At 40.6% G+C, this 71,740-nt stretch overlaps 1 protein-coding gene across 2 annotated transcripts; it reads left to right on the top strand.

Annotated features, from left to right (window-relative positions):
• The first annotated feature begins 15,943 nt into the window (after window positions 1-15,943).
• MED10 (mediator complex subunit 10) lies at window positions 15,944-54,116 on the top strand. Of its 2 annotated transcripts, XM_027644012.1 has the most exons (5): window positions 15,944-16,130; window positions 16,286-16,369; window positions 17,693-17,795; window positions 21,143-21,250; window positions 54,005-54,116. In XM_027644012.1, exons 1-4 carry the CDS (start codon window positions 15,958-15,960, stop codon window positions 21,218-21,220), a joined length of 438 nt encoding a protein of 145 aa, XP_027499813.1. In that variant the 5' UTR covers window positions 15,944-15,957; the 3' UTR covers window positions 21,221-21,250; window positions 54,005-54,116. The 2 variants fall into 2 exon arrangements, with proteins under 2 accessions (XP_027499813.1, XP_027499812.1); XM_027644011.1 differs by lacking the exons at window positions 21,143-21,250; window positions 54,005-54,116 and adding an exon at window positions 18,904-19,847 and having other exon boundaries at window positions 15,951-16,130.
• Window positions 54,117-71,740: the final 17,624 nt, after the last annotated feature.

Genomic DNA, 71,740 nt, shown 5'->3' with positions numbered 1-71,740 from the left:
CCGGCCGGGCGGGCCGGGGGCGGTGACGGCGGGGAGGGGCACCGGGAGAGACCCGCGGGTGCGTGGGCAGGTGTTGCACACGTATGTATCGTATGTGTGTTTGTGTGTGTGCGTGGCGTCGCTCGCACGCCCGGGAAATGATACCTTGGCGGCTCAGTGCACGTGTGTGCACATGGACAGAGCCTGCACATAATGCAGGGACATAACAGCTCTCTGTGGTCATGTGGCATTTAAGTGCATCAGCGTATGTGTATTCACACCTACACACCTAAACAGATCTAATCACATATGTAAAGCATCTACCTATAAAAATGGGAACTTATCTATAAAAGGGAACTTAGAGAAAAGAGGGGGCAAGACTGTTTATGAGAGAGTGTAGTGACAGGACAACGGGGTATACATTCAAATAGAAAGAGAGTAGGCTTAGATTAGGTATTAGGAAAAAACCCTTTACTGTATAGGTGTTGAGGCACTGGAACAGGTTACCCAGGGAAGTTGTGGATGCCCCATCCCTGGAAGTGTTCAAGACTGGGTTGGCTCTGAGCAACCTGTTCTAGTTGAAGATGTCCCTGCCCATACCAAGGGGCTTGGAACTAGATGATCTTCAAGATTCCCTTCCAACCCAAACCATTCTATAATTCAATGATGATTCCATGAAAAATCGATATATAAACACAGTTGGAAAATAGTTGTAAGTACATAACATGCATGTATATATGTGTGTGTGTGCACATTTCGGTATTTGTTGTGTTGGGAATGATGTGACAATCTAGGTTTCTTCAGCACAGCAGGTATATATATACCATCCCTCTCACACCTGCTCACCTCCACGCTGGGTAGGTCTGTCTTTGTGGGACTTTGTGTAGCACAGGAAGGAACAGCTGATTCCCAAAATCTCTGTCCCCACCACCTTCTTTACTGTCAGAGACTTGAAGAGAAAAAAAAAAGTAAAATAAATGCTTTGAATTGGGGAACAGTGAAGGCAGGGCCCAAAATGGGATTACGTCAGTTGTATGGAGAATGTAAAGCAATAGGCGATGTGTGCATATAGCAGCATTATATTCCATAACACCTTTCCCATTGAGGGATCTGGAGGTGGAGGCCCCCTTGCTCCCACAAGACTCCATAGAGCAAAGTCAGGAGACACTGGCAGAGTTGACCCATGTACTTCTCCATTAACCTGCTTTGAAAGAGCTGTGACCTGTCAGTAATGGCCCTGGGAGGCCCAGGTGCCACAACGCTGTCCTTGTTTCCTCTTGCTCTCCATGCTTTCAACCTGCCTGGTCCAACTGCCTGTCAGTGAGATAACTGCGGTTGCTTTGATCCTTCCCCAAGTGCAGATACCTGGGTCTGTTGCAGGAAGTGTTTGCTAAATTCCCTATCCTGAGACGATCTGCATGTGAAATACTGTTGACAGAGTGTTTCCCGGGAGGTCAGATGTCCTGGGGAATCTGAAGCGGGTGTGGGCTGAAGTGTCAAGGAGTGTTCCATCCTTCCCATGTTCACCTCCTACCTCCTACTTTTGCCTGAGCAGTTGAGGAACCTGCAGTTTACAGGATATTGGAAAGTGTGTCCAAGCCTTCCCCTAGCAGCATTCTGGGGTGCCAGACACACTGAACTATTCCCCTGAACTACTGATGGCACATCCATGGAACTGGGAAATTTCTGGAGTGCAGACAAACTGCACCCAGACATTTCATGGTGTGTAACGCTTCCAGGAGACAAATAATCTGTGCTTCACTGGGCAAATGACTCCAGGAGGACTTGCAGGGAGAGAGGCTGAGACACACAAGGAAATTTCTCATTAGCAGAAGAAGCAGGGCACAGAGAAACGTGATGACTGGGAGGCTGCTTCTGCCCTGGTGCAAAAGCTGGAAGTCACAGAAACTTCACCTGCAGCTTCAGTCCCCATGGACTGCCCAGGAGAAGAAGGCACTCAATGGTCATCCCTGGATGAATACCTAGCATAAGGCAGGGTGGTGGGGCATGTATGCTGAACTGAATCAGAATGCCAGCTAGCAACTTGAGCCTTTGTGTTGCCTACATTAATGTTTTAAACTGAAAGGTCTCTGCATGGCGCTTCTGTGGCAGGTGGCAGCAGGAGCTGTGATCATTAATTTAACATTATGGAAGTTATTTACCTGTCTCATATAACTTAGTATCTACCCAGCGGTGAAGCCATAAAAAAAGAGCAAGGTCTCTGCCAAGGGAGACCAGAACCAAGCCGCCCCTCTGTGGCCTTGTGCCATTGCTCTGTGAAATGGTACAAGATTAATGATGGAACTGATGAGAAAGCTGTTTCAGTGACGTGGAAGGTGTGGTAAGTGTGTCTGACCAAACAGTGTTCTGCTGTGTTCTGATAGGGACTGCTCTAGTGGTGTTGGAAGCAGTGAAATCTGGCACAGTCTGTGTCCATACTGTGTGCAGTATGGACTGAAGTGATGTGTATGGACAGAAGCTGAAGTGATGGAGTCAACTCTTCTTTTTCATACCCAGGCTTCCTCAGCTCTCCTGTCCTTTCCTTGGATCAGGACTGGTTGATCCACTTATAGTGCATTAAGACATCCTAGAGTGATGCAATGACTTTCAAATCAGGGAGGCATCTGGGTATGCAAAACAGACTGACCTCTTGCAAATATTTTTCCTACATTTTCAGCTGGAGAGTCGCTTTCAGGCTCAGCCACTTATTAGTGACACAGAACAGCATTCAAAGCTCAAGTCCAGCAGCAGCCCTCAGCTCCACATGGAGCAGGATGCAGCTAATGAAGAGTATCTCATACTCTTTTTGTGGTAGAGAAGCATCTGCCGCTAGCTGGAGATTCAGAACTCTGAACTCCCATTGCAGTACCAATTTGGTATTGTTTGGGCCTACCAGGAAGGTGGGTTTTTTTTCTAGAAGGATAATACTGGCCAGTGATTTTCTTGTTTTTACTGAGTTTGCAAAAAAGGAGTTACCTGGAGCTCAGCAAAAAGTTCATATGTGTATTGTTTACTTCCACTTAAATGCAGCAGAATTTTAAGGTCTGAGTGGGTAGAAACTATTACTTAAATTGAACAATTGCGAAGAAGCACTTCTAGCATGATTAGGGGAACAAAAGTCATATCTTCATATGAGAATTAGAAGATCTTGTCTTGTTTAGTATAGCCTAGCAAAGACTGAGCAGGGCTGTGATAAGACTTTATAAATATATTTGAGAAGTAAATGTCAGAGAGGAATATTGACTTCATCACATGATCAAATGGCAGTACAGTGAGTAATTCTGAATACATCTGCACTGGAAATCTAAAGGTTTCCAGTTATATGATGAATGAAGACCTCAAATACTCTCCCAAGCACTGGAAGGAGTAGCTTGCAGTCTTGTAGGATGGAGCCTGAGAACTTTATTGACATAATTGTACAACACAATAGAACAGGAAAATGCCTGAAGATAGAAAATTAAGTTTATAGTATGAATCCCTGGGTATCTGATGTGTCAGTATCCCCAAATGTGTGAGAAAATAGATTAGATCACTGTCAATTTGCATTATACTTATAATAATTTCATGCCTCAGGGCTTTCACTGGAGTTGGGAAAGATTTTATTTTATTCTTCCTGATGCATGACTTGTCCTCTACTGCTCTTTTTGTGCCTTCCTCTGCAGGTCTGAAGATAGATTGTTATAGGTGGCATTAAAATCTTGGGGTTTATGTGTCTTGCTGATATACTCAGGGATAGGCCAGCCTCTAGGCCTGGAACTTGTTAAAAAAAGTTATATACCTAAGTCAGCTTGGCAGGCTCCATTGGTTTCATTTATAGCATGGGACACAACCTCCTTCCTAGAACCAAACGAAGTTTTATTTAGCTAAGTCTTTGCAAAATCTGCAAACACACACCTTTTCAGCAAGCAAGTTTTTTATTAATCTCTCCCTTCTTTGCCTGTCTGAGTGTCCCAATGCTTACTAGTATCTCACTGGGCACATTTGATTATTCATTTTTTTCTGCCTCCTTTCATACTCCAAAGTGACAACATCATTTATTTCTAAAAGAATATTCTGAGGAAAGGCATTCTCAGCAACAAACAGCAAGAATGAAGAAAGACACAAAAGTGTTCATTCCTGGAACGTTCAAGCCTATAGAGGTGCACATGTGGTTCCTGTGTTCCTATTGACAAATCCTCCACTGTTGCCTTCTTCTCTACGTCAGAATTCTGTGTGGCAATTCTAATCTCTTTCACTGACTTAGATAAACAAAATTCTTGAGGTGACCACTGCTCAACAGACATACTAATCCCATGTAAATGCAAAGGATAACTGGGTAAATGAATTAATGAGGTAAATGAATAGCCATTATATCACAGTGATAGCTTTGGGGAATGAGCAAGGTAAACAATATCGCTGGAGAATATGATTGTCTGACTGGCACTACCAGTAGGTTCTGAACTTTCAGCTGGCACTCCATCCAGTGAGCTGCTGCCACCTTTTCTAGGACCTTCACTAATTCAGGTGCTACACAACTTGCCAGATTTTATCTGCTTCTTTTCCTTTCAAAGAGCATGTTTCAATTAACTCTCCATTGGATGTTATTATTGTCCTTGTTTTTCTTTTCTTTTTACTGAGTAACCCCTTTTGTGTAACTGAAGCAGCAGTCAGAGTCTCTTCAGCACTGGGTATGAGCAACCTGGTCTAGTGGGATGTGTTCCTGCCTATAGCAGGGGGTTATATCTAGATGATCTTCAAGGTCCCTTCCAATCCAAACCATTCTGTGATTCTGTGATTTTTAAGTTTGCACATCACTGGAAATGCTCAAGAGAAGCTTTTAATGGTGTTCACCTTCATGTATTGCTACTTACTGACTAAAAGAGATTTGCATCCAGGAATCCTGAACCACGAAACTCTGTGTCAGATGTGACCATCTCATAAACACAAAGGTATTTTTAAATTATTGCACTCATACACAAATGCAAGATGGGACCAGTACTGCAAAGAGCAGAATCACTTAGAAATTTCTCGCAAAATAGAGGTACGATGCATCCTTTATCTTGTTCCACTTTTAGCCTTGGCATTCTCTGGCCACATTTTTGTCCTACAATATCACCTTTAAAGTCATTCTGTAGCTGCTCAGTGAGGAAGCTCTATCCCATGGAATGGTTGGAGGAATGGTAACTATAGGTTGGGCCCTGTACTCTGGATGCAAAAATTTTTGTTTGTGTGACTCTCGGAATTTTCTGTCTAGAATTTTTATGGGGTCTGAGATCATAAACTTTTCTAGGCTCCCACATATAACCAGAGAGCCAGGGCCACTGGTGAGGCCTTACAGCTCTCCTGCTTTTAACTGGGGGCAAGAATATGCATCTGAGCCCTAGGTACCCCTTTTTTTTCAGAGTATCCTGGTCATGATAGATGGCTTTTTACCCCAAGGAGAGTCTGAGTGGTGTCCTGCCTCAGCTGCAGTCCACATGAAGCTGAGGACTGCTTCCAGACCCGTTTCATTTGTCAGTGCCCAGTGGTTGAGCTTGAAACCAGCACTCCAGGTACTCCAGTACTGCAGTGGACAGCACCAAAGTAACACACAAATGTCTGTTATTACCCACTCAGAGTGCCAGATGAACCCCTGCCTCAGCAAAGGCACTGTAGATCATCTAATTGACAGAGGGATGTCGATGTGAACCACACAAAATTAATGCAGGGAGACCAACTTTAGTTAAACCTTAAAGGCAGAATGCTGGAATTTCAATAACTTAGCCTCCAATACCTTACATGCCATCAAATAATTTTTGGCTTCTGAAGTTTTAAAACTGCATCGCAGACCTCTTGCTCACCTGAAGTGACAGGAACAGGATAAAGTTCAATAGTACAAAGTCCAAAGTAATGTACTGAGGGGCCAATGGTAATGAGTTTTTACATAAATCTGGAGAAGCAAAGAAGCGACAAAGAAAGAACAACGTGGGTAAAAACCGTGTGCTGTCAGAGTGATGCAGCTTTAAAAGAACAGGCTGATGTGACTGAAAATGGCACTAAGTGAGGTGCTTTTAGTGAAGATGGGGAAGTATTAGAGACTTTGTATATGATGATAATAAGATCACATTTGGATCCCAGAACAACACACACTCATCTTTGATGCCCGCTTAACACTTTTACTTTGACTCTGGTCAGTCCTTTACCTTCATGTTCCCACTGTATTCTCTCATCTTCTTTACAGCACGCAGCCATGAGAAAGGTCAATTGCAACACATTTACGGGTAATGAACTCTTCCTGCTTTATCCCAAGATCTTAATGTCAGCCTTGCCATCAAAACAGTAAGAGAAATGTTTTAGCTTTCTGTTTTGCAATGCTAAGTATAAATCCCAAACTACTATTCAAAAAATTCAAAAGGGGTGACAAAGGATTAGAGAAGCTAAATTCTTTTAAAAATAGATTAGTTGCAAGATTACTGACAATGGCTCAGTTTTTTTAAAAGTGAGAGTGGGTATTTGCATACTGTGTCTCCAGGAACTGAGATCAAGTCCTCATAACCCGATCTTGGAGAAGCTGCTGCTGCCACCAGCTGGTAGTTCCCCAGTTCTTGGCTGGAGAGATGAATACATAGCTTACTCGAAGAAGTTGGAGACAGGTGGGCATGAAGGAATTCATATCTACAGAAAGTTACAGACATATTGCTCGAGTCCAAAGTACGTTTTGGACTATGACAAAACCCCTGTATTATGTGCAGATGTGGCATTTAGAGACTTGGTTTAGTGGTTGGTTGGCTCAATAGGAGATCTGGGAGGGACATGGCACGTCCAGCACCCTTGTGAATGCATGGGTGAGCTGGATGTTCAAACGTCATTCTCACTGCAACCACAGGAGATCAGGGGAAGGAGAAAAGGGGCTGCACTCTGAAGATCCCTTCTTTCCTTCTCCAAGTCTGAACCTCTCTACCAGCTCCCCAGCTCGGTCTCCTCTCACCTGCTGCCAAACACAGATAGATATTTTGCAATGGGGAGGAGGGTTGCCAAGTGCAGGGTGTTTATGTCACCTTCATGGCATATAGTCAGTCACAGGTAGTGGCTTAAACTGGGTCTTCATTTACCTGCACCCAACCTTAAAAATCTTGCCACAAGATTCATATATATTCTTGGACTCTGGCATTTGTAAATGAAATGCAAAAGCAGAAAAATATGTGAAAACTGGAAGCAGAGGTGTGTTTATTTTCAGAACTGTCTCATGAGGCTTGGCCAAGGACTCATCCCTTTACCTGTGGTATTCATCCAAGGAGGCTGTAAGCAGGTCTGACACTGTGGTTCTGGTGGCCAAGGGAAGACAGAGAGTGGAAGGGCTGCTGTCAACCCAGTAGCACCAGGGCCTTGAGCAGGCAGGGGACCAAACATTTCCTGAATCAGTTTATCTTATTCGCTTTCCTCCTGTTCTGAGAACAGATGGTCCCTTCCTCTTCCATCAGCCTTTTTCTGGCACCAGGGCAGGCTGTTCCCTACCTGTGCATGATCAGTCTTCTCTGTCATGGTCCCTAGGACACGCAGTGTCTTCTGTTTCTCCACCCTCTGGCAAACAGTAGATGCCTGCCAAGGTGGGAATCAGGGAAGATACACAGGTCCCCAGCCACGACACACCACGGTGAACTGTTGTTCATATGGATTTTCTTGCTGACACCTCTATCTCACATTTTGTTCCAGAGGTGTTTTTCCTGAACTTAGGGAAACCACATCCCAGAAGAACTGCTGGGTCGGGAGGGCCAGCTGGCATTACCCAGAGTGGTGCTCTGAGGTTTTGTCTGAAGACCTGTGCTGGGGAGCAGAAGGGAAGCAACAGGAACAGAGAAGAGCCAAGCTATGTGGTCTGTGAGGTGATCATTGTGAGAGAGGGCTTTTCCTGTTCTAGCTTTTGAAAGGAGGAGCCTGTGCTACTAATTCTTTTGGAAAGTCAGGGACACTGAAGGACCTGAAAATAGTGTTTTAATGATATGATGACAAGGATGTAGATGGTATAGCCTGAGCCAGGGCTTGTGGAGACATGTAGGGACATGATGCAGGTTGGGATAGCGTTGGACTAGTGGCCTGAACAAGGCAAATCTGACACAAACTCATCCATACAGTTTGTAAAAAGAGGACCCTGGAGCAATCCCTTATGCCAGACTTCACCTGGAATTTGCCTCACATTAGGCTGGTCCAATCAATCCAAAATCAGTTTTGGGAGCAGTGTGACAGACAAGGTGATCTGCTCCCAAGTAGGACTTTATTTGGCAATATTGCCAGTACAGTGCCCAGGGGACTGCTACTGCCATAATTTAATGGTTGTATTGATGATCTGGAGGTAAATTAAGAAATTGCAAATAAAAAAAAGAGAATACAGAAAGGCCAGCAAAGTGACAAATAGTGTGGAGGCAAACTAAATTGAATAGTTGTGTTTGTGAAATAAATGCATTTTAATAAAAACAAATTGCAAAGTCATCTTACTAGGAGCAAATCATACAAGTTTCTGTAACTGCAGACTATATTCCCTGTAGAGGGAAACTCTAAAGTGGTCACAATGTACAAGATCATCACAAGCTTCCCATGGAATCTTCTCATGTGTAGGAATTTTGCAGTCCTGCAGTGCATAAATGGGAAGGAGCAGCACAAGGCATGGGAGAACAGGGACCAATACCTCTGCAGAGACCAATACCAGACTGTGATGTGCAGGTCATCTTCCCTTTTCTGCTGATATTGAAAAAACAGAAACACTAAAAAAGTTGAAATTCATTAAAGAAAATGGTGTAAAGAATTCAAGTGTGTTTAATTTATCATATACAAACCTGGGAGATGATTCAATTATTTGATTAAAGCACAGAATATATATCTGAGAACAAAACTAACTGGACAATAAAGCATTTCTTCATCAGGTAGACAGAGGTGTGGAAAGAATCGATAGCTATAAATTAGAGTGTTCCTCAGGCGACTTCTGTAAATAAAACCTATTTAAAGACTGGATGCTGGACACGAACAGTAAAGTGTCTTTCCCAGTGATGCAAGCAGAATGTAAAGAGAGTGGGATATCAACATATAAGAGTCTGAAGAGTAAGTTTAAAATTAAAGAATTACTTGAACTTCTCCCGCCTATAATAGTAGAAAGACAGTCTTTAGCTCGCTACCTGCCTGTTTCATGGTGCCTTTCAGGAAGGAATGCCTACTGACATGATAAGGTATGCCAGAGAGCCAACTGGCTAGGACTGTGTCCAAAGAGTCCATGTGACAGGATGGACTGAAGTAGCCATATACTCAAACCTTTTGCCTCACTGTGTTCTGAAGTCACCCAGAGCCTACAGTTGCCCACTAATTCATACGCCATTACTGGTTTGAACCTGGGCAGTTTAGAAATAGCTTGGAAGACCTGGTAGTCCCAGTTTGAACTAGAGGTAGCTTGTGGGCAGTTCTGCTGAACATGAGACACTTTGTGTTGATCAGCCTGAATCCTGTTGTGCTCGTTGATTCCAGCCTCTCCTACAGGACATCCACATAAAGCCCAGGACTGTAAAAAAGAGGGAGAGCAATATTTTTATACAGCTAGTGATAGGACAAAGGGGATTGGTTTTAAACTAAAAGAGGAGAGATTCAGATTATGTGTTAGGAAGAAATTCTTCACTGTGAGTGTGATAAGACACTGGAACCGGTTGCCTAGAGAAGCTGTAGATGCCCCATCCCTGGAAGTGTTCAAGGCCAGGTTGGATGGGGCTTTGAGCAACCTGCTTTAGTGAAAGTTGTCTCTACCCATGGCAGGGGGGTTGGTCTTTAAGATTCCTTCCAACCCAAGCCATTCTGTCCTTTTCTCTATTCTATCCTTCTATGATACTCTAGCCCAAAGTCAGCAGTGCCAGTAACTCCATACCAGCTGTGACCAGGGCTCTGCACAACTTGCGTATTTAAATGTTTTTCAGGGGCATAACCCTGAATGCTAAGTAATTCTTCTTATTTTCTGATTTGTCCTGTTTTGAGCCCATGTGGCCATTACTTCATTTTTCTTGTATACCATGAGTAATAGATCTACCTTATAAGAATGAGAAGTGACAGGGAAGGACACAAACACAGGAGCACAGGTATCCACACTGTTTAACAGTGACAAAGGTACCCAGCCCGCTTTTTTATCCGGACCATCCATATTCTTCCAGAATTGCTTTAAGGTACCTTTCAGGACCTGGAATACAAATAAGGGCTGCTCCATGCCAGCTGGACTCAGTGCTAGAAAATGGTCCCAAGTCCTTTCATTTGCTACCACACATGTGGTCTGGGAGTCTTAGTAAATGTTACTGCCTGGGATATTCCTACACCTTCTTTCCTACATTTTTGGTAATGAAAAAAAGTACTAGTTTTAAATGCAGGGCCCTAGTTATTCTGAGCTACAGGGGAAAAAAAAATTGAAAAAACCCAACAAAAACCACAGCAATAGGCAAATCAGCCTTACTTGTTAGTATTGTATAATCAGAAGAGTATTTTTCTAAAAGTAATATATATATATGTATTTCTCACACCTGTGAAAAAAAAAATCACGCAAAGCTGCTTGACGAATATTAAAAGCAACTCTGTGCTTCAAAAGAATAGATCTTAATTTTGCTTTAAATGACATATGGCAGCAATATGGATCCAACATAAACTGAGTCTGAAAAACTGCAACATAAACAGAGGGCAAAAAACCCTAGATAATTCTACCGATTTCTCAGCATATTTTTGAAAAACAAAATTAAGAATCAATTCTTTATGGGATAATAAAGGTATTATGAAATAAAAGTTTTCAGTATTGCAGATCTAGATGAATTATCATTACACTGTGGTAATAATATTCCTGTCCTGAAATATATATGTAAGTCCTTTGCTGTGTTGCTGATCTCCAGCGTTGTGAGAACAGACTGTCATCCAATGTCCTCTACCATCAATAGAAAGAGTCTCACGGGTCTCAGTTATCTTTGGATCAGGTCCCAGAAAATCCCCACATCTGCAGGACTTAGAAGACCAAAAACTGTCTTATGAACAAAATTCTGATCCTGCTACTTCTTAGATAAATAAATTTAGATGATATCAATAAGATTGAGATCCAACCATGATGCATAAATGCATCATCCTGCTAACTTGTGGTAAGACGTATTATTTCAAGTCATTAATGAGCATATTACTAAACACCAAATCTGTATGGAAACTGTAATTACAGTTCTTATTCAGCTGCATAATGGACTTTAAAAAATTGTTTATTGTATCACATTATTTTTGTGCAGTAAAATGCGAAAATACCACATGCTTCTGAGTCAGTTGAAAAACATTCTAAACAAAAATACCATAAGCCTGACATATCAAGAGCAAGTAAATGGTATCGTCTGTGCTCTTTGCCTCTATCTCCCCTGCTTCTCTTCTGCTTATTACCTGTTGTAATTAAAACAGTGAAGGGTAGATGGCTCCCAAAATGGAATTCTTAGGTAGGTGATGCTCTCAGTTAATGGTCTAAAATTTCAACCTCCATTTCTTGGTCTGCAGAATGAGGAAGAAGTGATCGGTGCATTAGATACAATCATGCAGAAGAAAAGTGAGAAAGACAGAAGGAGGAAAAACATGAGTGACTGGAACTTTATGTGTTTTGCTTTCTTTACTCATTTTCCTCCACTTTACTGGCTAGCAGTAGAATACAGGAGCTCAGAGGAGAGTCACAATTCTAGAGATGGACAAACAGATTAATTATTTGTCACTTTTTGTATTTCTGAGAAGTTGATTGTATCAACACTTTCAGGAATAATCTTAAACACCACATTGTGCCATATTGTATCGGACAATTTATCTCGAGTATATAGACCACTAAACAAGAAAACAGTGAGTTGATCTTTTTCCAGACCTGAAGGCTGTTTAAAGAGTCTCAAATCAACCTTCTTATGCTCTGCTTGATAAGAAACCACTATGCAATCTGTCTGCATCCTACACAGCACAGGCCATCCTTTGATGTTCCAGGCAGGCAGGACCTCATAGCAGTAACCCCCCAGATTCAGATGGCTCCTGCTCCGAAGTAACCAGAAGCAAATGCTGAAGAGCAAAGGCAAGAAAAACATCTATAACACCTCTCCTGACTACCCTCTTGGCCTTGGGCTATCTTTGGTTCATGGAATTTCCTGAGCCAGGTGTGGTTTACATACCTCTGTCTACCAAGCATTTGTCCCATTTTCCCTTCATCCCAGCTAAGCTTTTGCTATATCCATTGGCAAATACTCCTACAAGGCTGATGAACTTTGCATGACAAAAATCACTGCTTTTTGCATGTTTTGAAGCTGTCTCTTCTTGTCTTTAATTTGATGGCCCCTAGTTTTTGTGCTGAAAGACAGTTTAGACTCCAGAGCACTCATGGTTTTGTAGATCCAGTAAAATATTGGCCGTGGGCTCTCTCTCAAGCTGAAGAGTCCTTGTCGGTTCATTCTTTCCTATTACAGAAGCCATTTCATATCTACAGCCATCTTGGCAGCCCTGCTCTGACTCCTTTCCAAGTCTACTCCAGGGAACCCGAACTGCATGCACTATTCAAGGTTGGGGCAAACTGTGGATTTATGCGGTAGCACAATGACATTTTCTGCTTTGTTCTCGCATTCTTTTCCTAACCATTCCTAACTCTCCACATGACTTCTGATCACTGCTGAGCTCTGAGCTGATGTTTTCACAGAACTTTTTATTGCGATCCTCAAGCCTTGCTCCTGTATGGTAACGGTCAAGAGGTCTTGAATCTTCATGTGAAACTAGGAGGTTTTTGCTCGCTATGTGCATTGCTTTACACGATCTGTCTTAAAGCTTTTTTAGGTCCTTCTACAATTTCCTACAACCTGTATTCATCTTTAGTCTGCCAAATAACTTTCTCAGAAGCCAATTTTCTCATTGTACCATCTGATCTTTTTTCTGGGTCATCTGTGAACATATTAAATGGCACAATTTTCAGCCTAGTTCCCTGTTGAACTCCTCTGGGATCAATTCTCCTCTGAAAGAATTAAATGTTTACTCCTATCCTGCATTTCCTATCTGGCCTTCAGTTCTTTATTTAGTCAAAGACTTCTCCCCTTATTCCATTGCTTTAGTTCCTGTCGTGGTTTAAGCACAGATGGAAATTAAGCACCACGCAGTCACTCACTCAACTCCCCCTCCTCCATTCCCTGGGGAGGAGAATCAAGGTAAAACTTGTATGTTAAGAACAGTTTAATAATTGAAAATAAAGTAAAATACAATAGTAATGGTAAATAATAATAATGATAATAAAAAGGAAACAAGAAGTGATGCACAATGCAATTGCACACCCCCAGCTGAACGATGCCAGACCCCCTTCCCAAACCCAAACTGGCCATGATTCTGGGTAACTCCCCCCAGTTTATATACCAGGCATGACATTCTATTGTGTGGAATATCCCTTTGGTCAGTTTGGGTCACCTGTCCCAGCTATGATCTCTCCCCCTGACAGAGCACGAGACAAGAAAAAAAGTCCTTGACTTAGGATAAACACAACTTAGTAAAAAATCCAACACATCAGTGTGTTATCAACACCGTTCTCATTCCAAATCCAAAACATAGCACTGTAACAGCTACAGAGAAGAAATTAACTCTTCCCTAGCTAAAACTAGGACAGTTCCTTAAAAGATTTTGGTCAAGGATTTCACTAAAAGCTGATGGGAAATCAAGTAGATTGTATCATTTAGATGGCTCTTATCTACATGCTTGCTGACCCCTTGAAAAACTCATTAGAGGTTTGCAAAATAGGATTTTCTTTTATGTAATCTGTGCTACTCTTCCCAAATGGGTCATATTGATCCATATGGTCTCTCATTCCATCCTGTATCACAAACCCTGCTTAACTGCTAGTGCAGATGTCCAGCTCACAAGCCAGTAATTGCCCACTCTCTGTATGGAAATCAAGGTATGAGTGCAATATGGTTATTTACATCATGAGCTATGGCATTTTCTTTCTAAATCTTTATGTGTCTATGTACCTATTGATCAATTCATTTGTTGGTCGGACTTTTCTTTCTTTCTTTCTTTCTTTTTCTTTCTTTCCTTCTTTCTCTTTCTTTCTTTCTTTTCTTTTCTTTCTTTCTTTCTCTCTTTTTCTCTTTCTTTCTTTCTCTCTTTCTTTGTTTCTCTCTCTCTCATATTGGAATACAGGTTTCACTTTTTTATGTTTTATCCCCTGAACATGAAAACACTGCCCAAGTTGGTGATCACGAGAAAAATTTAACAACTGGTAATATACTTATAGCAATCCTTAACCTTAAAAGCACTGCATACATTTATCTAACAAAATTCATTAACAGGATGACAATATTGTCAAGGCCTAGATTTGCTAAATTGATTTCTGCATCCTAGGATTGTTTTTTTATTTCACATTTGCAGAGTAATATATCTTCTTTAATATTCACTGCTCTTTACAGTCACTTGCTTTTTAATTTTAGGCATACTTTTTTGCATACTTAATCTTATGAACTCCTAAATAGTGCTTTATATTTTTCAAAGACCCAAATTTCTGCTACTGATCTAGCATGGTAACCCAGAACAGAAACTGACCATTTGAGGGTGGTGGTGGTGTTATTGATACCATAAATGGAAAAAAAAGATACATCCAAGAAATAAGGAACTGCTGATTTTGATGGTTCTCATTATGGAACACAAACGGCTGCAAGTCATAGCTACAAAATGCATAAAATACATTAAATCTGTTGATTGATTAGAATATCTGTTCTAGTTAGTCCATATTTGATTCAAACGTTCATTTAAACCCTTCATTGTGAATCAAACCATCATCATAGGATCATAGATTCATAGAATGATTTAGGTTGGAAGGGACTTTAAAGATCATCTAGTTCCAACTCCCCTGCCATGGGCAGGGACACCTTCCACTAGACCAGGTTGCTCAAAGCCCCATCCAGCCTGGCCTTGAACACTTCCAGGGCTGGGACATCCACAACTTCTCTGGGCAACCTCCAGTGCCACTCTCCCAGTAAAGAATTTTTCCTTATATCTGATCTAAATCGCTCCTCTTTCAATTTGAAGCCATTACCTTTTAAAAAGTCCCTCTCTCTCTTCCTTATAGGCCTCTTTAGGTACTACAAGGGTGCAGTTAGGTCACCCCAAAGCCTTCTCTTTTCCAGGCTGAACAATCCCAATTCTCTCAGCCTTTCCTCATAGGAGAGGTGCTCCATTAGTCTTATGACCTTGGTGGCCCTCCTCTGGACTCGCTCCAACAGGTCCATAACCTTCCTGTGCTGGGAACTCCAGAGCTGGACGAGTTATCTCCTGACATTACTGGACTGATCTGCTCAGATTCAACAGAAGACAGGCATGTGGAAACAAAGTATTCATAAAAGATACAGTTATTGTGAAGTGCCATTGGCACTTCACAATAAGCATGTCAAATAACCTTCCCACAGGGATAAATGACAGCTAGATTACTTACTATAAGCTGATACGCAATAGGACAAGGAATAAGGGGTTCAACCAGAAAGAGGGTGGATTGAGATTGGATATCATGAAGAAATTCTTCACTGTGAGGGTGGTGAGGCACAGGAACAGATTGCCCAGAGAACCTGTGGATGCCCCACCCCTGGAAAGTGTTCAAGGCCAGTCTGGATGGAGCTTTGAGCAACCTGGTCTGGTGGAAGGTGTTCCTGCCCGCGGCAGAGGGGTTGGAACTACATGATTTTCAAGGTCTCTTGCAACCCAAACCGCTCTGCGATCCTGCGTTTCTACATTTTGTCACTACCCAGACGATTCCAGTGTAGGCTTTTATTATGAAGCAGAACGTGCTTCTATTTCCTACACAGACTAGAAAAACACTCAGAGCCAGCAGACACAGCACAGCTTCCAGCACGCCCAGACGGACGCGGCGCTGCTCAGGCGGCGCTAGCCCCGCCCTGAGGGGGGGCGGAGGCGCGGCCTGTGCCAGAGGGGGCGTGGTTTGTGCCGGGGGCGCGCGGTCACAGCCACCTCCCCGCCTCCCTCCTGCGCATGCGCCCGTGGCCGGAAGCAGGGCGGGGTGGGGCGGCGGCGGCCATGGCGATGGCGGAGAAGTTCGACTCCCTGGAGGAGCACCTGGAGAAGTTCGTGGAGAACATCCGGCAGCTCGGCATCATCGTCAGCGACTTCCAGCCCAGCAGCCAGACGGGGCTCAATCAGAAATTGTGAGGGGCCGTTGCCAGGCCGGGCCGCGGAGCCTTTTCCCCTCCCACACTCCCCAGCCCCAGGCTCTCCCTGGCTGAGGTGTCCTGTCCCTGGCCTCGCACTCGCGCAGTGTCCCCTCAGTCGGCTAACAACGACCCGTTTTTCTACCCAACAGGAATTTCATGGTGACGGGCTTGCAGGATATCGACAAATGCCGGCAGCAGCTTCACGATATCAGCGTGCCTTTGGAAGTCTTTGAGTAAGTCGCGCTGCGCCTGGAAGGGGAGCTGCTGCTGTCGGGTGACCCGAGGTAGCGGGTTTTTGCAGCCTGAGTATTCTCCCTGAGGGCTGCTTGTCTCTTAAGCTCGATCCTTCTGAATGCCTCACGAGAACGTGAGCAGGCAGAAGAGGGTAAGGGAGGTGATAAATTGGACAAGTGTTTTCACAGAACCACAAGACGGTTTGGATTGGAAAGGACCTTAAAGCTCATCTAGTTCCAACACCCCCCCCACAGGCAGGGATGCCACCTGCTAGATGAGTTGCTCAGGGCCCCGTCCAACCTGGCCTTTAATTTTTTTTTCTTTTTTTTTTTCTCATGTTGACTCTTACATATGTGGGCAGTAACACAGATTTTGCCGAATGTAGTGATTTCATAACATCACAGAATGGGTTAGGTTGGAAAGGACCTTAAAGAACATCTAGTTCCAACCACCCTGTCATGGGCAGGGACACCAATTTAGTAAGCCAGCTTTTATTTTGGAAATACACTTTTACAGTGGAATAGAGTCAAGATTTAAAGTTGGAGTTGAAAATAAAGCCAGTACTCAGGTGTTTAGTTTCAGGAGTGGCAGAGACTTAAAACATTAAAAGAAAAATCATAAGTGTAGAGGAAGAGCTACACACGAGAAGTTTAGTGATGTAGCTGACAATTTACTGGTGTGTCTTGTAAGGCTGGATGTCACTGGTCTGCTGTATTCTAGTGTGTTACTGTCTATACAGGTCTTTTTTGAGTTGGGCTTTCACTCCAGCTCTAAATTTGTGGTGACAATCTTAAATGTTGTTTTCTTTACTCAGTGATGGAATTTCCCTTTGCCAGGCCCTTGTATTGCAAAGCAGAAATACAAATAGGTTTGCTGATACAGTTGTGTTGATTTTTACTCTTTACTATAGTATGTGCCTCCTCATCCTTGAATTGCCGGGTGCTGTATTTCTGTTGTGCTTATTACTCACCATGTCCTAAGCTACTTCATGGTTACCAGTTGCTTGGAAAAAGACCATCTTTCTTCATTTATCTGTACTTACTGCCTGTGAGGAGCTGGTAGATACATATTTTTGTTTGCTTTTAATACTTTCTTCAAAGCTCTCCGGGTTTTCTGGAAACAGAGTTTTAAAGAAGCTGTTTGCTGGCCATAGCCTCGTCCTTCTTGGGCTGTCTTTTGGAAATGGCTGAGTTAAACTGTGGTTTTTTTAAATGCACATTTCAGATAGTAGTAGAAAGAAAAAGTAAGGTAAATAATGCTGTACATTGGAGAGCATCCTAGTAGGAATTTGATCATTTAGGCAGTATCTTTTCTATTTTCAGATACATCGATCAAGGCCGCAACCCTCAACTCTACACTAAAGAGTGTCTGGAGCGAGCTTTGGCTAAAAATGAGCAAGTAAAAGGAAAAATTGACACAATGAAGGTAAACTAGAATTAATAAAATTATTATTTTCTGTAATTATGTAGGTATTTTTCACTTGTGCCTTTATTAAATTCTGTTATTATACGATTTGTATTAGAAATTGCTCTGCACCCATGAATCTTAGTTGATACTAATATAGCCTGTTCAGGAAGGAAAACTTGTAGTTCATCCCACAGTTGGGGATGCAGATGTCACTATGATATTATTTTGGTTGCAGTTGTATTACCAGTACGGATATTTTATTTGGGTTTTTTTGCAGGTCTGTAATTCTGATGTGTGTAAATTTAGAAATAAGCAAAAGAAAAGGGGTATTTTTCCAGTCTCGAATGGATCTTAGAGAATTAAAATGTCAAACATGCACTGTAAGCATGATTTAATCTTTATAAAAGTAATGAAAATGCCAGTGTTTGGGGTTTTCTGAGCTTGTACTTTCATCTAGTATGAATTTAAGCATTCTTTGATACTGTTTAACTGCTGGAACTACTGCGGAAAAGCACAGAGAAGGGAGCTTAGTGAATTTTGAGAAAGGGCTGTTTGTGTTTCGGGATGTTCTTTGGCCGAACTTAATTAGTGTGGAGTATGACAAATTGTACTGCACAATGTAGACATATCTCCCTATTCCCTAAGCTTCTCTTTCTTTTGGTATGCTCTGTGCTTGTAAATGTTGTGGGAAGAATTATGTATTTCTAAGCCAAGTGTGAGTTTCTTTCTGAAGGTGGAGTGGGTTCCGTATCAGATCAAGGGAACATATCCTTTATCAGTTTTTCTTAATAAAGTTAGGCAGATATTGCTGCACCAGAGTTTACTGGAGAAGCCCAGCTTCTTAGTATTTCCTAGGAGAAAATGCTAGTTAATTTCTGGGAATTTAAGAGCATTTTAGTCTGCCTATGCATTGCTAGTGGATTTCATTTGAGCATTTTCTATGGATTTTGTAAGCATAACTTTCTGTGTTTGTGTGGTTTTGAGAGTTTTTTGGGTACTGTTATCTTAGGTCACTGAAATGTGAGGCTGTGTTGTATACAAACATTTCTGTTCATCAGATAACATTGCTTGATGAAATCTAAATAAATTGTTCAGATGATGTATATACATTTTCTTCTCTTTCCAGAAATTTAAAAGCCTGTTAATTCAAGAACTGACAAAGGTGTTCCCAGAAGACATGGCAAAGTACAAAGCTATTCGAGGAGAAGATCCTCCTCCCTAAGTTGACCTTTTATAGCTTTAAAAATATCCCATAAACTGACACCAGCTTATAAAAACATTGATTGGAGAGAGGGAGAATCCAGACTCTCATAACAACTGTACTAAAAATGTCAGTGATGGACTGTAAAGGAGCTTGATGATTGCTGATGGTTGTGGTCTGAAGCTGCTTTATCTTTCTGAAGACTTCTACTCAGACACTGTAGTTGAAACTTCCTGTGGTAATCTGCTTTTCTTTCCTGAAAGGTTTTGGAGATTTGTAAATGCCTCCAGGTCATCAATACAAAGCATTTCCCACAAAGTGCATTTCCGGAGCAGAAAAACACGTTTTTTTGGCCTCTGAAAACTGTGCCTCAGGATTGTGCACTTGTCTGTTTTTAAAAGAAATGTATTTATTACACTTGATTATTTTTCATTTCTAAACTTTGGGGTTTTTTTAATTGCAGTACAAATAGTTGGCTGCTTTTGTCTTGCCAAATTCTGTTGAGCAGGAGCCTGTCAAGGGCTGCAGTTTTCTTGTGTCATTAGTTGCAGCCAGGAAAACCTTCAGATGTTTTGTTTTGTTCTATGAGCTACAGTGCAGGTGGCTGAGGATAGAGTAAGTGAGCATACCTGGGGACTGTCTCCTCAGCAACTTTAATGTTTTGTACAGTATTTAATGTAAGCTTTTGTTTATTCACATTCTGCAAACACGTTGTTGAATAAAAATTTGAAAAAATCTAAATCCTGAGTTTTTCTGTTGTATGCTGCTCTTTGGAGTGTGAACTGAAAGCTGTGAAAAAATATCATATACCTCAGTTCCACAATTTTAGAAATAAAATGTATATCAAAACTTGGCTGTTTAAAATTTTACATCTGAAGGTAATGTCAATTTGGTATTTTGGTTTTGTAGTGAAAACCTCCGTCTTAGTACCTGAAGCATGAGATTTTGGGGATCAGCAATTGTCACCTGAAGTCCTTCTGGTTAGCTGCAAGGTCATCCGTGGGATCTGTTGATATGTAAGGTGGTCCCAACAGCACACTGGGCACCTCACCCAGGGCTCTAGTGTGTGTGCAGAACACTGGGTTTGCAGTGGGAGCAAGAGGAGCTCTTTTAGTTTTGGGCATTTGTGAAGCTGGAACTGTTTGTGCTTACGTTTATTCTTCCAGATTTACCTTTTTTTTTTGCAACAACAAATTATTACTTTAACTTCTAGTTGCTAAACAGAGTGGTTTTGGGCAGGAGCTCCAAAATAGCACTATGTGCTTGTGCTCCATAGCAGACCTGTCTAGCCTGCTAAAGACCTTAACAGGGATTTAGGTATGTTTTGAGTTGTTGGTGCCATATTTTGCACACCTGAAGCACCGTCTGTGCTGTTACCTGCCTGAAGCAGAGCCCATCCATGATGCCAAGCACCACTGTGCCTGACCAAACTTTGACACAGCAAAAGAAAAACAGAAAACTAGATGTTCCTTTTAAAACTTATTACTTGGCAGTCTAAATGAATTCAGTTGCTGCCTGATACTATCCTGCGCACTTCCTTTTTTGTTTGGTCTTTGTTCCACCATTAATCACTTTTTTCTTCACAGTTTTACTGTATGAACTTAAAGCGTGTTTTACTCAGCCTGGATTGCCCTGGGTCCCTAAGGCTGTTGCAGTCAGTCCTGTGACTGGCAGGTGGGATGTATATAGGACACAAGAGGGTAAAGTATTTTTCCAGTGTGTATAATGTGGGAAAAAGCTTGAGAGCAAAACAATCAACAGCAGGTGGGTGAAACTTTACATGGTAGTTCAGAGAGAACATGTAGGGGGCAAGAGGCTTGTAGATGCTGGTCTGGATACTGGAGTATTCTGGTTCCTAGCACTGACAGCAGTTTGTGTGTCAGATTTGGTGGAGTAGCACACTTAAAAACTAGAGCTTCCAAGAAGTCTTGTGTTTATCTCTTAGATTCTTAGAATCACAAAATGGTTTGCATTGGATCTAAAAGATCATCTAGTTCCAATCCCCCTGCCATGGGGGAGTTGCTCAAAGCTCTCTCCAACCTGGCCTTGAATACTTCCAGGGATGGGGCATCCACAGCTTCTCAGGAAAACCTGTGCCAGTGGCTCACCACACTGACAGTGAAGAATTTCTTCCTAATATCTAATCTAAACCCACCCTCTTTAGTCTGAAGCCATCATCTTTGTCCTGCCATCAACCTGGAGTCAGAGAACCATGGAGGTGCAAGCATTTCCTCAGCCCTGAGGCCTTGAAAACGTGTGAAATGTCTGCTCTGTAAGTGTATAGTTTGTTATTGTTGTCATTAGTAAATAAATTAAGTACCTGTCATGGTTTGAGATACCCCCAAAAATCCAATTCTCTAGCTCCATCCCCCCTCCCACATCTCAACCTAATGTGAGATGGGTTTTTCCAGACAAAACACACCAGACTCAAAGTGGGGGAAAGGGAATATATTACAATGACTGTACAAATAAATACTATAACACATTATACACACAATCACAACTATCTCTACCATGACATATAGTATTTACAATGGATCAGATCTCCTCTCCCCTCCAAATAAAAGTCCAGGAGGGAAAGAAGGACAGATCCCTTCCAGTCCCAAAAGCAGGAGTCTCTTCTAAGGCAGCAGGTCTCCTCATCTCATGCATGCAGCAGTAACTGGATTGTTGTAGCTGGATCTCTGTTCAGTACACACAAGGGGGTCTCCAAGCCCCTCAGCTCTCCTTCGGTCCAAGCGAAGGCCTCACCTGTGGGCTGCCAGCAGGGACCAGACTCGCGTCACCACAGGTATATCATGAAATGCAGGGGCATCTTCGTGAAAGTCCCTTCCTCAGGGGATTCAAATTCCCCTTTGCAGAGCTCCGTGCTCTGCCTCAAGGCTGTGGGGGGGGCGAAGCCCTCCTCCACATTCCTCTCTGTCCCGGTCCAGCTTCCCAGGACACTCCGAGCTTCCCAGCTCCTCTCTGCAAGTGCTGTAGCACTCCAAGGCTCTTTCAAGTAAGAGTCCATCATCTTCCTCCTTCCAGGAGGTCTCAAAGGAGTTTGGGGTGTGTGGTATCACTTCCTATCCCCAGAACTCTGTAGCTCTGCTGCGGGCTCTCTTCTCCTCAACTCTCCTTCCAGGAGTCTTCTCTGCGGTGCTGCATGTCTCTGTTGCTCCGTCTTACCTATCCTGGCTCTCTGCCAGTCTCCGGCTGCTGCGTCTCTGCTTTCTGCTCTGTCTCTGCTGCCCAGTTTGGAGAAAACATCTCCCGACTTAACTACAGACACTTAGTCCAGTCTAACACTGTTCCAAGTCTTTGCAGTCCCCCCAGCCGGGGCTGGGAGGCCCCAGAGGCCCCGAGGGGCTCCGGGCCCCTTTCCTCTTAGCTCCTGCAACACGGTTACCTTCTTCTAACAACCAAACTACAACCCTTCTCTTCCGGTGCTTGTGATATGTTTACATTTCTGCAGGAGCGCTCATTGGACAGAACTTCAAAACTTCCAGGGGTTTCCACCCCTGGGGGTTACCACTTTTCAGCCTCTGGGGGAAAACAAGGTTCAAACCACTACAGTACCCAACTCTGGCCACAGTGAAGATGGTTACCCCCATAACAGTGGCACCTGTACTTGCTGAAGGGAGGAAGGTCCAAAGCTTCCCCAGCTCAGAGAGATGATTTACAGCCAGTGCATGGAACACACACTTTCCCTGGATACCTAGGTGGTCGTGGTAAACATGGTGATTGGGATAGTTAGTAAGGTGAAGAATTAGGGAATAACATTCCTTACAGGTCACCTAATCATGAGATCCCAGCAGCCTGTGTTTTGTGAGGAATCTGTGTAAGAAAACATTTTTTTTTTGGCTTGAGGGATACATACATCAAGAATATAAGTAAATAAATAACCCCAGAAAAAAACCTCTGCTAAATCATCAGGTTTCATGTTCTGCTCAGCTTCCGTTCCAGCTTTTTGACACTTTCTTATTCTATCATTTTGTCCTTGCTTCACTTACTGTTTCTGGGCTAGCCATGTAAAATATTGCTATTGCTGCAACTGTCCATATTTAGCATAATATAGAAGAGAGGTAACTGTTATAATTCATGTGTATTTTAGAGAAGAAAAGGTGACCAGAATAAGTGCCTTTGAGTTTATAGTGTAGAATGAAAACTGCTAGAAACAATGGTGTCTTCCATCTCCAGTTGCATATGGAACAGAAAAACCCAACCTAATTTTTCTCTAGTTTGTTAATTGGTTCTCTGAAAAGGAACATATGTATGAATCACCCTATGTATGCTCTGGTTAGATGATAACCTTCAAGACATTTGTTAAAGGAGACTTACATCTCTCCTCTTTTCCAGTCTGCTACCTGGATTGCATGGTTGGAGGTGAGCTGGAATTTTATTTAAAGGTAACATCAAAATAACGTCAGTCAGGTAACAAATAACCTAATTTAATTAAAGGGCAATGCAAATCTATCTCAAAGGAAAGTATAAAACCATTCAGGTTTCAAATGTGTGCTTGAATTTTTAGTAAGATTTTGGAAATAACTGGGAATATGTAACAACAGGTAATTACTTATATCCTTATTACATAAAATTAGGAGATACTAGATAATGCTGCTGGGTACACAGATCTTTAGGATGGAGTGTGTGCCCCTATGCCCCATTTAAAATAAACAAAGTCAATATAAAATTCTTTTGCTCAGGCATGGAAAGAAATAGATCGAGAAGGTACAAAGGATTTTACTGCAACCTGTTAAGCCTCAGCATCCTCTCTGTCCCTTTTCCTACTGAAAGGAGAAGCAGTTGGGTGCCCAGCCTTCCCCTGCCCTTGAAACCTCTTTTTGCTCCTTTATGCTTAAACCTTCTCATGAAGAAAACCTAATGCAGAGCTGTGAAGTCTGACAAGAATAGACGTACCTGTTACAGGAGTTGGATGCTGCAGCTGCTCAGCTGTTGGCATATCTAACCTCTTTGGGGTTTTTTTCATGCAGATCAAGGTCTTTAGCCAGTTGTCAGCGTAAGATGAAGCACCAGTGTGCCTGAGGCAATCTGTTACTCTTACACCATTCAGAAGAGAGTTTCTTGACTCTCTAGTCATTCTAGGCAGAGCAGTTTGGATTTCCCTGATTGACCTTTCTAACTTAGTTGGATGAACTGCTAAGTGCTGGGAATGGTTTGATGATTTCACAAATATTTGATATTGTGATGTTTTTATAAATTGCTTTCTTCGATGAGTGCAGTTCTCAAGTGATTGAAAGTGCTTATGATTCCAGTAGTTACCCCAGGTACTCTATAATTTCATCTCTGACTCTCCTCTGATCATAGAAATAGAGCAGATAAACCCTACAGTCCACTTATTTTTGCCCTAAATGATCTTTGAGATTTTAACTAGATCGGTTAGAAACTGCTAACTGAACTTACTGGTTTACTGAAATCTCTCTAAATCAATGTATTCAAAAGGTGAATTATATAAATAAAGCCTTAAAAAATGTGTAAGAAGTGTTCCAAATAGCTTAACAGCAAGTTCATAATGGAGAAATATCCTTGCCAAGAATATTTCGGGATACTCATGTTTCAACACAAAGTAATTTCTTACTCTACTATGATTAATAGCAGCAGTGTTTCTGGGCAGGTGCCAGATGTCCTCCAGCTCTGCAAAGCAGAGAGCCAAGGTGACACAAATGTCTGCCCTGCTCTGTGCTTGCTTGCATGTATTTCAATTACTTCCATATGGTGAAGATCCTCCTGTATATTTTCTTAATTAAAATAATGGAGGAGCACACATTACAGGATACTTCTGTAACAGCTCTTGTTAATTCAAATCAGGAATCTGTATTTTCTGTATTGTGATATATTTCATACTGAGTACTAGGTTGTATTTAGTCTCAACAAGATGTAATGCAGGCAGTAAAAAAGAAACAACTTTCTGCACAGTATGATAATTTTTAAAAGAATTCCTTCTCTTCTCCTGAAAAAAAGGTCCCCTTAATGTGCTAAGAAATGGCACTTAAAATTTCCGTTCCTAAACTGCTGACCTGAATCTACTTCACTTGCTGTTGGCAATTTGGTCATTACATTAAACAAATTTATCCAAATATTCCTTGAAGGAAGACAAGGCTACTTTTTTATATATTTTGGGAAAAGGTTATTCAAAATTAGTGTTAAGCTCTGTTATTTAACAAGTTACTTGGGTCGTATTTATATAATTTCTGCTGCAAAAAATAGCATTTAATCTTCATGTTAATTGTTGACATTCATAAACTTTTATTTGGAATGCTGCTAAGGATTCAGAATTCCTGGGATGATATAAATGTAATGATATATACCAAGCCACTTCTCTACCAACATGGAAATTTTCAGCCCTAGTTAGTAAACAAAGAGAAGTTTATAATTATCTGTTACCAAAATCACTGGTAGGTGCCCTTTTTGTAGGGAAAATATTTTACCCTTAGGCACCTTAGAAATGCACTGCTAAAGTAAGAGATTATCATTTGAATATATGAGAAATTCCATCCTCAAGCTTATTATTTGTTTCAAAGTATTACTTCCTTTTCCATAATAGTCTGTTATCTATTATTTTATTACATTTGACCTATACTGTTTTGAAAGATTCTCTTATATGGCCAAAACCCAAGACCCAAGGAGTTTCAGCAGATAAAAATGGCTATAAATAGATCTCTAATCAAACATTAGATGTCACTTGATCTAAGACTATTTAATATTATTTCCGGTCATCACATGTTAGGTTACAATACTTACATGAATAATTGAATACACATCTGGTACTCAATAAAACAAAAGATAGATTCAGTGATACAGCAAATCTTATTTAAGAGAAGTATGTTAAAAAAAAACAACAACATTTCTTCTTTTAACAATCTTAAGCATAAATTGTAGGACAGCTGCTTTATTGCTTTTTACTCAGCCTGGGAATTTCTCCTCTTACACAACACACTGCAGAAGATGCAGAGCTTCATAGATGCACTTTTTCCTTGGGCAGACTTTCTGCTTTTATATAAGTGGACTTCCTGAGGTTGTCCCACGTACGTGTAACCTCTGTGATCTCTAGAAGTTGCAGAGCATTAAGATTGCAAGAAAAATCTGATTTGCTGCTCAGCAATGATAGTCTATTTAGATCATGTGGAAAGGAAAGAACCATTAGGAGTCCATGTTGGAACTCACTGAGAGTATGGCGAAAGCAGAAGAAAGGAAGCCATTAGTAAAACTCCTTTTTGTCATTTTTTTTTTTCTCCAAAATTCATCATAGACTCAGTTACAAAGCTTGCCATGGAAATATTGCTGTTGCAATATATCATTATTTAAGGAACGTAAACAGCCTGAGGAAACATGATAGACGTGTGAAGAGAGGATTCGCAGGCAGAGAAAATTGTACCTCAACAATGTATCAGTACACAGGTGACTGTCTGGTACACTTCCCTATTCTCTGGTTAATGATGTGTAGATGTGGCACTTAGGTGCATGGTCTAGTGGTGGACTTGGCAGTGCTGGGTTAATGGTTGGGCTCGATGATCTTGAGGGTCTTTTGTAACCTTAACAATTTTATGATTCAATGACATCCTCATCCTGTCATCCTGATGTATATTACCTTTGAGCTTTATAAGTCTCCATGGAATTTTTTTCTCCTCCATGAATTTGTTGGGCTGCCCTCTGAACCCCTTTAAACTGTAACATCTATAGTGTTACAGTGAGGAATTCCACAGTCCATATTTGCACTATGTGAAGAAGTTTCTTCCATTTGTTTTGAATCAGCCATCCACTAATTTAATTCTTAGTACTTGCATTAGAAGATATATGGAGGAGGCATCTCCTCTCCTGTTCACTTCACTTGTGGTTGTATAGAATACTGTAATATTCCCTTCCCAATAATCTTTTTTCCAGGCTGCAGGCTAATCACTATTCCTCATACGGAAACCTTTTAGTACTTTAGGTCATACTTGCCACTCTTTTCTGAACTGTTGCCAATCTTCATTTCTGTCTTTTTAAAACCGGAGTGCTCTAAGATTCATTACAAGGAATGTTGTTGAAGGCTATCAGGGAATCCAAACAGAATTCATCTATGCATCATTGCTTCCCAAAACTCACACATACTTTTAGGGAGCTCCAACAGCTTTCCCTGTATCTATGTAAAGCCTTCCCTGCACCAAAAGCTGTGTTAGCTTTTCCCTAATACATACTTTCCTTGATATATAATCTTACTTTTGCTGTTCCTGGGTGATTGAAGTGTTCTTCTTTATAATTTCAGGATTACAAAAGTAGTTGGGCAAGTCAGATTCTTGGCCTACAAAGATATCTGCACAGACTTTATTTATCCAGAACCATGCCATCTAAGGAAAAGACAGTGTACACAGCTTTTAAGCAAACAATTGCATGAAGTCTATGTCAGTTTATGTTTATATATAAAATCCTCCAGTATTTTTTCAGAGGATTTGTCAACTTTGATGGAATATTTTGAAATCCTCTTTTCTATATGATGGCAAAGAACAAGGATCTTAGCAACATGTGCATTTGCTGCATCAGGTACATGTGCTTTCTAAGAGTAAATATTCAACTAAAACTTATAGAGACGTCTTCCTTTGCGCAGAATAAAATCTGATTCCTTTAAGTCCTCGTATATATAAAATTAAATTTACCTTCAAAACAGCTTAGTAGACTGAGTTTTAATATTGTAACATGTTAACTCACCCCTGTAAACCATCTGGGAACTAGAACAAATGCATTTTGAAAATATAGAAAAAGGAATTTTTATCTCACATCTTTGGCATTTCTTATCTTCTTATCTGCACTCTTCAGCTGGTCAAGTAAACATAGATGCATTTAAAAGAACATGTGAAAGTTCAAACTGTCATAGCCTGCGGTTATACAATCATTTAAATAACCACAGATACATGTTAGCAATAATAAATAAATACGTATAAAAATGATATTTAAATGTACAGATATGGAGTCATCCAGCTCTACACAACCAGGAATTGTGCATTTTTCAGGTTCTGATGAATTGACCACCATACCACACTGTACATACCATAACCTACTGACATTTTCTCATATAAGAATCCAGGAGCCTTTTTTTGAACTATAATTTTGTATTCTCTAGTAACTTATATTTTTGTAAGTGAGTATATGTACTTTGTGCAGTAGTATTGAATGTTCTTCAGAAAGTTGTGGCCATATTTTAGCTCCTTGAGCTGTAACAGCTGCTTTATTTACTCAGTGCTTTAACAATTTCATACAGATTAAAGCCACAGCACAAGAGAGCTATTAAAAATTGAAGGAAATTATAGCAATTTTGCTGGCCTGTTTTCTGTAAGTGATCTTATAAACTGCAGAGCTAGAAAACTGCAGAACACTTTCCATATGATCTTGTCCAGTTGTCAGTAGAATAAGAAGAGGTTGAAGTGGGTCCCAATAATCAAATACGTGGTTAATGGGATATGTACTCCCTTCGAAGAAGGCATCCTCAAGACTCATCAATAATTATAAATTGCTGCAAATTATTGAAGCTGTTTTATCTCCTGGGCATAGCAACAGAAAAAAGTATTGCAGAGGCAGCAGTATTTTGGGAGATGTGATGATGAGACATAAAGGCTACTCTGATCCATTTTTATAGTAGTTTTTGCAACAGTTCTGAGGTAGCCCCAGTAAGGGTGGGATGAAAGATTTAGATTTGCCTGAGGAATTGACAATATTGTCCCATTCTTCCATTGGTCTGAATTGACTCTGTTCACTAGAATAAAAATCTTGTTTAATTTTGAGACTTTTGGAACCTAGGGACCTGAGGGCAGGCACTGATTTACTGCCTCTTTCACGTTTAGGTGCACTGAACAACAAACTGTTGCTAATTTGAAAGGACGTGTCTTAAAGGAAGATGCTGCTCCGTTGCTGCAGAGAGAATATGCTAAATTGACTGGATTTTTTTATGCAGTTGAAGCTCTTATACAACAGCAACCTTTAGCATTATTGCAACTATGTTAAAATTGCAAAACCAATGACTCTAAACATTATATACAAAGAATTCAAAAGAAGATAAAGAAGCTTAAAAAAATGCTTATGTATAAAGGTAGAAGAGACAAGATCATATTACCAGCCCTCCTACATTCCTGAGAAATTCTTAATATTGGAGACCATAAATTTTCACTTGGGCATTCTTTGACTAAGTTATAAAAATTGAGCTATGCCAGTTAAAATATTTCACTAAAAGCCAGGCAAAGTCCAAGCGTATGTCTCAGACACGATGGTTCTGATGTACAGTAAACCTTGTGACCCCCAAATTTATGAGCAAGCTCTAGCAGTTATGTGCCTGATCAATGTTATCAAAGTGATGATTCACTGTATCCCTTGTTTTTCTCTCTGCAAGTGCCTGATCCATGTTGCTCAAGGCAGGCAGGAACCAAGCCAAAACTGTAAGAGAACAGGTCTTGTAATGGCATGCTGGGAATAACCTGTGAGGGACAGAGATCCATCCTGATGTCCTTGACAGCATCCTGGGTAAACACGATCGTTGAATTGTTTTGGTTGGAAAAGACATCTAAGACCATAACCCAGCACTGCCAAGTCCACCACTAAACCATGTCCATGAGTGCCACATCTATACATCTTTTAAATACCCCTAGGGCTGCAAATATTCAGCAGCAAAGTCGTCTCCTTGCAGAGGTGCACAGGTAAAGCTGAGGTGCAGTGTGCAGACACATTGGGCGATACATTACCTGGGGGGCCCTGTAGTGCTCTTACAGCCCTGTCTGCAACTCCATGTCCCCACAACATCCATACCCTCTATCAGGAATCGGCCCTGGTGCGGTCTGAGTCTACCATATATACACCTTGTATGGTTTTTTTAAGACTGAAAGTCTCCTTGGTGCTCATTTATGTGAAGCAGGGTTTCAAAACTGAATCCTACTGTGTAAATAAACTACTGGCAGACTGTCATCGAGAAAATAACAGAAGTGAGGCTGAGGCATCTCCAAAGACCAGTGCAAATACTAATTTTCACAATGTTCCTCTGGCAAGTGTGGTTCAAGTTGCAGAATTATGAATTGAATTAGAACCATAAACACAGGCTACAGGCAGAGAACATGTAGGAACCAAGCTCCAGCTGCCTCCACACCTATTCCTCAGGTAGACTGGAAGTGCTTTACATACGCAGTACAGATAATCAGAAAATATGCCAACCTTAAACTGAAAGAGTGCTGAACTAATTAATATGACAAAATATTTTGAAGCAGCATTAGCTTGCAAAGCTGCTCAAATCTGTTTTTTTTTTTTTCAGGCTGTGTTAAAATTAATTTTAATGCATTTTAGCAAGTGTGTCAAAAGAATTGTGAGGGGAGAAGTCTGTTAATACAGGTCACTTGCCAGATCCAGACTGAATGGTTTTACTGCCTGGATCATAAAAACAACTTTTTCCTATTTAGCAAGATGCCCCAGGAACCAATTTTCTGGAGCCATTGCAATTGCTCACCATGAAAATTGCAGACTGTGTTCAAGAAAGGGTAAAAACCAGCAGAACCTTTGTGCATTTGCTCCACTTTCTGCCTAGCAGCTTTGGCTGCAGCTTTCTGAGCAGCGTATCTCATTTACAAGGTGACCCAGAACACAAAACCTTGTAATTAGCCTGAAAACCCAACCTGCTTTCTATCCCTGCCTGCCAGCCCCCTCGCCTTCTGCTGCCCTTGGTTGCGATGGCAGCACTCTCCCAACAAAGGGGGGGTCTCATGCAGAAGGAGAACAAGAGTCAAGATGCTTAGAGCTTTTTCACACAGCCAGATAAATACTTATGATGCAACTGTGTGCTTAAGAACTGCTTTTTGAATTAAGTTCTAGGGCTATTGTTCACCCTCAAATAAAACCCAGAAGAAACCTTTCCTTATTAAAAAATAAACAAATTCCCAGATAGACTGCAAATGTGAAATCAGCTTCCTTCCCCAAATAGCAGTTGGGAACTGCCAAGTGAGGAGGTTACTGTACAAAGAACGATGAATCAGGTGCTTGACCAGTGTAAATCTGTTTGTTGAGATCCGTAGAACCTCTCCAGTTTTCACTAGGTGACAATTATCATTTGGCACATTGCATTCATGCTACAATCAAAAGCAGAATCATTCTAACTGATGAGTATTATGCAGTGGTCTATGTACTCCTTTTAAGTATGTGGTACAGATTTCTTAAATGATACAAATCACAAAAGGTCATAAATGAATGCTTACATCTGCAAGTGTATTAAGAGGCTGATCTTTTGAATAATTTCTCCTCTTATCCTGTGTGGCTTTCTGTATGGCATCTCTTTTCATGTCACTGAATTTTTTTGTTTCCCCTGAGGTGTTAAACAACCAAAATGGCTGAACATGCTTTGCCACTTATTCCAGTGCTACAAACTGGAAATTGTAAATTATTTTAACATGTCATTAAAAAAAATAATAAATATTCTGGGGTGATTTCAACAGCATTTTTTTAAATAGTTAACATCTATGCTGACCGGGACTTATTTTAGCTCATAAATCTCATAAGTGTCAAACACGATACTGTACCTTCAGCAGAACCCTGATTACTATAATACGTCTTTATGTCATGTACTGACAGAGATGCAGATTCAAAAAAATAGGAGGACTTGAGTGGTAGAGATCAGCTTTAGGTTTGGTGATATTAAAACATCTCAAGGAGGGGGGAAAAACTGAGCAAAGAAGGCTGCTTCTATCTGGGTATCCCAATTTGGATTAAGGGGTTTATATTTTTTAACTAGTGTATGAACATGTTAGGGGCAGGCTGCTGTAAAGTGAAAGACTGAGAAGTACTGTATCACTAGAGAGTAAATTTTGGGTTCCCCTAAATTCTACAGAATAGACTGTAATTCATTCTTGAAATAACAGAATTTACTTAATCTCAAAGTTAGTAACCATTACATAGTTGTTTAGCAACTTAGACAATACTAACATCCTTAGCCAGGTAGGATTGAGTTCCTTTTCTGAATTTCTGACAGTATCTTTCCATTCATGTAAAGCTTTGGAATAGCTTCCCTACTTCTTATACTCTAAACCCAAGGCCATTCCCTTCCTTTTCTCTGCACAAAAGTTAGCCTTGATTTAGGGGAAGTGATTCCACAGAATTGAAAGCTGTGATGTATTTGATGTATTTGATACATCTCTATGACCCTGTAGTCTCTTAGAACCATTTATGAGGAAATGAAGATGAATTTTGTTTTCATTAAGTAATTTGGTTAATTTGCATTGATTTTTTTTTTTAGCCTGATCTTTGTCCTGAAACAAACACGTTGCTGATGTGACAGGGATAAATGGAAAACCAGACTTCATAGGGTACAGGAGCAAACTTCCCTTTCATGCAGGGTTCCAGGAAGATCTGAAGCCACACAGAGTGAGCCTGCTGGAAGGCCACCAGGTGCTGGGGCTGGCCAGAGGGAAGGACCTGGCTTATCTTGGTTAAAAGGCTAAGGAGGAGTCTAACTACTGTCTTAGAGTAACTACATCTGATTTATAGAGAACTTTGCACCAGACTCTGGTCGGATGTGCACAGTGACATGAAAGGAGGAAGCTTTTCCAGCAACGTGGTACAACAAGAGAAATGCCAGAGATGTGTAAGGAAGAACTTGCATGGTTGTTAAGCACTGAAAGAGGTTGCCCAAAGAGGTAGTGAATTTCCTTCCTTAGCAATTCTCAAAACTCACCTGGATGGCTTTCGGAAGACCTTTCCAACTGTGTTTTCCGTGATTCCTTCTCAGGGACATGTTATTTGTATTTTTCTGTGATTTCTGCACCGGGACACATTATGGATTCCATTCCTCACTGAAATACATAGGAAGATGACTAGGCCCCATTGTGAGGCTTAGATAATGTAACAGACCATGAGAAAGTACTGAACATAACAAGAGAAACTGCCAAACATAACAAACAGCAGGGTGAGCAGCTGGCAAACATTACAGCATAACACCATGAGAAATAGCTGGATTTCACAGCTGGCTATGGCAAACTATTGAGAGAAGGACAAGCTCCACAAATAACTGTAAGAGAAAAACTTCTTCATAGAAAAGTCCCTGGAGATATTTAAAAAATGCATGTGGCACTTGGGGACATGGTTTAGTGGTGGACTTGGCAGTGCGGGGTTAACAGTTGGACTTGATGATCTTAGAGGTCTTTTCCAACCTAAATGATTCTGTATCATATAAGGATGAGATATAGGTAACAGTATCAGAAATGCCAAATCTGGTTATGGATATACAAAACTGGAACCAATGGGGAAAAAGTAGCTAAAGTAATTTGTTTATTTGGCAGGAGACAAGGGTAGAAAAAGAGAGAGATCAAGGTGAGGGTAGGAATTATAAACATTTGGAAAATGGAGAGAAGTGGGGATAAAAGAAGACAGTCATGTAAGTGAGCTGCTGGTTAATATGGCTGTCTGATCAAGTCCTGCCTCAACTGCAGTCTCTCGTATCTTCTTACTAAATCTTGTTCTTTACTATTTTTTCCTGTGCAGTCTCACTCTTGAACCCATGCTTTTGTGGAGAGGTCTGAGTGTCAGCAGCTGGAGAAGGGACCATGACTCAAAAGGGTCCACAATGGCAACAACAAGACAGCACAGGATGCAGACATCCCTCTGTGATGAGGGAAAGGAGATTAGGGCTGGGGCCTGTGAGCTGCCAGTGTGAAGCGGAAGACTTAGCAAAGCTGTTAGCTGATACCTGCTCATTACAGCAGTCACTCCTCATTTCAGCTGGGACAGGATCAGGCTGGAAAGCTTCAGCAGGAACAGAACTTTGAAGGACTGGAGATAAAGTGTTTTGCCCTGTTCAGTAACATGACTCTTTTAACCTTAACATTTCTGATCCAGACATCATGGTATATATTGCTAGCAAACAAGAGAAAACCAGGAAGAGGGATGAAGGAGATAAGTATGCAGCAGTAGATGTTTGCTTATTCTTTTCCAAATTGCTTGGCTGCCATGGAGATAAGCATAGCGCAGATACCAAGAGGAACTACTGTTATTCCTGCACATGCCGTTCTATAGCACTGTGTATATTTATTAAACCTTAAAAATAAAGTATTTCAGGAGAGATCGAATTTAGGAATTCTGAATTCCCACATCTACAAACTGTATTGTCCTTCAAGAGAAAAAGAAAACTTCAGAAAACACAGGGCTTGAGACCAAGAGCTGACTCTCCATATCTGAGATTTTGAAATGAGGCTTGGAGAACAGGAATTTTATGTGTGTTGTAATAATAATTTATTTAATCCTATGGGCTTCATTCTGTATTTTTTTTCTTCTATTTCAGCAAGGCTTAAGCAACTGAGCAAAAAGGGGGAGATGGTGGCATATTAATGACGTTTTATTTGATATTTGATTCTTCTTTCCATAGAGAACTCTTCAGAAAGGAGGATATCTACACTTGACGTCTCTGGTCTGGTTTCACAGCTAGGAGAAATATATCTGCATGTATAGATATATATCTGCATCTGTTCTTGTTTGGGTTAGTGCCTCTGTACATCTTAATAGGAATATACTTCTTTTGGAGACTGGCCCTAGCATGGCTTCGTAAAACCGCAGACGTCCCTGTTCCCTCCATGCATTCTGTTCCATACAGCTAAGAGAGAAGAAAGCCCAGCACCTTGAGAGCCTCTCCAGCTCATAAGAAATGTTGAGGAGAGGTACATACTTTAAGCCTTGCTCTCAAAGTCTGTTATGACTTCACCCAGGTTGAAGGAGAACATCTAACCCTCAGTCAAGATTCATAACTTTGAATCCCCTCTGGCCAAGGTTTTCTTAGGAAATACAAAACTACCTTTGGGGTGTATAGGACCTCTTGTTGCACTCCTTGTCTTCTTGAGGAAACCTGAACACCATGTCAAACCTATACTATACCATCAGGATACCAGCTACTCTGAGTGCTGGGAAAAGTTTACAGCCCTTTCTGACAGCAGTACTCTCCTTCCCACTGAAATGGAAGCTGATGAATTGGTGAACTCAACTTTCATTTGTTGAGAAAGATACCAGGTTTGGCCAGTGTTGCAGTTAAAGCACTCTGCTATGATATGGGACATGCAAGGATTTGTAACAGAAACAAACAGACTGAGATGATGGCATGAACAGAAACAGATTTACATGAAAGCACCCCAAGAAGCATAGAGCACAGGTTGGAAGACTGGCTGACATCAATAGCCAATGTGACAGAAATAAAATCAGTAGCAACTAAGGAAGGTGCTGCTGCACTAAGACAGCATTAGAACTAACTTGACAGCAGAAGACCTGCACTGTGACAGCAGGAGGACGGTTGCATAACTATAGCACATGAATTGTGTCCCTCTCATCCTGATATTCGAACAGAAAGGCAGACTGCAGTCACAAGACAGAGAAAATGAGGAAATGAAAGAAAATGGGCAGTCACCTTGCCTGAAATTTTTGGGGGCTGTTGTAAGGTAACTTCTGAGGCAAAAGAATATGCTTCAATAACTGGTGACTCCTGAGGGGTGCAAAATAACTGCAGTTGTTACCAGCAAAGAGATTTTAGAATACATAGCAAGGACTCAACAGCTGGCACCTCTCATTCTCTATGTTATGCATAAGTGATCCATCCCAAACTACTAATGCACATGTTTATTTGAGTAAAACTGAGGAAAGAATGATAGGATGGGTGGAGAGTAAGTTTTACTTAAAATTAATATCACCTTCCTTTCTCATAGGGTCTTGTATTGATTTTCATTACCTTCCTTTGAAATGGTTCCAATCCTTGTTTTTTGAATATATCACTGTCATATTAGGTATTCAGCAGCTTCTGGGCAAGTGTTCTAAAACTTAAGCTACAGTTGCCATAAATCGCTGACTCAATAATCAGTAATTATTCCAGGCAAAGTAGAACAGACAGAGATACTGAGGGCTTTTCATATCAGAATACCTGATATCAATAAAAGGATGTTCCACCCTTTTATTTGGGAGGGTAAGGTCTGGCAAACTAAAGGAAGATGAATACACACATGCAACGGGTTGGTTTGAGTGAGCAAGGAATTAGTAGTGGTATTTGAGTTCTAAGTCCTCTACTCTCAATGTAAAAGTCTGAAATAATCTCTGGCCCTTTCCTCATTCACACGTTTATCACATCCCGTGAAGTGTTTGGTGCAGAGAAAGTCTCCTGCTATCAACAGGATACTTGTTGGTTGCTTGCAGTTCAAATTAGGCCGTGAGCTGCCACTTGAGAAACCGAATAGAGTTTCATGGTAAGAGTGTTCAAAAAGAACTTTAGATCCTGATTTCCACAGGCAGAGAAACACCATCTCTGGTGTTTGAGAGAGCAGCATTGTCTCTCATGTCAACCCGAGGACTCTTTAATAAAAGACATGACAGCACTGTTTTCTCTACTCACTCCTTTGTTTTCACCTCTTGTCTGTGTACTTGGTGAGACCATCCTCTATAGGATATCTTCCCTATATCTGCAGCATGGCAAAGCCATAAGTTAACATATATAACTGTGTGGATTCTTCTTCCACTTCAAGTCACTGGCGTCAGAAGCTGCTGAGAATCCAGGTGTTAACTGGTAGAAATACTAAACTTTATTGGATGTAATTCTTATTTTTTAAGTCAAGAGAAGGCAGAATGCTTTAAAAGGGACTGGCAAGTGCTAAAGGCAAGGTCAAAGTTATCCACTGCTCTTCCTTTGTCCACAGATCCGGTCATTTCATCATAGACAGCAATCAGATTGTTCAGGTATGACTGACCCCTGGTAAACCCATGCTGATTCTTTCTAGTCACTGTCCCCTGCATGGGCCCAGAAATGTGCTCCAAGGGGCTTTGGTCTAGGGTTTTTACAGGCTGGCCAGCCTTTAGTTCCTGATCCTTACTCTCAGATCTTTGACCCCAATGGCCTTGACCTTGACTCTTGACCCCAGTGGTCTCCCCTAGCAGTGTCATTGACGCCCATGTGGATAAGCAGCAGGGAGTGATAGCCTGAGAACCTTGGCGGTTCCTCTACAGCAACTTGGATCTGAGCCCCTGGCAAGCCATGCATCGATCTAGATAGCAAGCCAAGGAGACAGATGGGAGCTTCTGTCCACCACAAATGGAAACCTACCACTGCTGTCCCCTGCCACTGTGTCCTGTCAGTAGTATGCGGTTCATGCTTGGACAACTCTGATGCTTCCACAGGTACGACATTCTGCTTCTTACATGCTATCAGGGCACCAAACCTGTTCTGCAACTGTAGACTGCAAGTGGAGAGGGAGCCATGTTCTATGTGCCAGAAGTTAGAGTAGGTGAATTAATTATACTTAATTCAGTAAAGATTATTTTTTAATTATCTTTCCCTTTGATGTTTCACATTGCAAAGACTAAACTCATGCATTTATGCGTCACTGCTTCCAAAAACGCATGTGAATCCTTGAATAGCTGAATGTTTTGCCGTCTCCAGCATTAGAATGGTGGTGGTGGAGGAGGAAGATTATTCCAGATAATACAGGGTCTAAAGCTGATGGTTTGTTCTCTCCTACAGTAAGAAGGCTCTGAATACTTGACAGAATGCAAGGAATCATCTTAAAGACTAGTAAATCAAAAATGCTAGGGATACTGCATAGCATGCTTCGAATCTGGTTGCTCTTGCAACTGTACTTTTCCATTAAAATCAGTTTGTAAAGTTTGGGGATTATTTTTCTTGTTTACCTGTTTGTAAGTTAGTTGCTATAAACTAACTGCATAACATTCTCCACATTGAAATATCTGTGGACTACTGCATTCATTTTCTCTGCTATACCCGCTTTTTAGAGGCTTTTCCCACATTTATGTTCTTCACTAAATGAATAAGATGGGAAGATTTTAATTTGGATCCCAGGGTGCGGGGCTGGCCATGAATAAGTCTTGCAAGAAAATCCTTTGAAACTGGAGAAACTTAGAGCAAGTAGATTTGTACCTGAAACTTCCTGGCTTGTTACACAGTCTTCCCATTTTGTAATACCACGTGAACAAAAAACCCAACCGCATTCTACATAGCTTGTACAGAGTATTTTACTATCTTTAAATCCACAATACTAGATTTATGGACTTTAAACATAACTAATGCCTGATAGTGGAAACAAAGCATACAAACCCCCAACCAGTTCTCTCCCCGTTGGAGCAGGCATGCTTTTTTATGGAGGAAGTGGGACTGGGTGCAATCATGCCCTGTGCACAGCAGGGACATCCAGCTCTGTTCCTGGCAACATACAGATGCAGCAGCTAGCATTATAATTACATTTTTTCCAAGAGACCTGAGATAACAAACAGTGCATTAGGTTTTGTGATAAAACCATACCCAGTGCAACACCAACACAGTCCATCCTGTTTTCCCATGAAACTCCATTTCTAACTCTTTTCCTGGGTGTGAGGCTCCTTGCTCTGTGTGTGTGTACATGGGTGTGTGTAGCAGCTGGGGTACAGCTGTGGGTCACAGGGGCCCCCTGTGTGCGTGGGGCAGCAACTCAGCAAACAAGAGCAGGTGTCAGTATACTCCCTTCCAGCTGCCTTCCAGGCAGTCTGCAATTCCACTTCAAAACAGCGTGTGTTTCCAAGAGGTAAAGAGGGGATGTTCAAACCTTTCCTCCTTGTCCCTATCTCCCAGAGGTTATGTCCCAAATAGCCTGTGGCCTAATGATTAGGAAACATTCTGAGGAGACAAGAAGCTACAATCCCCATTCTTGCACTCTCAGGCAGAAGAAGGAATGAGCCTGAGTGCTAAATTATGAGGCAAATTTTCTACACACTGTTACAGAAGAATGATGGAATAATTTTCAGTGGCTGGAGATCTCTCCTGAAACCCTCTAGAGAAGTATCTGAAAAGACTCAGACTTGAGTCATATGTGTACTGAATATTCTCCTGCTTACTCTAAGCAGACTTCAAGCTATTCCAGGTAGGATTCATTTGACTAAAAGAAGAGGTTTACAATTTACGTATTTACACCTGAGTTAACCACGTCAGGCTCCTTGTCTAACCAGCAGAGAGATGGATTCACGTTAGTTTGAAGTAAATATTTACAACAGGTTATCTGTCTGAGCTGACTGTTTATAGGGTCATGTTTGGATGCACCTTAACTCTCTGCGTTTTCTCTATAGGGAGCCTGGACAGCTCAAACCATGCTCTTTGGCTCCACGTTGGAAATTAGATACTTTTATTAGACTTGTACAACTACTTTGGGGAATTTACTCATGCCTTTGTGTTCTGTAAGCAGGCTGGTGTCACTCATGTTCTGTTTGGGAAGATAGAATGTGTGAAAATATTCAAGGCTGTGAAAAACTCAAATGTTACAGTTGTGCTTTGAATAGCAGACCAGAGAATCACTCTTTGGCCTGTAATGCTCAAGTAATTCTTGTCTAACAATTAGAAAAACATTGTATCATGCTGCTGAAGTGATTTCTCTTCCATCTCCTCTTTCCCTATTCCCTCCTCCCGCTGCATACCCCCAAAATAATTCAGTTTCTAACTGTGATTGCTCTCCAGTGTTGAAGGAGGTGAATGGAGTAAATCTATATTTGTGTATGCTGTTTTCTGGTATATATGTAGCTGCAGAGGAAGATATTCTGCTGCTTCTTCAGAAAAGTCCCTGACTTTACAAGTTATGCATTTCTACGTGGGAAGGCAAGAAAACATCTTTTGATGTTTTTAAACTAAGTTTTCAAAATATTATGCCATAAGATTGTTTGCAACAGAGCAGGTTCTTTGGCTATGGGACCTTGTCTCTTTAGCCTTGAGTTTCAAGAGAATGTAATGATTCAAAAGTATGGAGGAAATGTAAATTCAAAGAATACAAACAACTTCAAGTTTTTAATAACAGAAGTGGAACAGAGGCAATGGCTGAGAAGGTTATACATAAAAGCATAATCAAGTATAAAATTGGCTTCTTCCCGTAGAGTTCAGATTCCTATCTTCTTGCATCTCTCCCTGTCTCTGTACTGTGGTTGCACATTGCTGTAACTTTCACACTGTACAAATCCTGTAAGCTTCTCCAAGAAGGTGCCACCTCCAATTGCTTGAGCAATAAAACTGCTTAAATAATGCTGCTCTGCTAAAGCAGATTTGCATTTCTGGAGAAAGCTAATTCTGCAGTGGATTAATTCTTTTTTGAATTGCTACTGAGAGGAAAAGAACCTGCAGAGAGATAGCTGAGTTATGAATTTGTCATCTAAGGTTACTTGAGGTCTCAATGTTCATTCCATGCAGCTTGCCTGGATCAATATTTACTTAACTGAGCATATGCTAAGCTGAGTTAGTATGATTTTACTAAAATACCAATGCATTAATAAGCAAAATAACCAAATTCAGGTTAAAATTTAAATATAATCCATAAATCAGCAGTTTCAGTTAATCAAACACCATACAAATGCAGCAAACAATTGACTTGACCTCTGAACCTCTGAGATTGGAGTGTGCAGATCTTGTCTTGGGTAATTGCAGGTAGATTTCTTTCAGTATCTAGGCATGGTGTCTTGGCTGGTTTATGTCAGTAAATAACTCTGCTACTTTCAAAAGGGTTTGGCTCACTTTCCTCCACTTCTGAAATCATGGTGGGTATAGGATATAGTCACAGAACAGAATCATAGAATGGTTTAGGCTGGAAGGGACCTTTAAAGCTCAACCAGTTCAACACTCCTGCAATAAGCAGGGATACCTTCCACTATAGCAGGTTGCTCAGAGCCCCATCCAATCTGACCTTGGCTGTTTCCAGGGATAGAGCATCTACCATCTCTCTGGGCAACCTGTTCCAGTGCCTCATTACCCTTATTGTAAAAAATTTCTAAATCTACCCTCTTTTATAGAATCATAGAATATGCTGAGTTGAATCCAACTCCTTGAACCCTTCAAATTTAAGACATTCAGGTTTAAATGTGAGTACTGAGACAGAAACAATTAAGTTTGAAAAATGTTCAGATTTGCAATTGATCCAGATCCAAAATATAGTTTAATAGCATTACCCCTTGTCCTATTGCTACATGCCCTTGTAAAAAACCTGTCCCCTTCTTTCTTATAGGCCCCTTTCAAGTACTGAAAAGCTGCTCTGAGGTCTCCCAGGAGCCTTCTTTCTGCAGCCTGAACAACTCCAACTCTCTCAACCTGTCTTCATAGAAGAGGCGCTCCAGTCCTCTGCTTGTCTTCATGTTCTTATCATCACAGCCCTGCACTTTCCGCACTAGCCTTCAAGAAATGATTAGTTTCTGCACACATCATCTACTGAAACAGCTTTCAAACAAAACTGCTTTTGAATCAATGGCTGCATTGACTTTTCAACCCCCAAATTTACCTTTAGAAAATTGCAGAATTCCATGACATTCCTCTACTTTTAATTTAGTACCTTCAACAAGTGGAAAGTACTTCACCACAGACGATAAGGGAGTCAGGATGCTCTGCCTTGATGAGCTTCTGGTTGTTGAAGTGGTCTCTTTGATAACTCAAGTCTTTCATCTCATCTTTCTTTGCCAGGCTTCCACAGGCAGGGAAATATTGAGGCTTTGTAAGTCTGTGAGGAAGAGGGAGAAAGCTACTTTTCTTCTGCAGGATATTTGTTTCTTCTTTGAGGGTCAATGTCTATTTTTGTAAAGTAGTAATACTCCTGTGCAAATGGTGTTAGAAATGTAACTTTTCACTTCAATGCTGCAGTATACCAACTCACCTTCTTAACCTTCAAAAATGGGCTTAGAGTGCTCTTACCTTGCAACACTTCTTTTCAGCATGAGCTCTATTCGTGGCAGATTGCCTTATCTCACGGTTGTAAATTATGTTCTGTGCTCTCTCTTCATGCCTTTGCAAGCAACCTCTCCCAGTCCTTGACCTCAGCTTCAAGACAGCATTTTAACTTGGGGGCAGCTGATACAGTCAGCTTCAGTCTTCCCGACTGCTTTCAGACTGCTTACAACTGGATTGCCTGGGGAAGCTTGGACAGGAAAACCACCTATGCTGATTTGGACTGGGGTGGAGTTGATTTTCTTCACAGTGGCTGGTATGGGGCTGTGCTTTGGCGTTGTGCTGAACACAGGGTTGATAATATAGAGATATTTTTGTTACTGCTGAGCAGTGCTTACACAGAACCAAGGCCTTTTTCCCGTCTTGTATTACCACACAGGTGAGGAGAGTGGGGATGCATGGGAGACTGGGAGGAATCACAGCCAGAATAACTGACCCCAACTGACCAAAGGGATATTCCGTTCCGTGTGCCATCATGCTCAGTATATAAAGCCAGGGCAAGAAGGAGGAATGGAGAGATGTTTGGAGTGATGGCATTTGTCTTCACAAGTCACTATTTATGCATTTACACTCTTCTTTCCTAGGGATGGTTGAACGCTAGGGGAAGGGGTGAATGAATTCCTTGTTTTGCTTTGCTTATGTGTGTGGCTTTTGCTTTACCTGTTGAACTGTTTTTAACTCAACCCATGAATTTTCTTACTTTTACCCTTTCAGTTCTCTCCCTGATCTTGCTGATGGGGAAGTGAGCAAGTGGATGTATGGTACTTGGTTGCTGACTGGGGTTAAAACCATGATACTATCCTAACACTGTAAAAAATACTGTTTGTAAGGGAATTCTCTGCTCCAGCCTTCTGGTTGACACAGGGCTGTGGCTGCAGCGTATTAGATCAGTCATGTTTATGTTTAAGAAGTCTTGAAAATCTCCAAAATCATAGATTCCAGCTGTCCCACGAATAACCTGTTTCTGTGCTGCACTACCTTCTTGGTGAATATATCTTTTTCTAATATCCACCTTAAGCCTCCCAAGCTGCAACTCAAGTCCATCACCAGCTTCTGCAAAGATGAGTGAGGCCCATCAGCTTTTAGCTGCAATTTACTCAGCTGTACACTGATGCTAGATCACCTCTTTGCAAGACCAGCTCCTCTGATCACCTCTTCACAAGACCAAAGTCTAGCTCCTCACACACATTCTGAGTCTCAAACTATCTTAGCTGTTCTCTGCTGGACCCTTTCCAGTTTCTCCATGGTCCTATTTAATTCAAGGACCCATATTTGCACATTGATGGGGATTTGTCAATATTACTGAGTAAAGGAAGCTAAGAACTTCCCTCAGACTGCTCGCCATCATCTTAATGTGGCACAGTCCATAATCTGCTTTATTTACAACAGCACCACACTGTCAGCTTGTATTCGGCCTGCCATTCCCTACTGTTTCCCCACTCTCTTCAGCAGGACTGCTGTTCATGCAGTCAATTTCAATGCTGATTCAGTATTTTGCACTTCTTATTGAACTTCATGTCTCTGTTCTCCCTAATGATTAGTTCAGTGTTGAGTTGCTAGACATTTGTCACAGTCAGCAAAAATCTGTTTTTATAAAAATATCTGACGACTTGCTGAACACATTCACTTTATTATGCCCTCTTTTATGACATACATACAAGCATCTTCAGCTTTCTGGACTTCTAGCAATAAAGCTTTTGAGGTGCTAATAGAAGTTCACGACTTGTCCTATTGGCTTGCACCTAAGACACCCTGGACAACCCTACTTCTATATTCTGCCAGAATAAATCCTGTGTACAATCACATCATTGTTTGTCTTGTCTGGATCTCTTTTCCCCCGTGGTGTGGGGTGGTGCAGTCCTAGTTCCATTTCCATCTGAGGAACCATTTCCGATGGCTTGAGTGGATGGGGGGGGGGAGACTCCAGCGCCAGGGTTTTCTTCAGGTCCTAAGCCTGGAGGGGAGAGGTGCTCTCTCCTCCCGACGTGGTCCCATGGCAGCCACAGAGACAGCACACAGGGCGCAGAGAGGAGGCAAGAGAGAGTTTATTGTTGGGGGGTTACATTTATAGGCTTAGGAGGATTCACAGAGTAACCAATTACAGGTTGCAGGAAGGGGTTAACAACCAATAGGAAGGGTTAAAAGGGGCCAATGAAAACACCTTAGGACATCTTCCCAGGACATTCCTGCATGGGAGACAATAGTCCTTCACAGGGGGTATCGGGAAGAAGAAAGCATGAGTTAGCAAAGAGACTACAAAAAGCCATTTTGAATCATGTTTAAACCACAGTTTTCTCATATACTGCAGATTTCCTGCCACAGTCTTGAGCTAATTCAAATCTGTGTTCCTGGGAGTCTCTTCCCTAGTTTATTTTATTCACTTGAAACACAATGTTCCTGTTCATTTCAAACACCAATCGCCTAAGCAGAAGAAACTGTGATGTACTGTACCTGTACTGATGTGTTTCCAAAGAACCAACTAAACAGCTCCCTATTGACCCTTGTAGACAGCAGCAGTTTTCTGATAGTTATCAAAGACTTTCTGTCCTTTGATCAAAGTGTGTCTTCATAGGACAACTGCATTTTAAACACATCAAGTTTATTTTGAGCCCCATCTGCTACTTGGTTGGTTGTGTCTGTAGGGGCCACAGAAGTGGCTCCCTGTGACAATTAAGGAATATCTTCTCTGTTTTGTTTAGCAGATGGTCGTATAAGTGTCAAAAGTTTTCCTAAAGTAATGTCACATAAACCATTCAATTCATGTAGTGAACTGTTATGAAAGTTTTCATTTAGTAGAGATGCACAAACCCTGCTCTTCAGAAGTCCAGCAATGATGCAAAGATTCTGGTTTGTAAAAACAATTGTGAGTGTAAATACATTATCAAACTCTGATTGTGACTATTTAATGAATTACAACTATTTAGCACTGGTATAAACAGAAAACAGGTGTTCTCTGCTGCTCAGACTTCATTTCCCACTTTCCTGATTTCTGTTTTATTTGCTTAATGGTTGTTATAATGGCTGCCACCAACCGCTGCCACTTCAGTGTGCTAACCGTGACTCACAGAAGTGCCTCATAAATTACATCAATGGGAAAGCAGATGAGCACATGAGGAGGAGGTGCAAAACTCATTAGTCACGCAGTCTCCTTTTCTAGGGACTAAATTGCCTGACAGAAAAGCATTGTGAGTGCCTCGTGCATCTGTCAAGTCCACCAGATGCCAATCTTACTCTTGCAGTTTTAGTGAAAGCTATGAATCGATATGCATTATTCAGTATTGTAAAACAGGACCTTAATTAAGCAGCCAACTAAAGCAGAAGGAAAAAGGTAATCACCCAATACACAGTGAGTTTATTCAAAGGGAATAACATAGATTTTGCGACTTGAAGCAATATCTAGATCATAGTCCCTTTATTTCTTTCTCATATATTATCTTGCATAGTGATTCAGCTGAGGACAGGTATTTAGAACAACAGAGCAAAATGAAGAATCTGTGAGCTAGACACTGATTTTGATCAATCTGCATGAAATAAAGTGCATCAGTGTACTAGATCAAAATCAGAAAAGTACACAGCATTGCACCCTGTCTGTATTGTTAGGGATGAACCAGCATCTTCATTATAATCTGTGTGATTTCAGGGATTTATAGCATAACTAAGGCTGAAACTGTATAAGACTTTCATAGAGCTTTCCAGGATTTTTTTCTTCATTTATTTTCACAGAAGGGACCCTAATACATTTACACAGGAGCACAGCACATGAAACAAAATGTAAATTTTTTTTATCTTAGCAGCTGCAAAGCTGTTTTCTGTGTGAAAGAGCTAGACAGCAGAAAGGACTGCAATCTACTACAACCATTCTCATAAACTGATCTGTTGGTTAGATCAGGCTACCATTTAGTAAACAAGTAAAAATGAAACTTGAAGTCTTTACCAACACTGTCAACACTAGCAGGTGTCAAAGTGAATCTACACTATCGCTTAGCCAGGAAAAAAGAACTTAGGAGGCCACTTATAAGCACCTTAAGAAGTAAAATAATGACTGTGAAGGCTTTAAAGTAACAGTAGATAGGGAACAGAAAAAATGTCACTAACAGAAGAGCTGAGCCCCACAGAATCATAGAATCAGCCCCGTTGGAAGGGACCTCCGAGATCATCAAGTCCAACCCTTGATCCACTACTGCTGTGGTTCCTAGACATGGCACTAAGTGCCACATCCAGTCTCACCTTAAACACCTCCAGGGACAGAGAATCCACCACTTCCCTGGGCAGCCCATTCCAGTGCCTGATTACCCTCTCTGTAAAGAATTTCTTCCTAATATCTAGCCTAAACCTCCCCTGGCACAGCTTAAGACCATGCTCTCTTGTCTTACTGATAGCTGCCTGGGAGAAGAGACCAACCCCCACCTGGCTACAACCTCCTTTCAGGAAGTTGTAGAGAGTGATGAGGTCTCCCCTGAGCCTCCTCTTCTCCAGGCTGAACAACCCCAGCTCCCTCAGCCTCTCCTCACAGGACTTGTGCTCAGGTCCCTTGACCAGCCTTGTTGTTCTTCTCTGGACCTGCTCCAGCACCTCAATATCCTTCCCGAACAGTACTTCAGGTGTGACCTCACCAGCGCTGAGTACAGGGGAAGAATCACTTCCCTGGTCTTGCTGGCCACACTGTTCCTGATACAGGCCAGGATACCATTGGCCTTCTTGGCCACCTGGGTACACTGCTGGCTCATGTTCGGCTTCCTGTCAATCCAAACTCCAAGGTCCCTTTCTGCCTGGCTGCTCTCCAGCCACTCTGTCCCCAGCCTGTAGCGCTGCATGGGGTTGTTGTGGCCAAAGTGGAGGACCTGGCACTTGGCCTTGTTGAACCTCATCCCGTTGGAATCAGCCCAACTATCCAGCCTGTCCAGGTCCCTCTGCAGAGCCCTCATGCCTTCCAGCTGATCGACACTCCCCTCCAGCTTAATGTCATCTGCAAATTTGCTGATGATGGACTCAATCCCTTCATCTAAATGATCAACAAAGATACTAAACAGAACTGGGCCCAACACTGATCCCTGGGGGACACCACTAGTGACCGGCTACCAACTGGATGCAGCACCGTTCACCAGCACTCTCTGGGCCCGGCCCTCCAACCAGTTCTTACCCAGTAGAGAGTGCCCCTGTCCAAGCTGTGGACTGCCAGCTTTTTCAGGAGAATGCTGTGGGAGATGGTGTCAAAGGCTTTGCTGAAGTCCAGATAGACCACATCCACAGCCTTCCTCTCATCCATCAGCCATGAACAGGTGTGAGACAGGGGTCTGTCTCTTCTGAAGCTAGATCTCTGAACAGAGTGCAGTGCAGGTTTTTGATCCCTGGAAAAGAGTAAAAAATATGACATTTTTCTATATGAGGATGTATTGAGTCAGAATCATGTCTGATACGTCCAAATGCTCTTATAGCCTAATACAAACTGGCTTCTCCTTCTCCCAGCACTTGTCTGCATGCAGGACAAACACAAATATAAACCAGCCAAATCAGGTGGCAGCAGAAGGTCCCTACAGCAGCTTCAAGAATTCTCTGGTTCCAATTTATCCAGATATCTGACCCTGTTTTGTAGCTGACAAATTTGTCTTGTTTACAGCTAACAGAGATATGTCAGTATTTCTTGGCATTACAGCCGGTATACCCAAAAGGACAAAGCCATTTGAGTCCACTTTTAAGTATGTGTTGTTCAGGTGAAGCTCTAACAAGGCCTAATGGACTGCAGCACTTAGGCAGAAGAAGAAAAAAGGGACATAATCAATAAATGGTGTTTGCTTCTTGGTATCTTTTGACTCTCCACAGTCTTCACTTTACTTTGTTTTTGTCTGTTGTGCACTAAAACACTCTTAAATTTGTTTCTGTAACTCAAGAACAAATGTGCATAGAAACTTTGGTAGGTCAAGATGCCCCTGTATAAACCAGCCTTCTCTTACATTCATTCCAATTTTTTTTTCCAATGAGGATAGCAATTTTTCTCAAAAAATTTTTCATGATGCTACTCCTCAGTGTAAGAAAAGCATCTAAAAAAATTCAGCAGCTGAACTGCACACAGCTGAACTGCACACATCTGATTGTACCATTAGGAACTCTCAAGAAATGCACCAATGAAACAGACCATTGCACAAAGTAATCTTACTATCACAATAATGATGATAATAAGGAAAATACTTTTAATGAGCAGTGTGGAGTTCCTTATTAATACTCAGCAAAAAAAATGCATATTCTGCGTACTTTATGAGACTGCATTTCCCAAATTGATAAATTGACTTGTATGCCGCAACAATTAATAATATACAGATTTACAACTGCCATATTTAGGAGCTAAAAATGTAAACTAAACTTAGCTTCCAGCTAAAATGCTTTCTTGGTAGGTGGGGTGTGTTGCTGTGAAAATGGTCACATTATATGTTGTTTACAGCCCTTATATGAAAAATACTCTTCCTTGTGGTAACTGAAGCTAGTAAGGAATTTTCAATGACTAAGGCACACTGAAGAAGGAGCATTCCTGTGAATGGATAAATCCTTGCCTTCAAAGCATTAAACAATATGAAAGCTTGATGAGTACACACCAGTACACTACCAGTCATGGTGAGGAGTGGATAAGACCCTGCCTGTTATTGCTGGCTACAAGTAAGTACTATTGCAGCCCCCCTCTTGTGCTTTATTGAGCACTGTCCCTCTGAGGCTGGAGCCTGGAAGCAGCTGGCCAGCCCTTTCCCTTAAGGCATTTGTTAGGTGTAAAATCATCTCCTCTGAGTAATTTTATCAAGAGACTGTGTCCAGTTTCGCCACCCCACTACTATTTATGTTGCCTTTAAGAGGTAAGAATAAGACAAGGATCTTGTTGCTTTCTTCAACTACTCCAAGTGAAGGTTTAGAAAAAATGGAGACAGATGTTTCTTAGGGATAAAAATTATAGGGTGAGAGGAAATGGACACACATTTCAAAGTGTGAAATTCTAATTAATTATTAGGGGACAAAAATTACAATTAATGAGACTGCTGAGAGAATTCATTACATTTTAAGCTTCAGAATTATTTAAAACTGAACTAGTCAATGCCCTGAATAGTGGGATTTAAGTTGCTTCTGCTTTGAGGCAGAGTTTGGGCCAGATCATCCTTATCGGTCCCTTTCAACCTATAAAATTCTATAATCCTATGATCCTGCTGATGCCTGCAGAAAAAATAAAATCCTTTCTCACCTCAGCGTGGACAGATTATTTAGAATAAATTTTTTAAAAATAGTAGGTTAAATTCTCCAGTGATATGGCTGCATCAGCGAATGGAATTGTATTGAATGTTCCTGAATTCTCTGTAAATCAAGTATCAGTTTTAAAAGCAGATAAATATTATGTTGGAAGGATATCTGTCTAGGACAGTATGACATGCCACAGTTCCTTGTTTAAGCCCTAGATGTATTTACTGTTTTTTTTGGCCAACCAAGGTTTAAATGTATTGGAAAGTTGTGTTTAACCTCCTTTTGAATATAATTTCTTATGTTGTTACAGTAAGTCTGGATTGCAATATCTCAGAAAATGCCTTCAGAATTCAGGATGCATGAAAATGTAATCTTCAACTCAGCCTGAAGCTCTGAAACAATAATATGCACATTTTTATCTCCATTGTTCCTCCAATAATTTGTGGTGAATGTAATTGGACTGAGTCTCTCACAATAATGTGAACAGATGTCTTGACTTGTAATATATTGTTCCATATTAGATGCTATTTTTATTACCATTGAAATGTGCCTTTATTGCACATCTCCTTCCTATGAACTATGAAATGATTCAGAAGTCTAGGGGCAGTCTCTAGCAGATAAAACAGATACAGATGGGAAACAGAAAAATTTTGTATCATTGGTCAGAGAGAAGAGCCATAACTTTATGAATGAAGTATTTTACACTGGGGAGTGAAGATATTGATTCAACATTTCTTGGCTTTTCCTATTGCAAAATTAACAGTATTAATTATTATGAGATTAAACAGCCAAACCAACAAGGGTTATTACTGTCCACTGGGCATTTCCCATGAATGATTTTTGTCTTGACAAAAAATCCATTGTCTATCATAGAAGCTTTAGTGAAAAGAACCAGACAAACAGTCATTTAAAATTTTTAATAAGACTTGAACACATACCTAAATAAATTCAATATTTCTTGTATCAAGGAGAGGAATATCTTAGTCTGTTTTAGAAGGTCTTGGTAAAAGAGATGTGGAAAGAAGTAACTTCAGACTCTGCCTTCTACAGTTATGCGTAGATTTACCTAAAGTAGACAGGATTTGGTACCTGCTCCCCACTAGATAATGTCATAATTGCTATTCATCTCAGTGTAATTAATGCTTCCACTTGACAGGTCCACAGAGGCGTTCTACAGGCATTCCATATCAGACAAAATGAGAACTCTGATGCGGACATATCACAGAATCACAGAATAGAATGTGCTGAGTTGCAAGGGATCCATCAGGATCACTTAGTCCAACTCCTGGCCCTGCACAGGACACCCCAAGAATCACACCTCGTGCTTGAGAGCCTTGTCCAAATGTAGGTTCTCCCCAAAGCAACACTGCCTCAGTGCTCAGCTGAACGCACTCCTTAGCTGTCCGTAGCACTGCCGAGAACCAATGCACTCTTCATGTCTATGAAGAGCACCACTGTACATCATTCCAGGGCATTGAGCAAATTATGCCTTGAAATGCACTGCAGGAGAAGGGATTTACTGGCACACAGTGAGCTCTTACCAGAGGGAAATCGTGAAACCATTATTAGATTTTTCATAGGGAAACCCTTTAGGTATTGTTTTCAGGGAGATAAGAAATTCAATTTAATGACTGAAATCACTTGTCCAGTACGTGTAGTATGGTAGAACTAGGTAAAGGTTTATCTCCTGCTGTGGTAGCTCAGTGAATCAGAACAGTCAATCTCCCTGCTCTCCATTGTCGTACCTACATCCCCAGAGGCATCACAACAAGTTGACATGGAAGAGATTGGGGTAATTTGGAAGGAGATGGAGAGGGCTAGAAGAACAGTTGTTTGGGCAAGGTACCAGAACCACTGTAAGCAAGACAATGAATGGTGCTGATCCTGAAAAAGCACCATGAGTTGCATATAGAGGGCCACCACCAGAGCTCAGGGCAGGTAAAATGTCTACCAAGAATGATGGACCCTCTGCTTCTTCTCATTTTACCTGCAATCTGGAAAACTATTAGTACTTGTTTCAGAAGCAGGTTAATCACAAATATGTCACAAGTATGTGATTCATATGATTATTTTGAAAATGTGCTAACTAGAGTTTGCTCAATGCTTTGAATCTGTGCAGTCAACAATTTCTCTTTGATCCACTAATACTACAATTTAGTGGGAACAAGGAAGAAACATCTTGAGTAACATTGCCTGAGAGCTGGCAGAAGCACTCACTGGTATCTATGAACAGATGGCAAGCTCAATAAATAATATTAAAGCCAATTCAAGAGAATGCAAGATTTTTAGGATGAGGATGTTATGCTCTCCTGCCCTTTTTCCAGCTTTGCTTTTTTGACTCTCTCTTCCTTCCTTTGCTTTCATTTTCTTTCCTTCATGCTAATTTCATTTGTTTAGTTGTTATATTTTTCTCTCCTCAGACTCTTTTTCTTTCGCATATTTTTCCTTTTGGAGACAGGGGAAGGATGGAACTTGTTATAAATAAGGGAAAGACACAATAAGGATGGTGGCAGATAGCACATGCTTAGAGAATTCTCTTATCTGTTCTCAAATGAGAGTTACCTATTTAAAAAAAACTTTTAAAATGCTATCTGACTGAGTAGTGAATAAAAATTATAGTGAGGCACTGTGGCTGTTCACAAACAACTACTATTCGCATTTTGGCACACCAGAAGTCTTTCAAAGTTGCCCCTGTAGATGTTTATTTTCTCCTGACCTGCATCAGAAGTGATGCTAAGGAAGTGAACTCCTTAGCATGCTAAAGAAAATGGAGTTGTTTTAGATGTTCTGCCTCTCTTCTGTTACAGTGCCAGTTGCAGTGCACCCTCATGAACTGAACCTATAAATTGCTCTTAATGATTTTGTTGCCGCATGCCGTTTTTGGGTCTGTTGTGCTTCATACACTTAAGGGTGCAGTTTTATCAGCACAAATTGCTCAGCGCAACAGAGTCTAGTCACCTAAGCTTTAATTTCTAAACTGGTTTGTAGTAACATAAACTTTTGGTATAGACTCCTAAGACTGCAACTGATACCCTGTCACATATAAGATCTTTGGTAGGACCTTTTCTTGGCAAGCTATGAGCAAAATCTGGTTGGAGGGGACTCAGTAAACAGTGTGATGCTAAGTACGAAAGGAGAAACAAAAATACTACCAGCTCCTGTAAGTTCTGTATGGATCACAGACATTTTGGATGGAGCTGATACCAGTTCTTTTTGGAAAAAAATCAGTCTTTCGTAGAGGTCAGCCCTGATTTGCAGTTTTCTCTTAACAGAGCTTTCCTTCTCCCCTGAGCAGGGAACACTCACACTTTTGCTTGTGAAAAGGAAGGTAATCAGGGATACAACAGTCTGATCTCAGGATACTACTGGGCTTTAGAACAAGTTTTTTCTAGAAAACTTTTTGTCTAAGAAAGCATTTCACTACCTATTATTTTACTCAGACCAACTCAGCTATCTTATTTTAAGGCATATATCCAAATATTCATGAAAGAGAGGAAGGAAAAGCTGTTTTTTCATTTACATGATTGGAAAGTTATTCTGAACTGGAGGCCTGAAGGAGGAAGCCATCGTGCAATCTTCCCCTACCTAAGGAGATGGCATGGAGTATGGAACTAGGCTCTTCCTGGAGTGCCCACAGACAGATTATCAGTCACAAATTGCAACAGGAAGCATTTGGGTTGTACATAGGGAAGAAAATCTTCAAAGGGAGTCCAGCTTAGCCTGTGATGAGATTGTCCAGGGAAGTAACACTGTCTTCATCCTTAGATGTATTCTAAATTCACTAGCAGAATCTGAACAACCCAATGGACCTGATGATCTTGGAGGTCTTTTCCAACCCGGTTGATTCCATGATTCTGTGATTTAGCTTTGAAGTTACTTCTGCTTAGAGGTCCCTCCTCATCCAAACTTTTGCAACTCTAATACAACAACAAGAAGAAGAGAGGGTTAAATTGGGTTTGCCCAGTTATCCTTGTCTTTTAGCATACAAAGTCTGAAAGAAACTAGAGAATGACAATAGACTGGAAAGCATGCAGCATGATTTGCCAAGTTTAGTTTAGCATATGAAGAGGAACAACATCTCACACCAGGAAAAGAATAGGCACTCTAAGTGATTGTTAAGTAACACAATACTCTAGGTGCTATGTTGTTTGGCTGTTCTTGTTACCAAGTATTGACATCCTGGAGAGATTTGAAAGCAAAAAAGTCAAAATGATCTCAACTCTGAGAAGATACATGAAAAAATAAAGCAATAACAGCCTATATCTTTTATTTAAAAGATGACTTTATTCTACGAATAGTTGAAACACATTAACACAAAACAAAAGAGAAACATTAACAAGGATAAAGAAGATGAAATCACAACAAAAGAAGATAAATTTAGATTTCAGTGCAGAAAACCTTTCTAGCAGTGAGATATAGTATTGGCTGCCATATTTTAACTGTCAGAATTTGAATAATCATATAACCAGAGTTACTCTTTTCATTGGAAGGAGCATAGAGCCATTTAACTGCTTTCTAAAACTAGATTCAATTAGCCAAATTGATTTTTAGTGCACTCTCTTCAAGCAATGAACTGCAAAATACTCAATATTCCATCTCCTTTAATAGGGGTCTTTGTGCACTCTTTTGCTTCTTCAAAAATAACAGAATTACTTTATGAAAAGAGAATGCCTGAGCTTAGTCATAGTTTTCTCAGAAAGCAAAATAAAAACGTTTAGAATAATAAATAGAAAAAAAAAGGAAATATAATCTGGAATTTCTCTGTTCATATTTGAATGCTAAAAATCATAAATAAATGATGGGTAACTGATGATAAAATCTTCTACCACATATAGAGAAGTTACTAGGAACTATTTCAAGCTGAACAACCATAAATTTGTCAGAAACATTTAGGCATATAATTAAAAAAACCACCAAAACCCTCACCTGATTTTTACTTAATTTGACAATAATATTATCTGACTCGTCTGTTCCCAATAATTTTTGAAGACATGGGTAAGAGTTCATACAGTTTTAAAGGTTGAGGGGGGTGTTACATTGGGTGGGTGAAGCCATACTATTTTTTTTCTTGAATCAACTTTAACTACTTTAATGTTGTTATCTCATTGTTAGTAGGAAAAAGTTTTTAACCTCTGACCAACCATCCTAAACTTACATGGGAACTGGATGTGTTCAGCATTTCCCAGGATCAAATCATATGGTGAAGTCCTTATGCTTTTCTAATTCTCTGTCTCATTGCATGAACAGGTGGAAAATATTGCATGCTTTTAAGCATTATCAATAAATCTAATCTATATTATATCCTACTAAGGTTTGAATGCACATTATCCCATCAGAATAAAAAAAAAGTGCTTTTACCTTGCATACAGAATTTACTTCCTATGTATTGCTGCTGTTTTGGTCTTTCTGACTCCTCAGGAATCTTTGCTACCTTACCAGAGAGACTGCATTATTCTGTCCTTCTTTTGATCTTTGAAAATGGGAAGTAAATACTCTATTAAGCTTACAAGAAAAAAAAAGGCTGAATTATTCCCTTTTTAACATGTAGACTACAAGGTAAACAAACAAGGACACAATTATTGTAGAAATATGTCCTGACAAGAATGTTAAGCAATGTAATCTTGGAGTATTAATGACGTTCTGTGTGCATGTGCACATATTCCTGTGTGATATGAAAAGCCACAGGTGTATTTTTGAAATCTGCATTCTTGTTTCACAGAATGGAAATTCAAATGCTCACACAGGTGGAAATTCCTATTATGGGTACAATCTAATTAATCTGATTAGGGTACTGCTTTAGCTGTAATAGCGTTAATATCTTAGGCCACAATTAAATTAACCGGAAAAGCAAGTTATATGAAAATATAAAGTAATTAATATCAAGACAGTTGAGACCCAACCCCTATTGCTGAATTATATAGATCAGCTCTACTCCGTCAGTTTTACCATTAATCACAGTCTGGCACATTTTTTGTTTTGTTATCTCAAGACTAGGAATTCTTATAATCTCATGGATTTTTATTCTGGGAATTTTTCTGCTGGTTCAGTTGCAGCATTCCTGTCTTGAATTTTTGAACAGTTTTATATCCCTGAATTGGATTCATGTTACGATTTATCGATACTCCGTGTACTAAGCTGGAAATGGTAGAGAAATAATCAACTGGTGGTATTTTTTCTACGGTTGCATTATTTTTAATTTGTCTCTTCTGTATCCTCATCTTTTATTATTTCTTCCGATTTTCTCTCTGTCTTCCATCTCCTGAAGCATTCAAAGAGGATTTATAGTAAGTTTTCATGCCTTTTAAAAGGTAACACTCATACACTGCACAGACAGGATACTTTCACACTTAACCCAGCAGTATTGATCATCTTTCCTCTTTTTCCCATCACTGAAGGATCATAGTGATCCTTGCTCTTTATTATTTCTTTTACACCACTGTTCAGCCATGCTAGTTCCTTTCTGGCCTTTCTGAATTTATCTCCAGTAAGTGGAATGCATTCTGGATTTCCAGAATGCAATGGATGCTCAGAACACTCTCCCTGCTGCCTGAGAGGGTGGTTTATTTCATTGATAGCTTCTTTTAAAAAATCATAGACTCAGAGAAGGGTTTAGGCTGGAAGCTCATCTTGTAGTCACCTGCTCCTAGTGAAGCTAACTACAAAGCTGTATCAGCCGAGGCCTTGTTCTGGGCAGTTTTAAAAACTTCCAAGGACAGTGATTCTGTCACTTCTCCAGTCAGTGTTTAAACCTGCTATTAGTAAAGATTTCTTTCCCCCAGTAAAAATGCTACCAGTTGTGGCTGTTGTCTCCTATGCTTTTGATGCACTCTGAGAAGTTCTCTTCTGTTGATGGTATCCCTCTTGCAACTGAATGAATGCAGGGGCTGTCTTTGTTGCTCCCACACTCTGGATATGTTATGATCACTCTCACAGAATGACTCTTCAACAGTAATATTCTCAATCAGGTCTTCCCGTGCTGCTCAGAACCAGGTCAACAGATGTTGATGGTATCTAAATAATTAGTTATAATCCATGTCATTTAAGTAGACTATGTGGTCTGTTGTGTTTCTGTAGGGGGCTAATGACCCTTAGGGTGCCTATGTAAATACATATTCTGACACTTTAATCCTCCCTTTAAGTAATACAAGCCTATATCTCTTATTTAAAATAGTTTCATCTCACAGAAAAAGCGGTAATTCCTTACAAGTGACCTTCGCCCCCCTATTTTTGCAAATGCAAGTCTATTTATTGATGTACTGCAGGTGGTAAGAGCATCTGAAGAGAAGGACAACAGACCATATTTTAAATATCCAGAAATAAATAAGCTGGATCAATAGAGTGTAACAGATTGTTTTACTCATTAGAAGGTAAAAATAAAAAGGAAACTTGTCAATCTACCAAAAATCTAGCCTTTCAATAAGGATATAATTGGAACAAGCTGTCAAAAACAACTTTGAAATTAAATTCACAGCAGCTGGTACTCAATACATTTCATGACAGGTCATCAAAGATAAAAATTTACCTCTACATGTTACTTCTTTCATGTCTGTCAGATATTTCAAAATGTCCAGGATTTTTAAAAGAATATTAACTATTTCAAGTTAGAATAACACACAACTTGTGCCTTTATCTTAAACAGAGGCTTTTTCTTCACTGGAAAATTCCATCATTAAGAGGAATACTTCACTCTAACATTTTTTACTGTTAGTCACAACCCTTTCCTAACCCAGCCCTTAGAACCTTGACTCGTCCTTAGTTTTGTTGGAGCTTTATCTCTCTAGAAATAGATAATTCGCTTCCTTCATTATAAATATTAGGCAATATTTAGCAATATTTTCTATCATGCAACAGACTGTGGATACTGTTTTACATGTGAATGTTTCTTAGGAACCCAAACATACAAATCCAGAGGTATTTAGAAAGACAGAGGATAGTATTAACACTTGAATCTGATAAAGATCACTGCTCTGTATCTGATTATTAAAAAAAAAAATCATTATTTTTCATAATACCCTCATTTTAAAGGAACAACAAATAATTGTTTCTTTTCCACTTGGAAAAGTCTCTTTTGATATTTCCTACTCCTCCAGAAGCCCCCCCAAAATAGTGTAAAATGCCTCAGGTGACTGTTTTCCTCATTTGAGGTAATCCACACTTTCAGACAAAATCATATTTCAAGAATGAGTACATCTGCACTGCCTGGAGCTATCTGTGATGATTGTAAAGCAGAGTGTGACTTCTGACAGTGACTTCAGACCACTGCTTGACCTTGGAAAGCCGGAGTTAGAAAGGAAAGAAACCTTGCTCCCCATGTCTAGCTGCCATGCATCTGCTTGAAGGCTGCTAGAAAGCCAGCTGATTAGGAGGTTTTCACACACTCCACTCTTCTGTCATTGAGGTTGGTGAATGATTAAAACTTGCCAGCTACCTATTTTCTTATTCACACTCTTGTGTTTTGTACCCATCTCCACTTTGTGCTGCATCACCTTTATTGATTCCTTTTGTCATTCGCAAAAAAACCATAGTGATGGGGAGGGTGTTAAAAAAGAGGTTAAGGATGGGACCTAGCAACATGGTCTGCTTAGGTCAGGGGACTGTGCTAGACCTCCAGAGGTCCCTTCTAGCAAAATTCTTCCTAGTGAAAAAGTATTTCAAAGAGCAAGCTCAGGGCAGGGCTCCAGACTAAGCTTGCTGCAACCTGTCATTCATAATAATCTGGGTGGTATTACCATTAGGGCTGGCATGCTGTTGCCTTTTTTTTTTTTAATAAATCTTGTAAAATTCAAGTAGTTACTCCTGTCACTGCTGCCCTGGTGTGTGTGAAAGAGAGAGAAGTAAGCGGTAGGGTTGAAAAGAAGCCATTGCAACTGCAACCCCAGCACCCTTATTCTGCAGCCATGTGAAGGCATCAAGATTCAAAAGGGAAGGTGTAATCTCATAGCATGACTGTAGACCTATAAGCTTTCAGTAGAATGGAAGTCTTTACAGGAAACTGGGGTCCCACCATTCAGGTTGTTTTTATGAGCATATTAGCTAAACCGTAGTGCTTTTGGAAGTTTGAGTTCAATACAGCAAATATTGTAAAGTCATGTTGTAAAGTCACCACTTGAGCTGTCTTAGCAGTATTAGTTTCACAAATAATTGATTTAATTAGCTTTTTTTTTTAAAAAATACAGAATGCTCAAGAACTAAGCAAGCCTTTTGTCTTTATCTTATGTTATAAGAATGAAACTGCATTTTATGGAATCATAGATTCGTTTGGGTTGGAAAGGACCTCTAAGATCATGAAGTCTACAATTATCACAATTATCACATGATTCACCCAGCAGATAGATAACATTTTATGGAAAGGTCTGTTTGTTTTGTTTTGAATGTAAAATATTCTTTTCAGAGAACAAGTGCAATATTTAATTTTGGTCAGTTTCACTTTATTATATCTGTGTACAACAGAATAAGATTTTCTCTGAGTTTTCCCCGTAAGTCTCTTTGCAGCATTTTGCGGACTGACTTAGAATTACAAAATTAAATACAGAGCTACGTTCTTTTGACCTGAAATCTCTGACCTGCAGGATAAAGTGACATTGTTTGTGCTTGAGGACCAGTTCAGCTAATTGTTGATTGATGTCTGTGACACAGCTGGTATACGATTTTGTTCCTAAGGTAACTCTGCCATATAAAGTGATTCAGAATCAATCATTTGTTTTATAGGGATAGAGCAGGTGTTACATGCTGCACATGGGAAAAATAGACATTTTTACTGAGAGGGTCATCCTTTTATTAAAATATCCTTTCACCCCCCTTTGTGACATAGAAGGTACATTTTCAGTATTATAACTGAAAAGAACATAATGTTTTCAATAGGAAGAATACTCGGGAATTTCTCATTTGCTTAACATGAGTTCCCTGGGAATAACATGAACCTAAAAAGCTGTAATAAAACTACAAAGAAATACCTTTTTATTTTCTCTTACCTTCAACAAAAGCATGCAACCTTTCCCTGTGCCCCCCACCCAAGAGCACCGGTTCACAATAACAGTCAATAAACCACTTTATATTTACAACACACAGCAGAGACCAGCTCATTAAATACGAATCTTAGGCAAGTAGAATTGAGTTCATCTCCCACAGAAGTCTGATGGATTTGTGTATTTACAGTCAGGGGAGCTGGACTGCATTTATAGTGCTGAGACTGTTGCTGGGGAAAGCAAAAACTCCTACACAAGCATTATATATGCCTTCTTGTTCACGAGATAACATCAGAAAAAGGAAAGTTAGAATTTATTCCCCTCACATAGGTGAAGAAAGTCTTAATTTTTCATGTGCTTGAACGAGAAACAATTTCAAACACAGACCCTAACCCCAGATTATAATTTATTAGAATAAAAAAAGAAATACAAGGGCATTGAGCTACATGTAATGCTGAAACAAGAACAAGGGCCTTTGAATTGTTGCTCACTTTTTGTAGCTGTACCAAACAATCCTTGATTTTCATGAGGTTTTACATGCAGGCAACCACCGCAGGATTTGGCTTATTATTTCTAAAGAAAAATATAAAATTTCGAAGGTGGTACAAAAGATTTTTAAGTTTGGTGAAAAATACATTTTAAAGAGCTGCACAAATAAGTACTCTCAATTATTTTCTATATTTTCTGGGTTTGGTTTGTTTAAAAATATCACAAAAGATTTCTTCATCTATACTAAATCAGGATTTCTTAGCTAAGAGCTGTGAAGAAAATCTGTGATTGAATTTCAACAAATTGACTTTTCTTTTAAAGCTGGTTCCTGTTTAATCCAACCACAAACCAGCATTAGCATAAATTCCTGTTAAACAAGACAAGATCCTGTCAGATTAATTTAATGCTATGGGAAATCCCTTTCAGATTTATTATCACTTTACAAGTTTAAAAATTAGTATGATCTTTTTTGGCTGCTGTATTACATGGTAATATTTCATACAATTTCCTTGACGTTATTTTTTTATTGAAGGAATGCCTTTGTTGCTTGAAGGTTTTGTGAAAGCAGAGTGTGGTGGGTTAGCCTTGGCCTGCAGCCAAACTCCCACTCAGCCACTCACTCCCGCCACAGTGAAGGGGGGCAGGGGAGAAATGGGAAGAACAGGAATGAGAAAGCTTGTGGGTGGAGAAGTAGACAGGGAAATCACTTACTCACTACCTTCATAGGCAGACTAGACTTGATTTCTGGAAAATAAGTTTAATTTCTGGTCAGTTAAAATACACATATAATTGCTGATTTTGTAAAGGGTAACAACAGGACAACCATTAAAACAACACCTTTTATCTCCCCTTTCCCAGACTCAGCTTCACTCCTCTAATCCTGGCTCCTCTCACCAGAGCGGGACAGGGAGATGGGGAATAGGGACTTGTCATAAGTCCAAAACAGCTCTTCTCTGCTTGTCCTTTCTCATTGTCCTGTCCTCTTTTTGTCACCTAGGTACTTCCCAGGCTTCAGGCCTTCACAAACTGGTCAAGTATGAGTCGTTCCTGCAGGCTCCAGTCCTTCAGGATAAGCCTGCTCCTATATTGGTCCTTCATGGTCCCCAGCTCCTTCAGGGTCTGTCCACTTGTGCCATGGGGTCCTCCATGGGCTACAGTGGGGATATCTGCTCCACTGTGGTTTAGCTGTTTCCTGTGTAACAACTCTAAGCAAAAGTATGGCAGAATTAATGTATGCATTTATCTATGATTGGGTATATGAAGTATTACTAATCAGTAATATTAATTATAAGTAGTAAAAATTAGGTTATTGTTAAAGTGAATTGGTGTGTACATATAAAATTACATTGGATTTGTAGTAAAAATCTCTCTGTAGTTATGTAAGACTCTCATGCATTTCTATTATTCTGTTGACACAAGGACTATAATTTTTTGTGAAAGTCCTAGCCATTTGAAAAAAAACTACCTTGAACCAAAAGATTAAAGCAGCTAACTTCTCATTCATTTCAGATACATTTGTGTATTCAATTATTTTTTTCAATTTCAATCTTGCTTCAGTCACTTAGAGGCTGTCTTTTGTTAAAATTAAATAATTGTTTTCTAGGCTTTTTTGGAAATGGTATATGTATGATCCTGACTACATTTTGGTTATGCTGCAGAGATCTAAAGATGGATAAGATGGATTGCATCTGTCTTCTGAACTATTAGAACATGAAGTATAGGCAAATCAAAGAGACAGAGGAAGTAAAATTCAGTAAAGAAATGTATTTTTATGATATGTCAACAGCCTCAATAGAAAAACGAAGCACTTTTTTGAAGTGACAAAAGTAAATGTTGACTGGTTTTTGCACTCTTGCCCTTACAGGGCTCATAATGTCAAGAGTAAACCTCTGATTCTGCAAAACCACTGTGTGAATTAGGTGTGTCAGATCAGAACTTCAAAATCTATTCTTTCAAAACAACCACTTCAGTACAGTCTGGATGAAACCCATCAGGCTTCACACATTATGGATGGCTTACATATAGCACCTTATGTAGAGGTGTTATTACATAAATGAGGCCTGGCTGCAATGGAACTCCAATTGACTGACTTTTATGGCAGTGGAAGTTAAAGCCTATTATCAATGCATTTCTTCCCACAAAGCAGGCTAAATTTTAAAAATAACGAATTGGCAATTTTCAGTGCATTTTTATAGGTCTTTATTTCCTTCTTCTTTAATAGGAGAATATTTGGCTAGAACTTAGAAGTTTTAGAATGCATCAATTTCTGAATGTTGGATTTTTATAGAAGAAACAATTCTAGCTGTACAGAAACATTGATACTGGCATTATACTCTCCTCAGAATCCCTCGTATAAGGGACAAATTTTCTCAATATGTTGCTCACAAGAGGTGTCAATCCTTTCACTCTCTTGATGGTTTTAAATGTCTTACTCTTATTTTGGTCTGCCTTTTGTATCACCGAATATGTGTCATTACCTGTAGGTTCTATTATTAATTTCCACTGGTTTTCTACATTCAATTTTTTCATTTCATACTTATTTGCTGTCTTTTTTATTTTTAGTAAATCTCACCTGTCCTGACTTTGCATGGCAAGTGCCAGCAGTTCCAGTGATTTCTTAATTGTTTCTTCCCTCTGCCTCTGCCTTTCTTTACTGATGTTCTTTACAGGATGCATGTTTATATTTTAAAAATGTATTTTTGAATATTTTTCATATTATCAGAGAAAATATTATATTCTCAAATATTTATTAATAAAGAAATCTATTTTCATTCCTTTCTAGAACAGAACCACAAAGTTAAAGCCTTCTATTGGGCATAGTGATAAATTAACTGTAACACTACGTGCTTCAGACATCATATGTTACATAATAGTTACTATAATAGTATTATTCCTCTAAATAAGACAACAACCTTGAGCAATTGCTGCTCATGGGCAAGTAATTTGAGCCTTAGTGTTTTTTGGTTTGCTTTTTTTTTCTTTCATTAATAAAAAGTATTTCTTTCTACAGAGGTAATGAAAACTGAAATGTGGGCAATTTTCTGTGGTACACTAAGTCTTTTAAAGATTGTTGACCAGATATGCAAATGGTCATGGATGGCTAAAGAAAGTAGGAATAAAACCAAAAATGAGTGTCTGTCTGATGAGCTATGTGGAAATTAAAATGCCATCACCCTATGCATTGTCAATTGCATTATTTTGATCAAGCCATCACTACACCAGTAGATTGAAAAAGAAATTACAGTATCTTCAATTAAATTGAATTTTCATATATGCCTACTGAAAAGATTACTCCTTTTTTTCTTCTCTTCTTTTAGTGCTTCTGACCTCCTGGCTCCAAACCAAACATCTGATTTCTTGTTTGGGCCTTCATTTTACGTTTATCTCTTTCTCTGCTCTCTCCTTGTCTTTGTTTAACAAAAAGAAGCCAAACAAATCTATGCATTGATTTTCTGCAAAAGACTGAGTTTCTACCTGATGTTTCAGATGCCTTTGATCCGAGAACTTAATATTTTTTCTTTACTTTTTCATGTAAATAAATCATATCAGTCTCTGGTGGTCTTAGCTGTATGCCAAAGTAAGCATACCCTTATCTGACCAGAGGATACGGTTATATAAGGTCACAAGAACATCACCTGAGCTATCAACCTCAGCACTCGCGGATGCATCCCATCAGGTCACATGGACTTGTATCTGTCCAGATTCTTTAAACATTCCCTGACTTAATAACTCAAATGATGGTGAATTCTTCCTTGATCTAGACTGTGCCACTGCTCTCAGGAGCCTGGTGCTCTCCTGAAGGCTGGTCTTCCTGGCAAAATCTGAGGCAAGATGCATTGAGCACTTCCTTCTTTTCTGCATCCTCTGACTTTCCCCATGCAGTACTGAGCCCTGTCTTCTTGTGTCACGTGGGGCTTTGGCTTTCCCAACCCCACCCTTGTGGGTTCAGACTGTGTTTTTGTGTTCTTCCTGTGTGACATCTCCCTGCTTCCACCTCTTGCACACTATTTTTTCAGATCTGACTTTAGTTAGGAACTCCTGGTGCTATGTTCCTATTCTAGTCGGAAGCTCCACAAAAGCCGCTGGCTACTTTTGCTTGAATTTCTGCATGTCAGGATAAACTACTCTTGAGCTTGAAGCCAAGGGTCATTATCTGACAATTTGTCTTGTTTTCTCCTCTCACGATCCTGAACTCCACCATCTCATGGTCATGGCAAATCCACAAGAAGACTGTGAAGCTTTCAAAAACCTGGTAGGCTTAGGCTACTCCTCCTGTGGAAGAGAAAGACTTAAATGCTGGTAGAAATGGCCCACATGCAAGAAAGGGCCTAACATGTTTTGCAATTATTGTAAAATCATGTTTTTAATTCTTTGTCAGTCTCGAGATGCTATTGCTCTTGGGGCACATTAAATAGATATTATCTTCAAGAAGATTACAGCAAGTTATCTTTATTGCAGACAAATGTTCTGGCTGAATAATTAGAACCAGCAGCTAATTTTCATTTATGTACTTGCTATAAGATGTGCTTATATTTTGATTTTTATTATGCTGATATTGCTAACAAGAGTTACAGTTTTCATTCTCCCTTATTTGTGTTTATTTGACCAGAGTTCAGAGTTCAACTTTAAGACCTATTATTATTGCATTAAGAATGTCATGACTCACAATATACAATGCCCGGTTCTATTACAAAATCATTGTGCCAAATCCAATTAGCAAAGATTTTTTGATGAATTAACCTTGTCAGGGCAGAATATACACTGCACCTGCTGTTTTGCTTTAGAGCCAGACTTCAACCCTCCTACAGTTAAGTACTTGGTTGTTTTGCTGATCCCTTTCAGCTCACTTTTTCCTCCTTGTCTTCAGACGTCACTACCTCCAGATGTCCAAGATTTTTCTGCCTCATTTATATGTATGATTTCCCTCTTCAGTTTATTCTTTCATCATTCTCAGTACTCTCTTGTTGCAGAACTCTGCAGCAGATGTTTGATTTTTTTGCTTGTACCTTGCCTTATCTCCAAGGAGCCTTGCAAATGCTGCTACTCCAGACAGGAAAGCAAGGCTGATCACTGGAGCCCATGAATGGCCAAATGAGAAGGTTATTGAACAACCTAGCTGGGGAGAGAGCATGAAAAAAAAATTCTTTTATGTGCTTAAGGGAATCTGACCCCCAGGGTAGCATGAACCTCCATTTTGGTGAGCTGAAAAGTGGTGTTCTGGTATGGTAGGAATTTGCATTCCCTCCACTTCTAGCAGTTCCCTGTGAAGAAAAAACAGGAGAGGGAAAGAGTTTGCCTTTTTTTCGTCTCCCTCCCTGCATGGAGGGACACAGTGTGACAAGAGTGAGGAGCACAGACCATGAGGCAGTGCCAGGGTAAATTTAAGAAGTCCGTAAGAGGCTTCAGGCAGTCTAGAGACCTGAATGGCTGATCTGGTGTAACCAGTCATGGCTGACCCCATTCTGCTAATCTCACCAGATATTTGGTTGTGACATTGTACCCTACCTCTGGATACTAAAGGCCTACAACACTTCCTATACTCCTCAGCTGCCATGGTCCTTGGTCAGAATCCTGGCCTGCAGCACCACAGACTGCCTCTTTTGAGGCCATTCCTGGGTGGTCTGCATTTGATGCCAGATTAGACAGAGATCTCCTGCTCCACCACCGTCACCAGTGGCACCTGCCTTGAGAAGAGAGGCCGATATGAGAAGTATCAGGGAGGGAAGAGGAGAAAATTGGACTTGGTGCTGGGATCAGATCCTTCACGGTACTGGGCAGCAAACACAGAGGTCTGCAGTGTGAGCCATCTGTCATCCTTTCAGCTGACAGCCTGCCATGAAAACAAACCAAAGAATCAGTCACTGGAGAGCAGACTTGCATGGCCAGCATCCCTGTCAGATGGACTGCTGTCTTTCAAGTACAAGGAAGATGGATGCAGCTAGCACAGCAGGGCACACATGTCTCCTGACAAGGATCAGCTCTGGAGCAACATTCATTGGTGTTCACAATGCTCAGCTCCTCCTCCTGCTCCCAATGTCCCTCCATCTCCAGCCACCCACAGTGGTTGCCCCAGACCAAGCTGAGCAGAGACCAGTGGGCCCCTGACATGCCAAGGAGGTCTAAGGACAGAGGTGGCACCTCCTCTACCTGCCTAGGAAAGGAAATATGAAACATGGCCTTAGATGGCAGGAGGAGGAATCTCTTTCAACAGTAAATAGGACTAAAAAAATCACTCTTCAGGATTTTGGACATCTCTTGGAGCGCAGCATAGTGTCCAGAATCTCCACCGGGATGAGATGTACTTCTTGCAGGAAGAACTCTGGTGCTGGTGCCCTAAGGAGGGCAACCAGTGGCCACCACTGCACCCTTTGCTGACCCACTCCTAGGTCTGCCCAGACACCGGCATTCCGCAACTATGCCCACAGCAAATGGGTAAAACCTTCCCCCATTTCCAAGGGTGTGGGCAAGGAGCTGTTGCCACAATTGCTGTTTCACCCGAGTGGCACTGTGCAAATCCAGCAGCATTTGTTGCTTTCCAGAGAACCTTTCTGAGATCATCATGTATAATACTCCATCTTCTTCCAGGGCAGGGAAGTAGAATCCCTTGGGTCTTGTGTCTATCAGGCTTGATCTTCTCTGGGAGATGCACGTACCTAATCAAATTGTTCTGTAATAGTACCATGCACGAATGGGGAGGGGGTGTGGGACCCTTTGGTATGACATAGCTGGTTGCTATGCAGCTGTCTGCCTCTGCAGCTACTGCTTTTACTGCTGCAGTTGCTATAGGAGACTATCAAATGAGCTGATGAAAGATTTCTTCCCTCATTCTCAGTGGCATATTGCCTAGCTTTGTGTACGCTGCATACCAAGCATCTGATCCCAGCAAAAATCTATCCCCTCTTTCTTCTTTCTCCCCTGCTGGAAACCATGGAAACCAAGCTGACTTGATTCTGCCATGGACAAATAATAAAGGGGTGGCCCAGAGACATAGCCCTTGTCAGCTCCGCTGAGCTATCTCCATCCTTCACCTATAGGAAAGAGTTAAGGCTTTATTTACTCAAAGCTGAAACTTGATGATATTAGTATTCTAATTTAAGATACTATTTACAAATATTCTTTGACATGTTACTTGTTTCTATATACTCACTTACCATCACATCAGGCATCCCTAGCCACCAGAGAATAATATGTGGAGAATAACACTCAGATCCATTTCATCCCATGAGGTTTTCGAGGTGGTGTTTGTTTGTTAAATAACCAGGTATTGGGCAGAGCCACACAAATATCCCCTGCTTGATCCATCATTTTGTGAGGGGTTGCAAGACTGGTACTTTTTGACTCACAGAATGATTTGTTGAGCTGAAACATTTTCAGGGTTGCAGATAGACACACACAATTAGTTTTCTTGGCTGAAGGGAGGGCCCTTCATCTGCCTCAAGAATAAAATAGTGCCCTGCATACAATCACTGGCACTTGAGTGAACAGTACAAGCCCTCTGGGAGAGGTCAATTGAGTGGTCATAGCCTTTTTATGGCATTCTCAGGCTCTTTTTTCCCCTTCCAGAACAGTGGACCAAGAGGCTCAGCTGAGAAATGGGACCCTGAAAAGGAGCCACTGGATTCCAGCCTGGGTTGCCAATGACCAAAGGTTCCATATCATCAAAGAACTGGGATTCATGCTGAGCTTTGCCAGAACCTGTGCTGCAATCTTGATCCTGTGTATGCCCTGTGTTAAACATTTGGGTTTTTGTCATGGCTTCCCATCTGTGTGTAACTTATCTGCCTCAGCTGCTATGCTCTCTCTCTCTTATGGTAGCAAGAGACACAACAGCTAGTATCCAAATCTTTCTCCAAACCCTCAATCCTATGGGAGATCTTAACAAAGAGAGGCAATGGTTGCCATCTCCTTGGTGTACATAGCCCTTTGTTGTCCTTTGACTATAATAAGAACTAAGAAACTCTCCTTCCTTGAGTGAATATTCCAAGAAGGAAGAAAAAGAGGTGTTTCTCTTGTAGTAGAAAAAGGACTATGACTGTGTTTGATGTGGCCTTAGGGGACAACCCCTTGTATCAACACAGGTTGGGAGATGAACAGATTGAGAGCAACCCTGTGGAGAAGGACTTGGGGGTGCTGGTGGATGAGAGGCTGGACGTGAGCCAACAATGTGTGCTCACAGCCCTGAAAGCCACTTTTATCTTGGGCTGCATACAAAGCAGTGTGGCCAACAGGTTGAGGGAGGGGATTCTACCACTCTATTCTGCTCTAGTGAGACCTGACCTGGAATGCTGCATCCAGGTCTAGGGTCCTCAGCACAGGAAGGACATTGATCTGTTGGAGCAAGTACAGAGAAGGGCCACAAAGGTGATCAGACTGATGGAGCACTTCTTGGATGAGGACAGGTTGAGACAACTGGGGTTGTTCAGCCTGGAAAAGGGATGTTTTAGGGGTGACATAATTGCACTCTTCCAGTGTCTGAAGGGAGCCGACAAGACTGAGAGGGACTTTTACAAAAGCATGTAGTGACAGAACAAGGGGAATGGCTTCAAACTGCGAGTAGGTTTAGATTAGATATTAGGAAAAAATTCTTTAAACAGATTGCCCATAGTAGTTTTGGGTGCCCTATCCCTAGAGATGTTCCAGGCCAGGCTGGATGGAGCTCTGGGGATCCTGGTCTAGTGGAAGGTGTCCCTTCCTATGGCAGGGGGCTTGGAACTTTAAAGTCTCTTCCAACTCGAATCTTTCTGTGATTCTATTATTCTATGAAGTATAAACATGGAAGAGAGATGCATTGTCAAGGTCAGCTGGGATAGGGCTGTAAGACTACCAGAGTAAAGATGATAGATGGGCATACATTGTCCATACTGCCTGCTAGGATTGTTCCCACATTCAGACCATGCCCAGGCGTAGCTGATGAGTGTGGAAAGGCTAAACACCTGCCACAGGGGCTTATCAAATATTAACCAGCCTGGAGGATTCTGTATCATTATTAGATTATGTGCTTGGCACTGTTTGATTCATGTTATGTCAATACACATAGCCCCAGACTGCATGGACTATGTTAACACTGGCCAGAAGATTACAGAAGAGACAGTAGAAGGGATCTACTAAGTTAACAAATTTTCATGCAGAAACAGAGTGAAAATGCTATGCAGTTATCCTGCATAACACAAATAGACTAACTTCACAAGTCATATAGAAACATTTTCCCCTTTGAAGCAAAACCATATAGCAGCAGGGTCCTGTTCTTGGTCACAGTAATCCTAATTGCAAGAAACAATTATTTTTTGGAAAAGGGGGCAGATAGGGCACATCAAAGAACAGCAATGGGTAGCTGCTTTCTGAAGGACAGAGAGACAAGAATTAAGAGCAATAGCTCAGCTGACAGGGCAGAGGTCTCACCAGCCAGAGCCCAGCCCCACAGCTCCTATGCAAGGGGAGCACGGCAGGATCAGGTATAGGGGGTTCAACCAAGCATCCAGACCCCCAGGTACATTCATGTTGGTAAAGCAGGTCCCAGGTCAAGCCAGAGGGTTAATCTGCAGGACAGGGACTGGGCTGGTGTGGACTAATGCTGAACTGGACACTTACACTCCAGTGACTTGGCTAGGGAAAGGACTGAATATCCAGAGCTGAGCTCTTGGTCCTTGGGGCAGGGTGTTAGGTGGAGGTCCCAAGCAGCACCGAGTCAGGGCCATAGAGACTTACCCTCAGAATTTAGTCAGGACAGATTGTACCTAGGCAGCAAGTACACAGGCAGAGAGCAGACCATCTGCACAAAGGCAGAGTCATTCATGGTCGGAAGGACTTCACACAAAGATTACAGAAGAAACAGCAGCAAGAGTTCCCAGTGGAAATCAGTTAAAAGACAGCATGGGAAAGGAATATTACACTGAACTCTAAATTTTTCACTTTTTTTTTTCTATTTTCTGTTTTCTGATTCTCTTTTTTTCTGATTTTCAGATCACCGTTGTTTATTCCTCTGTACCTTTAAGATATGACTCATCTTTTTATGACTGTGCAACCAAAACCGCAGACAGTACTTTGGTTGAACTGTGGATGTGTAAATAAAGTTTTTCTTCTCTAAATCATAATTTACGTTTTTTTTATTTTCCTTGGGCAACACGAATGATTGTCAACAGCTCCTGTCAACAGATTCCTTTCAGGAGCACCAACAGCTCACTGCTGTACCTGGGCAGTCAGGACTGTTTCCTGTTGACTTTCCTACAGCTCGGTGGTTAGTAACACTGAACTCCCTTTGCCATTTTCAAATGCTAAGATCTTTTTCAAATCTTTGTAATCAAAGAGATCAAGTCGAGGCTTGATCAAAATAAAACTCCCAAAAACATATCTAACCTGGACATTGCTTTCTCAGCAGTAGGTGTTTCACTCTCCCTAGGTGTATTATTTCTTAATGCAGGCATAGTCAAGAGATGTTAACTCTGTTTCTTGATACCTACTTAAGTGAACCTTTGATTTTCTGCAAGAATTTTAATGTTAAATCAGAAACTGAACCTAACAAGAGTCAGGACTGTGAGTCTATCCTATCCCTTTATAATAAAGTCTGATGGTTGACAACCACCAGGGTTTTTAATATAATTTTGATTGCTTTTAATTCTCTAGTCTCTGAGATTTTTTTCCTTTACATCTTTGAGGTCTGTTGTTGGTATCTTATACCTCTCAGCCTTGCACAGCTTTTTCTGTGTGGACTGTAGAGTGGAAAAGTTATCCATGACCTGCAGAAGAGAGTACAAAGAAGAACCGCAATACGGTAGTTTACTCTTTTGGCACTGCTTACACAGAAGGTAGGAAAGGGAAAAAAGGCCTTGTAGAGAGAAGAGAACATTTTTAGTGCAGAAAACAGAAACAAAAAAAATTCAGGAAGCCCTTGCTCCAGTGTAGTTTGAGCACAGACACCTATAGTTATGAGCTAAAATGATTCCATAGTTTGTGAGAATGGGATCATCAGGGTATCCACAGCCTTGTTGTATCAATATTGCATCAAATCAATACGGGTTTATTTAAGTTCTACTTCCTGCAGAAGCTCAAAAAAAAAAAAAAGTGCCAAACTGCTGAAGGAAAAGACAATAGCAGAAATAGTGCATTCATCAGCAGCATGTCTGAGTTTGTAAAGCATTGGGTTTGGTGTTCATCATTAGATTTGAAATTACAGAATTTGGACAGCACCTACAGCTGCTGTGATGCTATGTAATCATTTATGCATTTAAACACCGAATTCTTACTGACTGAGACTGATTGCAGAATTTTGAATCCACAGTTAAATTATAATTTAAAATCATTATATCAGATAATGCAAATGAAAGGTTTTGCTCTTTTTAATCTTCAGCTATTAAATTTTATGTGACCATTCACTTGGAATATACTGTAATGGCTTAAAGACTGGTACAAACCAATCATTTGTTCCAGATCTTAGAAGTAATTTAAGCCATAGCATTTCCTCCCTTATGAATGCAAATGGTCTTTATTGATCCTATAATCATAAAACATTTACCTCTTTATGCTGTGGTGTGAGATTTTTTCAGATGACAAGCACAAATGGTTAAGTAATTCATAGTATTAACTTTCTCATGTTCTCAAGAGAAACACAGATGAAGAGGTAGGACAAATAATATTGATTGATATTAAATCTAATAACATAATCTTTTACATCTGTGTTTTATGCGCATCTGTCATCTTCTTCTAAACTGTTGTCTCATTTTTAATTTACCAATTTCTCTATCCACACTCCATTTCTCCTCTCTTCTTCTCCTTACTGTTTTGCTCCAGAGTTCCAAACACATTACTCATATAGAGCGATCGGTAGGATGGGGGCTCTCACTGGCTTGTTGTGTCATGTTTTTCCCTTCCATGTCACTTAATTCTTATACCTGCTTTGAACCAGTACAAGAACAAAGATTGTACTCGCATCCGTAAAGAAGCATTAGTGTTACTAACTTAGCAGTAGCATAGTTTGCAGACACACAAACATCAGAGAGCTCTCCTGATTCCATTGTATGACAGAAGCCTAATACAACAGGACAGAAGAAGAAAAAAAAAAAAGTTTCATGAGGAACTGCAGAAATCACTGATATTTCAGAATCTGGAAACTAAAGAATTAGGTAAAGGGCAAAATGGGTAATGACTGGTGGGATACTGCACTGATAAATGCAGGTAGCATATGTCAGTAACCACAAAGGACTAAAAAAGCACATATCTAAAATGGAAGGACATAAACTCAAGGCTGAAAGGAGAACAAATCTCTTTTCAAAAGTTAAAACCATTTTCTCTCTCCTTTCATTTGGACAGTAATATACTAATAGTAGACTTCTAATACCAGGCATTTCATCATTATGACAGAAGAAAAAAATTGAGAAAACTGAAGATATGAGCAAGAGAAAGC

The sequence above is a fragment of the Corapipo altera genome, unplaced genomic scaffold, assembly GCF_003945725.1.
Source record: "Corapipo altera isolate COAL_440 unplaced genomic scaffold, ASM394572v1 24b, whole genome shotgun sequence".
Classification (NCBI taxonomy): domain Eukaryota; kingdom Metazoa; phylum Chordata; class Aves; order Passeriformes; family Pipridae; genus Corapipo; species Corapipo altera.
The sequence above is the reverse complement of the archived record's forward strand: the minus strand, read 5'-3'. Positions and strand labels throughout refer to the sequence as shown.

Bases quoted from the DNA above. Each gene is read 5' to 3' on its own strand.
- MED10 (XM_027644011.1), top strand. From the start codon at position 15,958: ATGCGCCCGTGGCCGGAAGCAGGGCGGGGTGGGGCGGCGGCGGCCATG. The intron at 16,131-16,285 runs GTGAGGGGCCGT...TCTACCCAACAG, and splicing joins ACGGGGCTCAATCAGAAATT to GAATTTCATGGTGACGGGCT. The intron at 17,796-18,903 runs GTAAACTAGAAT...TTCTCTTTCCAG, and splicing joins GAAAAATTGACACAATGAAG to AAATTTAAAAGCCTGTTAAT.